The 72,089-nt window shown below is 39.2% G+C and overlaps 1 protein-coding gene and 2 pseudogenes across 2 annotated transcripts; all 3 read left to right on the top strand.

The window, feature by feature from the left end:
* Positions 1-35,509: 35,509 nt before the first annotated feature.
* On the top strand, positions 35,510-48,617 carry LOC121773511 (annotated as a pseudogene).
* On the top strand, positions 47,712-49,831 carry LOC121773512. Of its 2 annotated transcripts, none has more exons than XM_042170388.1 (3): positions 47,712-47,852; positions 47,927-48,034; positions 48,432-49,831. In XM_042170388.1, exons 1-3 carry the CDS (start codon positions 47,808-47,810, stop codon positions 48,600-48,602), a joined length of 324 nt encoding a protein of 107 aa, XP_042026322.1. In that variant the 5' UTR covers positions 47,712-47,807; the 3' UTR covers positions 48,603-49,831. The 2 variants fall into 2 exon arrangements, with proteins under 2 accessions (XP_042026322.1, XP_042026321.1); XM_042170387.1 differs by having other exon boundaries at positions 48,423-49,831.
* LOC121774315 lies at positions 49,003-58,792 on the top strand (annotated as a pseudogene).
* The last annotated feature ends 13,297 nt before the right edge of the window (positions 58,793-72,089 follow it).

Raw genomic sequence — 72,089 nt, 5'->3', positions numbered from 1 at the left:
CCAATTCCCAACATCGCCATGGTGGCACTGATGATGTCGAGCTCGCTCCTGCCGCTCCCCGCCGACCGCTCTTCTTGGAGGTAATACCCCTGGAACTTTTGGATTTCTTCGTTGGCTCTGAAAATTGCATTGCGCACCATACTCTTATTGCGCTCGATGGTTCCATCCGGTCGGTTTTCATTGTACCGACGAGAGACGTGCCACCAAAACCTATCCCCGCTTTGGTTCGTGCCAACCTCCGGATCTTCGGAGATTGCCAAATAGGCTTTGAATAACTGATCCATCTTCGTCGGAGTGTACGGGGTGTGGACGTGAGTGTCACCGCTCCCTCCCGATTCGGGTTCGGGTGCCCACCCGTATCGCCCATCGGGGGCATCTTGGTTGTCCACCGGGTAAGGCCGGTAGCCACCCGGAATTTGAGAACCTTGGGCTTGAGGAGGGGCCGAGAATTGCATTTCCGGGCTAGGGAATGGTTGTGAGTCGAACCATTTGTGGTTCCAACCGCGGGAGTCGGATGGGTGATCGCCGGAGCCGGACATTTTTTTTGTAAGAGTGAAAGATTGAGAATTGATGAGAGAATTCAGATGAGAATTGTGTAGTGTGGTGGGAAAGCACCGATGCGGATGTTCTAAAATTAGTACTTAGAAAATAAGGTTTGTACTTTTATTAGTCCCCAATATTTACAAAATCATATTTTCAGTTAAAAAGTTTCATAAATTTAAAATAGTCCTTATTTTTACTATTTACCATGCAGTACTTGAGGTGTGTATTTATCCATTTAGCTTAATTTTTTAAGGATAAAATTTGTGATTTTTGAATGTTTATGTACTTCTATTGTGATTTTTTAAGGATAAAATTTTTTTGTGGTATTATTAAATCTTTGTATATTATCTCAAACAAATTATTTAAATCTTTGTAGTGTTATCTAAAAATAAATTATTTAAATTTTTTTAGTATTATTTAAATTATTAAATTGTACAATCGAGAAATTAATACGTATATGTAGTAATATTTAGAAAATATTGAATGGTTTATTTTAAAAAAATATTCATATTTAGTTTAATGTTTGATTGCAATAATAGTTTGTAATTAGTTGGATACTGATTTTTCTCATGAATCATGTTTATTGTTTGATTGCAATAATAATTTATAATTTGTTAGATACTGATTCTTCTCATGAATCAAGTTGTAATTTATTTCGACTTAATTTGAATTAAGTTGTAGTTTATTTTATTTAAATTATTGTTGCAGTAAAGCATTAAACTAAAAATGAATGCTTTAAAAATAAACCATTCAATATTTTCTAAATAATACTACAAGTACATATTAATTTCCCGATTGTAATGCAATAATTTAAATAATACTATAAAGATTTAAATAATTCATTTTTGATAACATTAAAATGATTTAAATAATTTATTTTGGGATAATATACAAAGATTTAATAATACCACCAATAATTTTGTTCCTTAAAAAATCAGTACAGAAACATTAAAAAATCACAAATTTTGTGCTCTAACTCACTCCTCAAATCAAGCTAAATGGAAAAATAAACCCATCAAAGGCTGAAGGATAGAATAGTAAAAATCGGGACTAGATTTATGATTTATGGAACTTTTTAACTAAAAATGTGATTTTGTAAATGTTGGGTATTAAAAAAGTGCAAACCTCATTTTCTGGATACTAGTTTAGTAGTTCACTCTATATCAAATTATGTATTAATTGACATTCATTATACTACTTCCTCAAATCTCCACTATGGATAAGATGTCACATTTGATGGGTGGCTGTACTTACTCATTATTAAAGTGACACGTTTCTGTTAGCACGAGATTTAAAAGTAAATATTTAGAGAGTTAAGTGGAGAGAGAATCTAGTAGATGAATAAAAGTAGAATAGAAATAAAGTAAGATAGAATAATTATGTTAGTGTATGTTTTATAAAAAAAAAGAAGAAATGGTTCACGATGGATGACTGTACTTACTCATTATTACTATAAGTGACACGTTTCTTTTAGCACGAGATTTAAAAGTAAATATTTAGAAAGTTAAGTAGAATCAAGTAGATGAATAAAAGTAGAATAGAATATAGTAAGATAGAGTAATTACGTTAGTGTATGTTTTATAAAAAAAAGAAATAATTCACAATGGACCTTAAAAAAAGGGTAAATTGCTTCAAAAGTCGTCAACTTTGCAAATAGTTTGGTATTTCCCGTAAACTTTAAAAGTTGCGTGAAAAGTCATGAACTTTACATTTGGGTGCCGATTTCCTGTGTCGGGTATTCCGGCCATCGGGAATTGTGAGGTGGAGGAATCGCCACCCTACCTATGGAGGAAACACGATAGGATTGTAGATTGACGAATCGTGACCAGTTACATGTCGCAATGGAGAAGAAAGAGTCGAAATCTCGACGGAAATTGAGATTTCTGTCACAGAGAGAAGAGACATAAACCCTAAATTGATATACATTTTAATTTAATTGAAACTAAAAAACGACGTCGTTTTATTGCTATGCCGGAGATTTTGCCATGTCACGCCTCCGACGAGCCCCGCAGGATTAGTTTTTGCTGGAAATGTACCGGGTTGGGTCGTACGGGAAATTTGCAACACCTGGTAAAGTTCATGACTTTTCATGCAACTTTTAAAGTTTACGGGAAATACTAAACTATTTGCAAAGTTGGCGACTTTTGAAGCAATATACCCTTAAAAAAATGAGTCGTCTATTGCCTTTGTGTGAATCAGCCTAAAATCAGCATACTTAGCTACAAATTTACAGAAAGAAAAAAAATACGCACAACACACGGCTTTATTTTGTAGGGGCAATTGATACTGGTTTATTGCTTAAAAATAAAAAAATAAAAACTAAAAAAAAGAAGAAAGAAAAATCTATACAATATATAAAAGAGGAGTTTTGGGAATATTTACAAGATTGCCATTATGAAATTTTTATAATATTAATGAAAAAAAATGGCTTTGATTAATTTAATTTGACATACGTGTGAAGTGTTCCTTTATAAACTTTCTTGAATTTCTTGAATATTGTTGGGTAAATTACATCTAACAAAACCGTGCAAAGAAATTAAGGCAAAAAAATTAAACGTGGGACGTGAGTGGGTCATGGGGAGTCTTTGCCTCTTCACGTCTTTTGTAACTCCCATTCCATTACCATAATTTTGTGGTTTACGGTGTATTAATTTTATTGACCTCCCATGTCTTTGTTTTATAGTTATTAAAGATTATAAATGAATTACACACCAATAAAAGAATACTCGATTTTTGAAGCTTTATCAAGTTTGTCGGTGCCTAGCGAGTTTGAGATGCTTCAACACACTAGGAAGAAGTCGTTTTATATTTGTGAACAATACATCAATCAGAGAGCACTAGATGTGACGTAATTTTTCTTGCTGATAGATGGTTTTTCTGAACTTGACTTATAGTTCGATTTGTCTTAATTGCGTTCATGGTAATTTTCATTTCATTTATTGTTCATTTTTCTATTATTATAGTAATAGTTAAAGTACCATTTGTACATGGTTCAAAAATTTTATCTCAATATTTTATCAGTAGGAGGGCTGAAAATAGTGACATCCTAACTCGAATCATGCATTTAATTATTTATTATTGTTGGCAATTGAAACATAAAAATGAATATAATAATATCCTACATCGGTGTACACAAAGAGCTTAATCCACTATATAAGTCCCATGGGCCTCTCCTCCAATCACCAATTGGTTTTAGGATGGAACCCATGGATTTCTATCATGGTATCAGAGCAGGTCGCCGATTGTGGGTGAAATTTAACTGACCCAGCAGTATATCTGGACTGAAACCGAAAAAAATGACTAACACAGCAGTATATCTGGGCTTAAAATTTAGGCCAGTGGTCCAACCGATCGAAAAAAAATTTGGCCGATTGTCCAATCGATCATAAAAAAAGTCCAACCCCTCCAAGATTCACCTTGAAGGGTTTGAGGGAGGGTGTTGGCAATTGAAACATAAAAATGAATATAATAATATCCCACATCGGTGTAAACAAAGAGCTTAATCCACTATATAAGTCTCATGGGCCTCTCCTTCTATCACCAATTGGTTTTAGGATGGAACTCATGGATTTCTATCAATTATACTCTCAATTTATTTATTTTCTCTTTTAAGATTAATAAATAATTGTCGAAAACTGTTTTCAGCTCTTATTTAATTGATTCTTCGAAGAAAACAGAAAAAGGAAACGATTATTGCATGAATAGTTTAGTAAGGATGTGTTCAGTTACCAAAATACAATCTAGGATTGAATTGTGAGATTATTTTAGTCATAGGGGGTTAGCTATGACTAATTATCCCATGATTATTCATCTAGGATTGAGTTGTGAGATTGAATCTCATGAATCAAACGCACTACAAATTTAATCCCGGATACAATCTTACAAACCGAACACAACCTAAGAAAAATATACTTGAAGAAAAGAAGATCATAAAGCTTGATGAGTAAGTTCAGCTTGAGTCTAGAATTATTTAGCAAATTCTAAATAACAGAACATTACAATATATATTGTGATGAAATGAAACAAAAAATCATTTGCTTCTAATCCTTCCTTAGAGCATCCACAACGGTGGACGCCGGACCCGCGTCCGTCCGTGCCAGCGGCAAGGACGAGGCTCATCGCCGCTGCGCTGTGCCAGCGAGCAGGCGACGTGGCGGCACGCGATTGGGCAACTGCATAGCCGTTGCCTTTGAATATATATATTTTTTAAAAAAAGTCGTTTTTTAATTTTAAATAATGATAAAAAAATATATTTTCTAAATCCCAAAAATATGGCCGTTTTTTTGCCTGTTTTTCTGAATTTTTTTTAATTTTTTTTAATTTTTTTCCCCCAAAATCATCTATAAATACACACATCCATCATCCATTTATAACATCAAATCATCTCTCATTCATCTCTCATTCATAATTCTCATACAAACTATCAACACATTCATCCCTCACTCAAAACCTCAAATGGATTTCACCAATCTTATGGCGGAAGCGGAGCGCGAAGAACAAGAATACTACAAACAACATCGTGCCGCTTACGAAGCATATGTCGCAGCGAATACCTCCGCTCCTCCTCCTCAACGAACTAGATCAACTCGCCGCTACATCCATCGTGACCGGGAGAGAGCCCACGAAAGGCTTGTTGCCGACTACTTTGCCGACCAGTCGCGGTTTCCGGCAGATTACTTCAGGCGCCGTTTTCGCATGTCAAAGCGCTTGTTTATGCGAATTGTCAACACATTGTCTGCACGTGTTGAATTCTTTCAAACAGGTCCAGATGCAGCCGGCCGGCAAAGTATCACGCCGTTGCAGAAGTGTACGTGTGCCATCCGACAGTTTGCTACTGGGTAAACGACCGACATCTTCGACGAGTATTTGCATATCGGTGAGTCCACTGGAATCCTTTGTCTAAAGATTTTTGCGAGGGCGTTCGTTCAGCCTTCGGGGATGAATTCCTTCGGGTACCCACCACCGATGATTGCCAACGGTTGCTTCGTCTTCACGAATCAGTCCATGGCTTCCCCGGAATGCTTGGCAGCATTGACTGCATGCATTGGAGGTGGAAAAATTGCCCGACTGCTTGCAGGGGGCAACACTTAAGCGGTCACAAAGGCGGCGGCCCAACACTTATCCTTGAGGCGGTCACCGACTACCGTCTATGGATTTGGCATGCATATTTTGGCGTTGCCGGATCCAACAACGACTTGAACGTGCTCTATTCGTCACCCCTCTTCAATGATGTGATGAATGGTGTAGCGCCGACGATCGACTTCACCGTCAACGGAAATACATACCACATGGGTTACTATCTCGCCGATGGTATCTACCCAAGGTGGTCGACTTTCGTGAAGATGTTCAGCAACGCACACGACCCGAGACGGGTTCTTTTTTGCGCAGCGTCAAGAGTCCGCGCGGAAAGACGTCGAAAGAGCCTTCGGGGTCCTTCAAGCCCGATTCAACATTGTGAAGGCCCCCGCTCGGCTGTGGTACGTGAATAATATCGCCGACATCATGTTCACGTGTATTATCTTACACAACATGATTATAGCCGACGAAGGGCCGAGGGCGGCTAGCTTCTACGACGAGGATGAAGCCGGAAGCTCAACAGCGAGGTCTCCCCCACACAGAGGTGAGCATACGACGGTTGGCCAGAGGATCGAGACAAGACACACAATGCGCAATACCCGAACCCACATTCAGCTACAAGAAGACCTAATCAAACATATGTGGGCGAAATTCGGCAACGAGTAGTGGTTTTTTTAATTTTTAGTATTTTAATTATGTAATTTTTAATTTTTAGGATTTAACTATGTCGTTTTTATTTTATTTGTCATTTGTAATATTATTGTGGTTTTTTTAATGAATTTTAGTATTATGGAAATGTTTTTGTTTAATTGAATTTTAAATTAATTGTGCTCGTCCTTGAGGAAGAGCACAGCTGTGGGTGTTGTGCTCTTGCCAGAGAGCAGGCAGAAAAAGTAGGGTCGGGCCCACAACCGTGCCGCTGGCAAGAGCACGGTTGTGGATGCTCTTATACTCCATAATCAAGAACTATTTAAGTTAAACATTGATGCGTGAAAACTATTCTTGGATGAATAATTAATGTTAATGATGGGTTTATACAGCTTATAATGTTTTAATATTGTTATATAGCTATTTTATAATGTTTTATGATTGTTATATAGCCATTTTATCTCTACGTACCATTTTGTTCGAGTTTCTCACAAAAATTGGTCCTACTCTTTCATTTTGCCCTACAAATGTATTAGTAGGGAATTACTTTGTTCCATATTTTATGGTTTCTTACAAATATTGGTCTTCCAGTTTCTCACAAAAATTGGTCCTACTCTTTCATTTTGCCCTACAAATGTATAGTTGGGAATTATTTTGTTCCATATTTTATGGTTTCTTACAAAAATTGGTCCTACCCGTTTTTTTTATCCTGCTTGAAGTACTTCTTTTATCTTGCTTGAAGTACTTCTTTATCCTCCTCTTAACGCCTGAAGTATTTTGAGCATGACTTGCAACTTGCACTGGATTTCTTGTACGAACCGCAGAAAAACTTGCCAAAAATAGATAAATAAACAAGATTATATTTTAACAAAGGTACTAATAAATAATAATGTTATGTTTTCCGTTAACATGTGCTCGTCTTCGGTCTAGGGTCTAGCTATCCTCGTTTTCTTTTTATAGATTTGGAGATTCCGGGTTGGCAGGGGCTCGATCTCCCCGACTTCCATCGCTGCCAAGTCCTTCAACAGCAAGGCATAGTGGCGCTCGACATTAGCCATGGATTTCGTCCCCAGACATGCGGCAATTTCCTCCTACCGCCGACGGAATCTACCAGGCAGTCCTCGAATAGCTTGTCCTCTTCACACGTCCACTATCAAACCTTATCATACACACGTATAAATCAAGATGAATCATAAGAAAATTAACTGTAAATAAGGAAAAACAGAATCAGGAACGCTTTATTCTATTAATGATGTTTTATTTTTATAATAGTTTTAAACTCTTAATAATTGATATGCATACTTTATTTAATTTCAGGATTATTACCAAATAATGATAGTGTCTGAGTTGTATTATTTGTGAGTTTATTCAATTTGTTATTATTTTGTATAAAACTAAATTATTGTTGTATAAACATCTATTTATGTTATTTTTATGCCATATAGATATTACTTAATTTTTTTAAATTTAAATTAATATAAAATTAAATTAATGTTTATGCAAATAATATAAATAAAAGATCATTTTTAAGTTGTGAATTAATTGAATGAAATGAGAATTACGAATCACAAACCACACATTTTTATTAGACAATTAAAATTATAAAAGTAAATAAATTTTGAATTATATCACATTTCATTGAAACATTTTTACATTTCTATAACAGATAGAGTAGCATATTATTAAAAACATATACAATTAAAATACTAAAACACCATTAATATGAATTACGGTCTTACTTCTAATCACAACGTAACCATGAAAAAGTTTTTAGAAGGACCATTTATCTATCTATACATATATAAAAGGGATATTTTAAAAAAATTAACCAAAATGTCATTATGATTAAGTATATGTATAAAATTATAAGTTAAAATAATTTAATACAAATCATAAATATGGAGAAGTGAAAAAGTTTTTTTTTTGTTATTGTCATAATTGCGAAGTGAATGGTTGGAAGAGGGGAAGTGGAATGATTTTTGGAAAACAATTTATATTGAAAGTTTCATTGTTCAATTCCAACATATTGTGAATCCATTTTCAATGGTTAATATTCCACTTTCAATGATAATTTAATACAAATCATAAATATGGAGAAGTGAAAAAGTTTTTTTTTTTGTTATTGTCATAATTGCGAAGTGAATGGTTGGAAGAGGGGAAGTGGAATGATTTTTGGAAAACAATTTATATTGAAAGTTTCATTGTTCAATTCCAACATATTGTGAATCCATTTTCAATGGTTAATATTCCACTTTCAATGGTTAGTATTCTCTTAATCGAGGAAATGTTAAAGTACATTTAATCTTAAAGTGGAAAACATTTTTTTGAATTGCATTACGGTGCTATCAATGTCATACACTTTTTATATCATGATCGTGGTTTGATCTCAATGTAGGTTTTTGTCCAAAAAGTGTATGTAATATAAAATCAATAAACTGAATAATCAAATTTACATATATTTAAAGAAAAGTATATTGTGCAGTGCATAGCACGGGTGAGATACTAGTACAAATTAGAAACTCAACCATCATTTCACACATACAACGTACGGTAAGTGTGTGTGTGAGCGGACATAAAAATTTCCAACGTTAGTATGTAAATTAACTACACATGAAATTAGAAACTCAACCATCATTTCACACATACAACGTACGGTAAGTGTGTGTGTGAGCGGACATAAAAATTTCCAACGTTAGTATGTAAATTAACTACACATGAATCATTATATTTGAAGTCAACCCGTTTTTAAAAGGATTAACAACCTTAAATCATTGGTAATTAGCAGCACCACTTCTTATTGATAGTGGAGTGGGCAGAACTAAAGTTTGGTACAAATAAATACTACTCTCCTAGTCTTTTAAAAATAACAACTATTTATATTTTGGGTCGTTCCTTAAAAATAGAAACTTTAGAATTTTTCTATTTTATGATATGAACCCGACAATCTACTAACTCTACTTTTACTACTTTTTCTCTTCCACTCTCTTACTTTACTCATTTTTCTTTTTCTCTCTCTTACTTTACCAATTTTCTCACACATACAACGTACGGTAAGTGTGTGTGTGAGCGGACATAAAAATTTCCAACGTTAGTATGTAAATTAACTACACATGAATCATTATATTTGAAGTCAACCCGTTTTTAAAAGGATTAACAACCTTAAATCATTGGTAATTAGCAGCACCACTTCTTATTGATAGTGGAGTGGGCAGAACTAAAGTTTGGTACAAATAAATACTACTCTCCTAGTCTTTTAAAAATAACAACTATTTATATTTTGGGTCGTTCCTTAAAAATAGAAACTTTAGAATTTTTCTATTTTATGATATGAACCCGACAATCTACTAACTCTACTTTTACTACTTTTTCTCTTCCACTCTCTTACTTTACTCATTTTTCTTTTTCTCTCTCTTACTTTACCAATTTTCTCACACATACAACGTACGGTAAGTGTGTGTGTGAGCGGACATAAAAATTTCCAACGTTAGTATGTAAATTAACTACACATGAATCATTATATTTGAAGTCAACCCGTTTTTAAAAGGATTAACAACCTTAAATCATTGGTAATTAGCAGCACCACTTCTTATTGATAGTGGAGTGGGCAGAACTAAAGTTTGGTACAAATAAATACTACTCTCCTAGTCTTTTAAAAATAACAACTATTTATATTTTGGGTCGTTCCTTAAAAATAGAAACTTTAGAATTTTTCTATTTTATGATATGAACCCGACAATCTACTAACTCTACTTTTACTACTTTTTCTCTTCCACTCTCTTACTTTACTCATTTTTCTTTTTCTCTCTCTTACTTTACCAATTTTCTCACTTACTTTACCAATTGTGCATTAAAACCCGTGCCGTTTTAAATATTTTTATTTTTTGAATACGAAGAGAGTACTACTTATACTAGTAGTAGTATATATTTTATTTCTTATTTGTATTTTATTAATATTAAAAAGGTAATCAGTTAAAAAAGTTAAAGGTAAAGTTAAAGTTAAAGTTAAATTTAGGGTTGTAAACATAGTGTTTTATTGGATCCAAGCCCCCTAGCTCAAGTGGTTGAGGAGGGAGGCAAGGATACCGCGCCATCCTAGAGGTCACGTGTTCGACCCCTGGGAGGCGCATCTCGGGATTAATTTCCCTTGGGGTGACAGTCGATAAGTCGTGTACCAGTTCTGGGGTCGGCAGGTTGACTCGTTGGTACCACACCTTGGGGGTGACAGTTGACTATGCCGTGTACCAGTTCTGGGGTCGGAAAGTTGACTCGTTTTTTCCCAAGGGGACAACGAAGCGCGTCCGCATCTCGGTGGTAAGACACTTCACCTCCGACCGTTAGGCCCGGGGTCCGAGTCACTTCGGGGGTAGGTGGGGAACCAACGTCGATCCTCCTTAAAAAAAAAACATAGTGTTTTATTGGGATCTTCATCATTTGTGAAATAAAAGCATTTTTCTTGCAATAATAAAGTAACTAAAGTTGAGGGCTTACCTTCCTCAGATGCAATTAATTTTCTTAGGAGTACTAGTTAATCACACGACAATTTCTTATTTTCTGAAAAATTTTAAATTTGTCGATGAAGAAAATATCAAGGGGATAAAATTGAAGTGAAAAATTGATACGTTTCATGTTTAAATTCATTTGAACTTTGAATTCATTAAGTTTTAATTAGACAAACTCGTACATTTACTTGAGATTAAAAAAATGTTTTGGTTCTTAAAAAAAGGCATACAAATTGAGAATTTTGTGCTTTAGATTGTGTGTGTGCAATTTGAGCTTTTACATATACTTCCGTTCACGAAAAATAGGGCACATCTGTCATTTTTTGTTGTCCATAAAAAATAGGGCACATTCAAAAAAAAGAAAGTTTTCAACCGCTTATCTCTTACTTTTTTTCCTTCTCTCTTACTTTTTTTCCTTTTCTCTTACTAATAATATTGACCGTCACATTCCACTAACACTACTTATCTCTTACTTTTTTCATTCTCTCTTACTTGACCAATTCTATATTAAAACTCGTGCTATTCACAAAGTGCCCTATTTTTTGTGGATGAAGAGAGTATAAAATAAGAGATTAGAACATGATATACAAATTATAATTAATTAATTGTTTTTATTGGATTATTTTTTCATATAATTTAGGAACAGAATCAATCTTAATACTGTTGTTTTTTCTAGGAAGCAACATCTGTCATGTATATCAAAGAAATTCCTTATTTGACTCAATAATTGTGACTTTGTGAGAAGTTTTTTATCCTCTTTTTCCCACGGCCACTGCGGTAAAAATGGTAAATTAATTGAATTTTGCTTCTTAAAATGGCAAATTAATTGATTAAACAACACTGCCATAAATCTATAAAAATATGCTGATTGTGTAATTTTATTTGGTTTTCAACTATATTGAAGAAAAAACAAGATCCTGGAGCTAGAAAGCAAATTTCAATATTAGAATAAACAAGATCCTAGAACTAGAAAGCAAATTTCAATTTCCAGATTATTAGGTTTGAAGAAAAAACAACTAATATAATCGAATACTATAATCAAATATAGATTTACTGGTTTGATAAAATACAAATATCCCACATTCATTGTTTAATGCGAAAGCGCCGATAAAAAAGGATTCATATTTAGATTAAGCCAAGAAAGCTACTCCTTTTCAGGTAAAAAGGAATAGCATGTTTTGTAAAATTAAAAAAATTGAGGAAGCGACATCAATTAGGTATTTATACTTTTCTTTGTACAATATTTTTTGGCATGAATCTTTTTACTCTTAAAAGAAGAATTAAAAAAAAAAAGAGTTTGCTTGGATTAATTAATTAGAGGTACAAGTTTCGCAGCATTTGTAAATGTTGTGAAGTTGATTATTATTGTGTGCTAATTTGAGCCCATTCATGCAATTAGACTCTAAACTAGTGTGATTACAATGAATGTTTAGAATATATTTTATTTCATGTTTTACTAATCCCTTCCTCCATCTCTTAAATTTTATCACATTTATATAGGTTTTAATAGATGTAGTAATGGAAAGTGAATTAAATAAGTTAGTGGATTGTGGTCATATTTGTAAATATTAATTTTATAGAGTAATAAAATTTGATATAAAACAAGTTAGTGAAATTGATGTCCATTAACAAAAAAATGGTAAAAAGTCTAATGTGACAAATTTTATGAGAAGTAAGAAGGTGGAAATATGTGACAAATTTTATGCGACAAATATTCAAAGATGTAAGAAGTACATCAGTTCAGTTTGCACAACAATACCACAGTTAAAATAGTCTCATTGCGAAGTGATATTTTAATGTATTAGGGTGATATATTGTGAGAAAAATTACTAAAAAGGGAAAATTACACATTTTGATGATAGGTGTAAAAATTGCTCCCTCCATCCTAATCTATTTAAGACATTTTGCTTTTCTATAACGGGATTTAAAAAGCGTAGTAATATTTAAAGGTTTTAAGTATTGAAAGAACAATACTCCTATGGTAAAAGAAAAAAAAAGAGAAGGAATACGAGCGAATAAAGTTTATATTAAAAAGGGAAATAGTGCAAAAGGAAATGGTGCAATGACTTTAGGACAAATTAATTTGTATCTCAAGTAAGATTTTAAATAAGATACGTATAAAACCTTCCTACTCCTCAGTTTTTATGGATATACCAAACAGAGCACGTGTGGCTGCATGTGCGCAAGAATGCAATCAAAAAGGGTAAATGTTTACTGTTTTAAAATAAAAAAGGAAGGAAGATACCAATAAATATTCTTCTTTCCAACCATTAAATGTTTCATTTTAAAATTTTCGTTCATTAATAAATGTTTTATTTCGCTTTTCGGGGATCATATATTTTTTTCATATTTTATTATTAAACCAATTTACTCGTCTATCATTAAATGTTTCATTTTCCGTCCGTCAATAAATGCTTCATTTCAATTTTCTTATATTTAGTAGTGGACCATATATTCTATTCATATTTTATTATTAAACCAATATACAAAATAATCATTCAAATTAACTTTTTCTATTACTCTCGACAAACAGCCAATACAGGGAAGATTATGAATTAGAAGATCTGAGTTTTGGATGGAACAAATGACATAAGAGTAGTATAATACAACCAAATCTAGGAAGGATGAACCTTTTTAGAGGCGGCGGAAGCGACGGCTCTGACGGCAGATCTCATGGAAGCCGCGGCGGAATTGACGGCGGCATCGACATACTTTTTGGAGGAGAAATTGGCAGCCTTCTCCAAAGTGTTGCCCATTCTGCGGGCGGCATCGGCGAGGCTGACGAGGCTGTCGTGCTCGGCCTTGCAGGTCTGATTCATCTCCTCCTCGAAGAGCCGAAACTCCGCCATGGCGCTCTCCATTACGGATTCGAGGTAATCCTCGGCTTCCTCAATGCAGTCTTCGGCGCTCTGAGCTTCGTTGCGGCACTCCAACTCAAGCTGGACCCACCCCTTGTAGGCCTCCGCCTCGAAGAGCTTCATTAGGCCTTCGATTGTCGACGGATCGAAGCTCCTGTCGCAGAGGGCTTGGTCGGAGAGGAGTGTGAATTCGGATAAGAGGGCTTCCATTATTTTTCTTTTTTGGAACTGTAGAGTGAGTGAGTGGTACAGCTGTTGTGGATTAATGGTGGGGAGAAAAGATGAGTATGGATGTGAAGTATCATGTCAAGACTTTATTGCTTGCCTTTTTGTATACTCCCTGTTTGTGTGAGGGTGTCCATGGTAAGGCGGACACCCCCAATAGCCCCGCCTCTGTTTTTGTCCATAGCCCTAGTTTTTTTGTTCATAACCCCAAAATTTTATTTCTGCCACTATGGTGGACACTTCCAATAGCACCTAAATTTTATAATTAATTTTTATTTTAAAATATTTTTAGTTTTAATCAGGTATAATTAAAATCATCGCAGTGTAAATAATTAGAAAACGAGTTAATTGAGGCCGAATATTCGTTGTATTGCAAACGGGTAAAATTATACAACGAATAATTAAAATAAAATACAACTAAAAACTCCGCCACCGTCTACGTGTCAGAGTCGGCTTCCTCGTCTTCTTCTTCTTCTTCTTCTCCTCCTCCTCCCTCGCTGTTGCCTGCCGCAATTTCCCCAGGAGCATCATCAACCGACCCCAGCCGATTCTCAATTCGAGTGATGAGCATCTTGTAGACGTTCCTGACGTACGGGTCAGATTCCGCTGCGTATTTGCTACATACGTCTTGCAGTTGTTGTATCAACTGTACATCTATGGTATCTCTCAAGACCTCGTGGGGTTGCACCTTGTGCTGTGGGATTGGGGCGGGCGATGGGATGTGAGATCCGGACGCGGCCGCCGATAGACGGGAGGCACTTCTAGCCCCTCTGGCGCTGCGGATAGAGGCCTGTTGTCCCGGGGACCGTCGTCGCCTAGTGTGAGTAGCGGCTGGCTCTTCGACTTGCTCGTCGGGCTGCTCGAACTCGTACGAGCCGCTTCCGCTGCTGTAGTCCTCGGCAAGGTTGTGCCTTGTACGCTTCGGCCCAGGAGCTGTGTTGACCTCTTGCGCCACGATGGACTTGAATTTCGGACAATCCGCGAGGACCAGATACTCCTCCCACAGTGTGAACTTCGGCCAACCCTCCGTGTTGTATTGGCCCATCGACAGGGCCTTCACGTCTGTTTCGCTTCGACCACTCTCAGCGTGGAGAATGTTGTTCTGGTATATGGATGCGAACCGCTTGGTAGCCCGCAGAATCCTACCCCACTTTTTTCGGAGCTGTTCTGGGTCGCGCTTCTCAACGTCGTCGGGTTTGAACTCCTTGTATGCCAACATGAAGCGCCTCCAAAAGCTCCCCTCGGGCTGATCGGTGCCCACCACGGGGTCCGATGTGATGGCATCCCACGCCCTCGCCATGGCAATGCTCTCATGTTTGGTGTAGGGCTTGCCCCTGTTGGAGCCAGAGCCGTCTCTACCGCCACCGCCACCGCCCGAGCCGTCACAGCCGGCTCCGTTCCCCGAGCCGCCACAGACGCTGCCCGCGCCACGACTGCCGCCTCCGCCCCTACCGCCACCCGCGCCCCGACTGCCGCCAGAGCCTCGGGTCGGAAAGGGCGTTTCCACCTGTGCTACCGGCGTATCTGGTGTGTCGGAAGTGAGCAGACCCATCATAGTATCCAGTGCGTATTGATCTGCGTCAGTGAACAAAGATTGGCTGGATTGGAAATGGGACTGCGGACGCGGCTGGTTAAGTGCGTCGAGGTTGGGTCTGTAATCTCCAAATGCGGAGCGACTCAGATTCCGGTGTATAGGTGGGGGCGTTGGAGAAGACCTCCACGACTGAGATGGAGGAAAGTTTGGACTCGATACCCACGGCGGGGGAGATTGATTCCAAATCCAAGGCTGGGACGGAGCCCCGCCAAAGCCCGACGGCTGAGAAGCATAGGTGCTAAATCCCGATGGCTGTGAAGGATAGCCCGTCGACGACTGTGAAGGATTGCTTCCATAGCCCGATTCCTGTGAGCCGGGTGATTCGTCTTCTCGACCGTGCATTTTTAGAGAGTGAAAGTGTAGATAGTGAATGGAGGGATTGTGTGAAAATGGTGAAAAATAAGGGGTGGTGAGTGGTATTTATAGAGGTAAATAAAAAAATAAAAATAAAAATTCGATCAATGTCAGTAGCCGCGCCGATCGCCGGTCACTATGGCAGGCGCGGCGCAAAGGATACCCGCCGCGTCCTCGCCCTCTTTCCGCCTATCCGTCGTCCGCCGCCTACCGCCCCCATCTCCTCGTCCGCCGCGGGGGCGGACAACTCCCCCACTATGGACCGCCCGGAGATCGCCCCGAGGCGCGGCTATAGCCGCGCCTAACCATTGTGGACCCTCTGAGGACTTCGATCACATGTGCTTCAGGAGTTAAGACACTAGACATTAGAAGGACAATTTGCTGCAAGTGTGTAATCAACATATTGTAATCAACATTAGAAGAACAGACTCAATTATTTAATTTGATAAATTTTGTTAGAAGCAATAAAATCCTAAAACCAATCATAGATTGTTTGGATAGTGACTTAAATGACTTCGCGCTATTCAAGTTTAGTACATTAATTCTTGTGGATACGATACTCCATACTTTCCATTAGACCATCTACAATGCCGCCCAGCCGACCGCCCAGCCAAGCGCCAGCGCTGGGCGGTTCGCTGGGCGGTCTATTGCAGTCACCCAGCTGGCGAATGGAGAGAGAAACCGCGCAGCGCTGGGCGGTCGCGTGGCGTTGGGCGATCCGCTCGGCACTATTGCAGAGCCCGGATCGCCCAGCGCACCGCCTAGCGCGAAATTTAAATTTTTTTTTCCGAAACACTATATATACGCGCTTTGCTCATCATTTTCATTCGCACCACTTGTTTTAACGAGTACTCTCTCTATCTTAATTTCTGTACAAGAGCAACAACGTGAAATGAGTAACGCTGGTGGTGGTAGTGGTGGTAGCGGAGGGGATGCTGTGGAGTACGAACATCGAATGGCCAAAGCGTTGGATGCCTATACGACCAACGCGATAAACCAATGGATGGAAAGGGCCTTGCACCCGGCGATACCTCGACCTCCCCCAGTGGTCCACCGCCGCAGTGTGATTGATCGGGATCACGTAGTTGCACATCAGCGCCTATACGAAGACTACTTCGCACAGGAGCCTCGGTTCAACGCCAACCTTTTCAGGCGTCGTTTTAGGATGAGCAGGGACCTGTTTATGCGTATTGTCAATGCATTGGAGTCTCGATATCTGTATTTCCGCTTCAGGCACGATGCGGCTGGCAGACCCGGCCACACACCCATTCAAAAGTGCACTGCGGCAATCCGGCAGTTGGCCTACGGAGGCGCGGCAGACATGTGGGACGAGTATCTCCACATCGGTGAGACGACTGCCCTGTAATGTGTGAAGAATTTCTGTCTGGGAGTGATAGAAGTATTCGGTGATCAGTATCTCCGAATGCCTACCCCCGAAGACTGCCAAGATCTGTTGCGGATGCACGGGAGTCAGCATGGGTTCCCGGGTATGTTAGGCAGCATAGATTATATGCATTGGGAGTGGAAGAACTGTCCCGCAGCCTGGAAGGGGTTCTACACGTCCGGCTACAAGGGAAAGAATCCCACGATGATCCTGGAGGCCGTAGCTGATTACCGGTTTTGGATTTGACACGCGTATTTTGGGATAGCTGGTTCGAACAACGACCTCAACGTCCTCAACTCGTCTCCACTTTTCAACGAGCAGTGCCAGGGCGTCGGTCCGGCCATCAGTTTTGTCGCCAACGGTAACCAACATGATATGAGCTACTACTTAGCGGATGGATATACCCTAGGTGGCCCGTCTTTGTGAAGACGATCCGATGCCCAGGAGATGAGAAGAAGGCCTACTTTGCGGCACGACAGGAGTCGGAGCGCAAGGACGTGGAGCTCGCATTTGGTGTGCTCCAGTCTCGATGGGCGGCAATTAAGGGTCCAACGCGTTTGTGGAATGTCCAATGCATTGCTGATATAATGTACGCCTGTATTATCATGCACAACATGATTGTCGAAGATGAAGGTGGCGAACTGACCAATTGGGTCAACAACGATAATGAAGCCGGTCCAAGCCACGGCGTGGCCGCCCCCAACGTACGGAGTGGGGTACCTCACGATGAAGCCGACCTCCTACAAGCACATGCCGACATGCGCCAAACGGCGGCTCATATTCGACTCCAAAAGGATTTAATTGAAGAGTTATGGGCGCGGAGGATTGACCGCCGTTAGTTTTTTTTAATTATGTAATTTTTTTTAATTAATGTACTTTTTAAATTTTATTAATATTAGTGAATTTTCTTGTTTTTGTGTCGTAAATTTAATTCCGTATATTGTGTGATTGTTAATTATTTCATTTTGTATATATTTGTTAATAGTGATGTGGATATTATGTGGCTAGGCTATGGCTGGGCTATTGTTGGGCTATTTGCTTGTTTTGATGATGTGGCAGGAGGATTTTTAGTGCTGATGATGTGGCAGTGGCTATGCTATGGCTGGGCTATTGTTGGACTATTCCTATTGTGGATGGTCTTAACTACTTTAGCCCCATATACACGTGGATAAAGTTTAGTTAAAATAAAGTCTTAGTCACGAATCCGCGTAGAAAGGTATTTCCTAAGAAAGAATTTTAATATCTTTAAGTGTGAATATGTGTTAATTATACATATTAATACATATTGAATCTCCAATAGCACTGGACGTCAAATAGCCATCAAATAGTCTTCACACTGCCACATCATCAGCACTATAATTCTCCTGCCACATCAGCTTGCCACATCAACTGGACATCAAATAGCCCTCACATAGCCTTCACACTACCTTTCCACATCACTAATAACAATTATATAATTTAATTTACACTTGTATCAACATACGGAATTTAATTTACGAGACAAATACGGAAAATTCGAATAATAATATTAAAATTTAAAAAGTACATTAATTTTAAAAAAAAGTACAATAATCTGCATAGGGGGCTGCATGCCGGGTGCCCACCCCGGAATCATATGCTGCCACGGGTACATGTTGTAGTACCCGCTCATCGGAGGCCAACCACCTCCCCCAGGAGCCGGGGAAGTATGGGACCCTGCCCCGGGAGTCGGGGGCGTCTGAGACCCTACACCGGGAGGCGGGGGAGTCTGAGACCATCCCCCGGGATTAACTGGAGTACCTTCGTAGTTGTTCTTCATTGCTCGTTATTGATCTTGTACAGAAAGTAAGGTAGAGAGAGAGTACTCGTTAAAACAAGTGGTGCGAATGAAAATGAGGTTCAACGCGCGTATATATAGTGTTTTCGAAAAAAAAAAAAAAAAAATTTAAATCCGACGCCGGTTTGGCGCCGATCCGGGACGCACAATGGCGCCCGTGAGGATCGGCGTCGGAACCGGCGTCAGCGCGGGAATCGGCATGGCGACGCCGATTTTGACGCCGATTTCGCCCACGCCGGTTCCAATGGTTCGGCGTCAAACCGGCGTTGGCGAAAATTCGGCATCCTAAAACGTTGATTCACACCGTACAAATTTTCAGTGGACTTATATATATTTTCTTCGATGATACTTGTACAAATTTTCTATGTCAATCATACACGTACAAATTCATTGTATACAAATTGACCATGTTATGCATACAAATTTTGTAAATGAATATACTAATTTTAGTTAGTACACTTACCGATTTTGTCTGTACATATAGATTTTTCTATTTTCGATTAAAATATTCGTATGAAATATATACAATTAAGATTTTTAGAATCCTTATAACATTACTTCAAATTAAATATATGGTACATTACAAAATAATTTAAACCATAAAAATTATGATAAATTTATATTTTGAGATATTTTAAATTTATGAAAAAACATTCATGCCATCGTCCTTTTATTTTTAGTAAAATAATCTCATATACTACATACATTATGTAAGCATCATCATTGTTAGATGCTCGTTTAATATTTTTTTGTTTTATTTTAGATAATTATTTTTGATTCTAATATATTGAAAAATATCTAACATTTTTAATTTTACAAAATTTATAAAATCAAAGCATGATTTATTCATTTTATCCATAACCTCAAATAAATTAATATAATAACAAAAATAAACAAATTATTATCATCGTTCTGAATTCTCTCTATACGTGAGACTGGTGTATTATGTATATGCCTATTTGGTATATACTGGTGTTCCTAGTCAGGGACGGAACCAGAAATACAAATTAGTTGGTGCTGAAATGTAATAAAATAATAATATTATTAAATTAGTTAAAATAATAATAGTAATATTTAAAATAATTAATATATATAATTCGATTTGTTGTTTTGTTCAATTATTTAAAGTCGAACCGAACCAAAAATTAAAATATATCAATCAAATTTAGAATAACTAATATTATATTTAAAATTTGAAAACAAGTGAGCATGGATATAGAGAAATAAATCAAGTTAAATGATGTATCAAAATCAAAATACATCTATAAAAATATGTATTAGAATCAAAACTAATATTGTAAATTAGTTATTTATTTTTTAATTGATTCTATGTTTTTTAAAATAATGAAAAATAATTTTAAATAATGACATCTATGAAATCGATGAATTAATGAAGATTGTGTGCAAACTAACTATAGTATTGTACTTGAAATATTTTACCCATGAAATATTAATTTTAAGAAGAGGAGATTGAAATTATTGTGCTTGCAAACTTTATATTCTTTTTGGAATTATAATTTGGACGATTCGGTGACAAGTGTCCCACTCTTCATGGAAAAAATGAAAAAAAAGGATGAAAAGAAAAGTAGTAAGTAAATTAAAAGAATAGAGCAAAATTGGTGAAAAAAAATTTCTCAGCTCGACAACGGTGTAATTGTTTACACTAGGGCTTGTTCAAAATTTAATACTAGTCCATCAAACACAATAAAAGTCAAGGGCCAACAGAACTAATAATACTAGAAGCTCAATTATAATCATCTTCTTTCCCAAATTTTGTTGCACCGCAGCGTCTAACCGTAAATATTTTGGATTCAGTGCAATGGCGACGGGGCGCCAGCTCAGAGGGAGACCATGGGTGGGAAGTGGGAAGTTTCCGGGACCAGCCAAGCCCCCGCTGGAGCGGTGGCTTGGCCGCTGGTGGTTCCGTCCCTGTTCCTAGTAATTCATATAATACAAATTTCGTATTATAGAGTCTTCACACAAATATATGCATTTTCTAACATGGCTAAAATTTAAAATGAGTATAAGTTGGTAACTTAAAATCAGAATATCGAAATACTAAGTACTGCTGATTTATATAGCCGTAGAAGGTAAAATTAGAGAACGATAATACAAAAGAAATAAGTGCTAGATAATTAAACCAACAAAACAATTCCCAATTAACTAAATACTTACTTTTTACATATATCCCTTTCGTCTTGGAATAAACACATATTTGATTATGACACACATTTTTAAAAAATGTAAAGAAAAAAAAGTTGAATAAATTTGTGAATATGGACCTATTTATATATATTAGTTTTATAATAATATATGAGTAGAATAAGTTGATGAAATGTGAGACCTACATTAAGACTCAGCTCTCACACCCCATCAGAGAGAGCCACTTGTAGGGTTCATTAGTGAAGTGGGCTAAGAGCATCTGCAATGGGGCGGACGATAGGCCGCCCGATGCCTCGGGCGCGCCATCGTCCGCCCACTGCGTCTGCGCCCTATAGATCATCCGCGGACGATACGCGGACGATAGGGCATCGTCCGCCCACTGTGTGCGACGTGGACGATGGCGCAGACGATGCAACGCGTTTTTGTTTTTAGTTTTTTTTTTAATTTTAAAAAATTTATTTATATAAATACCCCCTACCCCACCTTCATTTGTAACCTTTCCATTCACTTTTCCACACTCAAATTACACTATAAAATGGATTCCGGTGAATACCCAAATCCGAATAGTCCGATGTTTGGGGGTGGTGCACGTTGGCCGGGTACAGACCCTGACCAATATCGGTCGTTCGACTCCAACACGCTGTACGATCCCGAATTCAATACGGATTCGTATGGTCTGTCTGACATGGAGCCGTCTCCAACTCGCCCCTTCCCTCCGCGCCGCAAGTTGGGATTTTTGTAGAGTAGTCAACTTTTTTTTCATTTCTAACTCGTGTAAAACCCAGATCGGGTAGTAACAGGAGAGACTGTTTTCTTTATCTGCCAACTAGTTTGAGCGTCTCTCCAACCAAATGAGTTATTCCAGTGTTCAGACCTTGAGCCTCTGCTCATAAACTGAAAAGAAAACGAAAAACAACAAATTAAAACTATGTACGCCAAAAATCCCTAAATGCACACATAAACAACGACATCCATCCCCGGCAACGGCGCCATTTGAAGTCGTTTAAAAGGGTGTGACTGTTGTGTTTCTTTTGATGGTGAATTCTTAGGTCCAGAGGATTCGCTAGAGCACAGGGTCTAGGAGATCATGAACTTTCAGAATGCAGTCGTTGTCACAGCAACCCCCTACTTCAAAACCTCAAGCCTTTACACAATTGGCTAGTATAGGGAAGTCGGGATCGAATCCTCGAGGATGGAAGAGTTAGAATGCATTGAGAGGACTTTTGGATGGTTCGGCTGCTGCCACGCAACATGAGGGATGAGTTTTAACTACTAGGTCTGGGAAATTAAAGCTAATCTATTCTAACTAGCAGATCTGGAGAATTAAAAGTACGTAGAACATAAATGCATGCATGGTTCTGAACAGAATTCAACTTAGAATATTCACCAAACTTCCAGGGTCAAGTAAAAGAGTTTCATAAAGTAGCCAGACACAAAGCACGTAAAAGTAAGCGACAAAACAGATTTCCCTAACTAGCTACTGACAGAAAGCTACGATTAACAAACTAAAGCAAACTCGACTATAACTACTGATCTACTTCATCTTCTTCAACAATCAACACGAAATGAACAAAACAGAACATGAAACAGAGCATACTTCAAATCAAACAACGAACGCTAAGATTAAACTAATAACTATCAGATGTAATCTACTTGACCAAGTAATCGGCAATAACAAAGGTTCTCATGAAGATCCAAACTTACGTACACAGATTCAAACAATTAAAAGAAATCTAAGCTAGATCTATCAGATTCACCACCAACTAAATCAGATCCACAACTTCCAACACCATTTCAACTCCGATTCAATAGATCCACTCCGATCTCAACTCCAACCAACAATTCAATTGCGAAAAGCATCCAACTCAGTTAACAGAACAGTAAGTTTCAGATCCAAAACAAAACTGAAAACGAAACTAGATTAACCACAAACTGCAAATCAGGTCACAAAACAGTAGCCGAATTTCCGGCAAGGAAATCGGCGAGAGAGAGTACGTGCGAAAAGTAAATTGTTTCTTCGCTCCTTATCGGAGCGGTGTTACGCTTCCAAATTGAACAAAATACCACACTCTACTACCCCAGATCTCCCATGGAACCAAGTGTGTGAACTAAGTGAGTGAATTTTTTAGAGCGAGCCGGAATACCCAAGGAAATTTTCTAACTAAGTGCCTCTTTTTTTCTTTAGCTTCCTTGTATTTATAGGCGTGGCTCAAATCCCTAGGGCGACAGACTTCGTAATTTGACAATTGTGCCCTTAAGGATTTCGCTCTTTTTCTTCACATTTTCTCTTCTATTTTCTCTGCCCTGGTGATTGCTCTCCCTTCCTGGTCAGGCAGATTTTTCACGCACCTGGACTTATAAATGCGTGTTAGTATCATAGAAAACACAAAATTTATATCTAAAATAGATGCATGAAACGAGCCTTATCAACCTCCAAATGATCGGGCTATTTAAATATTTCCCCCAGAGAATTTCACATTGGGTTGGAACTTTTGTTCACTTCCCTATTTTGAAACCGTGTTGTAGCAATATCTTCCCTACAGAGGTGAAATTATTCTATCTTAGTTCCAGTACATGTATTATTCCTAGTCTCGGAATTGTTTTTCATTTCTGCAGCTTGAAGTTAAGGCAAGCATATTGCACTTTTCCCTAACGAGCTTGGTCTAGCTGATTTTTCTAAATAGTTCATTTCAGTGTACTGCCTTAATGAACCTATGAAATCATTGATATGATTTTTTATTCCATATCAAGATGTCCTAGAAAGATGATCAATGCTCCTTCATTGCAATCGCCTACGTTTCTAAATTTTCCGCGGTTGATCACCTTAGGCGGTGACATGTTTGAACCATTATCCTTGATGCCCAGGTCCTTTTAAACTCAATCGGGCAACTGTGCTATCCTATTTGGCAGCCTACCATGCAAATTTACGATTAATTCATTTCCATCCAGTTTTCATGACCTATCTCATGGTTCTTTCTAGCTCCTATCAGGAGCGAGCCTCAAGTTCTATGAGTTTATTTGAAACCAGTTGAGCTACGTAGTTCTTTGAATGGACAAGATAAACTCAATTGAGCTCAGAACTTGCCTTCAAGGTCGATTATCGACGAAAATTCACACGAGTTGAACAACAGATATTATCCTTGTCCAATTGGGTATTCTGGAGCCCTTCAAATTTTCTGTCACACTTCTTCTGTGTGATATCAATTCCTATCCAAGTTAAGACTATTAGATTAATCTTCGAGTTCTAGACACAAGGCTAGCGGGAAATACACAATCTTAATCCCTTTCAAATACGCGTGATAAATACGTCTCTTTTGAGACACGTGCAGAAAATGATGCACCAACTAGAAGCGTCGCATAACCGACAACACAAAACATTAAATATTTCACATCTACGTACCGCTTGTAACAAGCTGATAGAAAATCGAATATTATGTTATGTAGAGAAGTAACTAGCCTTGAGTAGAGAAATATCAAGGAATATATGTGGATTAAATGACATCCGATGACGTAAAAGACCTATATAACTGCTTGACCGATCGAAATACTTATTCCGAGTAGGATAAGTAAGCCACAAGAACAAAGACTCAATCATGGTTATGTAATGAAAGCCATGGAGAAAATGTGAGTACATTCGTAGTTTATGTTTGACGAAACAAATCCAATCAGCAAGAGGGATTTGTCTGAGAGGTAGCCAGGAAGAGCTAAAGCTAGAGAGACATTCGGGAAAGAGGAACGCGTGATAGCATCGCTACCCTCACCATCCCTACTATGAAGGGAAAAATCGAAATTCTTCTTTAAAGAGTTATCGCAAGAGAACGGATTTAGAGCCCTATAATATAGAGCAAGGACAAACGTTAGCAATAAAATGCGAAGAAGTATTCTACGATATGCCACACCCCGATTAAGCGATCCAGAAGGGAACTGTCAATAGAGTTTTGTGTTAATCTAGACATGAGATCTAGATCACTTTGAAAAGTCATGCTAGATTTTTGTACCACGAATCGCTTAGTTGAACAAAAGCGCATGGAGTTAGCAATGTATGGAGAAAGAAGCCAACCCCTCCACATGCACTAATCCAGTATTCAAGGATAAACACGAGTAGAACAAAGTTTGTGCTAAATCATGACAAAATGGATCGCGAAAAGCATAAAAGTATCCTGAAAGCTGTGGAAGTAGACTGCCCCAGCTACGCGAGAGGTTACGAGGTCAATCCGCAAGCCATGGAAATGATTACGATCGATGCAAGCATTTGAAAACTCAATATCTGACGATGAAATCTAAGATTAGAAATGGCTTCATCAGCCAGACGAAATAAATTACTAAATGAATGACTTGAATCAGTCATATTATCTCAGTCACCATATAGAATGGCGCTTAAGGAATAAGAAGAACTTAAGATCAAGATACAAGAACTACTAGACCTGCGTTTTATTAGACTCAGTGTGTGACCATGTGGTACACCAAAATTCTTCGTGAAGAAAGATAGAACGTTGAGAGTTGAATAAGTTAACACTCAAGGACAAGTACCCTCTATCGAGAATCGACGACCTCTTCGACCAGCTGCAAGGAGCTGGAGTATTCTCGAAGATGGGTTTGAGATCGGGTTATCATCAGCTGAGAGTCCGACAGGACGATATACCTAAGACCGCTTTTCGCACCAGATATGACCATTACGAGTTTACTGTAATGCCTTTTGGGCTTACAAACGCCCCAGCCGTGTTCATGGACCTAATGAACCGCGTGTTCCACCCATTGTTGGACAAGTTCGTCCTAGTCTTTATAGATGACGTGCCCATCTACTCGAAAAACGAGAAGGAACACGAGGATCATTTGAGGGCCACTTTAGAGATGTTAAGAGCCGAGAAACTCTATGCTAAGTTTAGCAAGTGTGAGTACTGGCTTAACGAATTAAACTTCCTTAGACACATAGTGACAGCAGAAGGGATCCGAGTGGACCCTGCTAAAGTGGAAGTCGTGCAACGTTGGCAGTCACCAACGACGCCCAATGAAATTCGGAGTTTCCTAGGACTGGCAGATACTACCGCAGATTCATTGAAGGATTCTCCAAAATAGCGAGGCCAATGACTCAACAGCTCAAGAAAGAAGTTAAGGTTGATTGGACCCCGGAATGTGAAGCAAGCTTCCAACTACTAAAGGAAAAGCTGACCACCGTACCAGTTCTAGCTGTGCCTGAACCAGGGATCGACTACGTGGTGTATACAGATGCATCGAAGGTCGGACTCGGATGCGTGCCTATGCAGAATGGCAAGGTGATTGCATATGCCTCACGCCAGCTAAGGCCGCACGAGTTGAATTACCCAACGCACGACCTAGAATTGGCGGCAGTGGTACACGTTTGAAAATCTGGAGACATCATCTCTATGGAGTTCGATGTGAGATCTTCACAGATCATAAGAGTCTCAAATACTTCTTGAGCAGAAAGATCTAAATATGAGATAACGCAGATGGATAGAATTAGTCAAGGACTACGAAGGCAAAGCGAACATGGTAGCTGATGCCTTGAGCAGAAAGACTGCACCTCAGGTGGCTACCTTCCTCACACAAGAGGACGAACTCATCCGCGAATTCGCCAAGATGCGACTGGAAGTAGTAAGAGCCCCGGAGACGGTGGACAGTAGAATTTCCACCTTGGTTATAGAGCCAAATTTAAGGGCCAGGATCATCGACGACCAAAGATGCGATGAGGTGTTAGAAAAGATTCGCCTAAAAGTGAGAACCGGAAAATGAGACAGTTACCGCGAAGAGGCGGATAACGCTCTCACTTTCGAAGGAAGACTGTGCGTACCCAATGATGAGGCACTCAAGAACGAGATCATGAGTGAAGCTCATGAGACGGCCTACACAGCCCATCCTGGAAGTACAAACATGTACCAGGATATGAAGAAACAATTTTGGTGGAACGGCATGAAAAGAAGCATAGCGTCGTTTGTAGAAAGATGTCTGGCATATCAGCAAGTGAAGGGCCTTACATCAACGACCCTATGGGAAACTGCAACCTCTCGAGATTCCAGAATGGAAATGGGAGCACATTGCAATGGATTTTGTGACAGGGTTACCAAAATCCCAATGAGGAAATACTGCCATTTGGGTGATTATAGATCACCTCACCAAAAGTGCTCATTTTATACTGATCCAAATCACATATGGATCCGACAAGTTGGCTCAGATCTATGTGCAAGAGATCGTACGCTTACATGGCGTACCAGTAACGATCACCTCGGATCGGGATTCAAGATTTACTTCGAGATTTTGGATGAGCCTGCAGCGAGAGCTAGGCACTCAGCTGAATTTTAGCAACGCATTCCCTCCACAGACGGATGGACAATCTGAAAGAACAATTAAGACGTTGGAAGATAGGTTGAGAGCCGTAGTGCTCGACCATAGGGGAAACTAGGATCTAGTACTGCTACTTATAGAGTTTGCTTACAACAACAGTTACCAGGCAACCAAAAATATGGCCCCATATGAAGCACTTTATGGAAAGAAGTGTAGACCACAGCTTTACTGGGATGAAGTCGGTGAGAGAAGGATTCTCGGACCAGACTCTGTAGAAGAGATGATAGAGATTGTCCGACAGATTCGAGAGAGAATCAAGGAAGCTCAGGATAGACAAGAATCTTACACAGATGCTCGCAGGACCGATCTCCAACTCAAGGCGGGAGACAAAGTTTTTCTGAAAGTATCCCCGTTGAAAGAGATAACGAGATTCGGCGTCAAGGGCAAGCTAAGACCATGTTTCATCGGACCCTATGAAATCCTAGCACCAGTCAGCCTTGTGGCGTACCGATTAGAACTTCCGCCGAGCTTCGGAAATATGCACAATGTCTTTCATGTGTCACAATTGAGAAAGTATGTGTTCGACCCCAAACACATTGTACACCAAGAAGAAATGGTGCTAGAACCGGATTTGAGCTATGAAGAAAAGCCGGAAGCAATTTTAGATCGAAAGACAAAAGAGTGGAGAAATAAAGCTATCGTGACAGTGAAAGTCCTATGGAAGCACCACGGGCCGAGGAAGCAACGTGAGAGCTTGAAGACGAAATGAAAGAGAGGTACCCGGAGCTCTTTGTTTGACTGAAGCAAAATTTCGAGACAAAATTTTCGATAAGGAGGGTAGAATGTAATGACCGTCCTTTTTCCATCCGTTATACGACGATGAAGCCGGATGAATGAATGCAAATTCCTAAACTAGGCTTATGAACGGGAGTGTTTGTTTGTTTTCGTGAACGAGAAGTGTTTGCTAATTCGTGAAGAGAATAAAAATTTAGAGTTTTACTAGCGAAATAAAAAGGAAATCGCGTTCTCTTTATTTTTCTTTCCAAAATGAACGTTTCAAATGCATACAAGAAAGGAAAATCTAGAACATAAGTCTCGTCGCTAACTAATTACATTACAATACACCGAAGGGATTAAGTTACAAGTAAAGAGATACAAGGTTTTGAAAAGAAACAAGCAAGTGCCCATCTTATTGAGCTAAGCCACGCCCAAGCCGTGTCTCGGTCGGCCGTCGGGCCAAAGGCCACGAGCCATGTCGCGAAGGGAAGATTTGCAGTTAACTAGCGTCGTGCATCGCTGCAAAATACCAAAGAGTATGTGAGATAAATGAGTCTTTGAACTACCAAAGATGACAAACAAGATGGTAAAGGTAAGAGGCAAGTCTACCTTTTAATTGAAGAAAAAGTTAGTGCCAAAATAGGAAAGATAAGTGGTTACAAACCCTGCATCCCAGCCTTAAGAGCATCTCCAATGGCGGCGTCGGCACCGGCACGCCGATTTTTCGCGGATGCCGGTGCTGACGCCGAACCATTGCAGCCGGCGTCGGCAAAATCGGTGTCAAAATCGGCATGCCCACGCCGATTCTTGGGCTGACGCCGATCCGTACAGCGCCATTGTAGGCCCCGGATCGGCGTCATACCGGCGTCAGATTTTTAATTTTTTTTTAATTTTTCGAAACACTATACATACGCGCTTTGGACGTCATTTTCATTCGCACCACTTGTTTTAACGAGTACTCTCTCTATCTTAATTTATGTACAAGATCAACAACGAGAAATGAGTAATGCCGGTGGTAGTGGTGGTGGCCGTGGTGGGGATGCTGATGAGTACGAGCGTATGATGAACGAAGAGCTAGATACCTATACGAGCCGTCCGGTTGATCGATGGCTGCAGAGTTATATGCAGCCGGCGGTACCTCGCCCACAACCAGTTGTCCACCGTCGAGAAGTGGTTGATCGTGATCATGTAGCTGCACATCAGCGCCTGTTCACAGATTACTTCGCAGAGGAGCCGCGTTTTAACGCCAACCATTTCAGGCGTCGTTTTAGAATGAGGCGGGACTTGTTTATGCGTATTGTTAACGCTTTGGAGCATCGATATCTGTATTTCCGCTTCAGGCACGAAGCGGATGGCAGACCCGGCCACACCCCTATTCAAAAGTGCACTGCGGCAATCAGACAGTTGGCCTACGGGACTTCGGCAGACATGTGGGACGAATACCTCCACATCGGTGAGACGACTGCCATTGAATGTATGAAATATTTCTGTCAGGGCATGATTGAAGTATTCGGTGATCAGTATCTCCGAAAGCCTACCCCCGAAGATTGTCGGGATCTGCTGCGGATGCACGGGGATTAGCATGGGTTCCCGGGAATGTTAGGCAGCATAGATTGTATGCATTGGGAGTGGAAGAACTGTCCCGCTGCCTGGAATGGGGTACCTCACGATGAAGAAGCCCTCCTCCAAGCACGTGCTATGCAGACTTCAAGCTGCTGGAGTCGTCGGCGGTGGTGGCGGCTGGTCGCTGGCCGGAATTTTGAGCAGGAGGAGCTGCGATGTCGACGAGAGAATGGAGAGGGATGGGGAAGCTAGGGATTTGAGTTTTAATTGGGGGAGTTTGGAGAGGGGAGGCCGACGGATAGGAGTATTAGTGATTTGGGCTTGTTTTAGTTAAAATCTTGATTTGGGATAATTGAAAATGAGGGGGGGTGATAGGCTGACAGTTCAGGGAAATAATTGGGCCAAATTCTTTATTCATTTGGGCATAGGAATTAAATAAAGTTGGGCCACCTTTTTTATTAAATGTGAAGGGACCGATGGAAAGGAGTATGAGTTGCTAGTTGGGCTCCTAATTTATTTATGGGATGGACTTGTGTGAGCAAGATAATTAGTTCGGGCCGGTTAGTTTTATATCGGGCCACAAGATCCTGAATTTTGGGCCATGGTATAACTTAATTGAGGCCATGGAATTTAATCTCTTGAGCCATGAAAATATTAGTCGTTATGATACCTTAATCCAATAAATAATTAAAGCGGACTTTTATTAGTCCAAGTAAGTATTTCAAGATACTTAAAGAAAATAATTCAGGAATTTATTGTACCCGAGCAGTTCGGCAAGATTCCGAATAAATTAAATCGCCGATTTAATTAAGGATTTAAAATTTCTAAATTTTATAAAGAAGGAAGTAAAATAATAAGCGCAGGCTTAGGCATGCATACATGCAAGATAAATAGTTACATAAAGCCTAATTTAAGTATATTATTTGTTATAAAGGAACGTCGTCGTACGACCAGTAATCCCAAGTTTTGAAAGAGTTTAAGCAAACGAGGTGGGCTTTTCCTTCAAAACGTGACTTTATGTGAAAACGTGAATATTTTGAGATGAGTTGTCATGCCTTGTTTTATTTATGATTGTCTATCTATTGGCTATGCCAAATCAGTTAAATCGAGTTCGGGTCCCAGTAGGGCCGCAAACCCTACTCGGACTAGTGTACACATATAGGGACCGTGTGCTAGTGCCAGCGTTGGCCAGTCCAGTGACCGTCGTGGAATGTGGCCACATTCCCGGTTCACACAGATCAGATAAGGTATTTCATGAGAAGTTTATATGACTGCGCAGTCTACTTTCAGAAAGAAATAAAGTTTTAGGTGACCGGGAAAGATTTTCAGAAAAATTCCGTGTTCACTCAAGTTTGGCTGACAACTAAAAGAGAAATGTTTTCAGCAACGAGCCCAATGAGTATACCAAGTACTCAGCCCTGCATATTGTTTTCTTTAATGTGCAGGTTGAACGTGGTTGATGCAGAGAAGGTGTTGGGAAAATAAATTAAATAAGAAGTGAGGTAGCTGATGTAATATGTCTTCATTCATATTACGTCGTCTTGGTATTCTTCCGCAACAAAGTTTGAGAATTTATTTTAGAAAAGACTATGCACCCAGAAATTACTCTGATTCGATATGGTTGTACCCTTTTTCACATTGAGACAATGCTTCCCCTGAATTAAGTATTATTCATGATGAGTTTGAGACCATTTAGAAAGTTTAGTCGCGAAATACGCTTTCTTTGACTAGGGAGTTGTGGTCGTGACAGACAGAGTGAGGAGTTACTGACTCATTTAGACCAGACAACCTGGGAGAAGTGGATTGAACTACTGCAACTTGGGAATGTTGTAACATTTTAATATGATCCAACATAATAGTCTAAAGATTGTATAATATTTATGACTATTTATTGATTGACCCGATTACGTGATCTACTAAGGTTATATAACTTATAGGGTCAAACGATTATCTATAAAAGTATGAGGACTATTGTGCAGATACTACTCTAGATAACTTTAATTTTGTTATGTGTGAAATTAAAGTTATAATAAAGTTAGGGACTTATTCTCTAAATACATGGTTATGGTCCCCAAGTGCAACCTATAAATAGGTCAATAGATTCTCATTCTATTGATCAGACGTATTACTACTTCACAGATTACAAAGAATCTATGAATGCGTTGTCACTTGGAAGGCTAATTTCCATACTTCAGAATCAACATCATGAATCCGAATTCATGTACGCTTCCGCTTTATGTTTATCAATCTTATTCAACATGTATGATTTATGTGATGAATTATGTGAATCATTAATTTGATTCCAACAAGAAAGACTTATTCTTAGAAGGAAAATTCATGATAGAGCGCTATGTCTAGAAGGGGAAGAGAGAATGGATATTGAGGCACTATTTCATTAGGGTTGGAGCAAATATTATTAATGTATACCTAAAACTTTAGTTTAGGCTTTCAGTGTAACTAGTTTTACACCCGTGCAATGCACGGCTTATTTTCATTTCAGTTTTTTTATAATACGGATCTTATGTTAAAACAACACAATATTAACTGTAGAATCACAACCAACATCATCCTCATCACAACTAACATCTTCATCATCACACACCAAGTGAAAGGCTCAAAATATGAAAATTGTAGAAGTGTAGAAACCTGAATATTTATTCTTCCACATCCATCTTGAGGCGTCTGAACAGAATAAACAAAAAATTAAAATTCTCGTGATTTAAAAAGAAATGTCTATTTTGTAGAATCTAACCTGCGATATCGTGCGGGATTGTTCATTACTATTTTACTCTCCACTTTATTGTTTTACAAATTTTGAAATACTTACAATCACAACCAGCCTCATCATCATTACAAAAAAAAAGTCTTTAAACTTGCACGACTTGTAACTAAAAAATAATGAAACTTGAGCAAGTGATTGTTGTTGACTTTGTTAATAGTCTTTGCATATGATACAATCAAAGGAAATTGTCGACGTTGAAACTTGAACAACAATCTTGCATCAGGAGGTACTAACAACGTCCTAGGCATCAATACTTTATGACCCACATTATGCCCACTCAAAACTTCTCCTTCCAAAATATGATCACCCAATCGTGAAATAATAAAACGGGTACCTATACCATTACACAGTCTATTAGAAAGATTTATATTTCTCAATAACATTGCGAAGATTTCCATCTCAATATGATATCCATTATGAAAATTATTTCAATTTCGAGTCTTCCACATCCGATACGATACCAAAAAGTCTTGTATTTTTCATTAACCTCAAAACTTTACAACTTTTCCAAATATACGACAATTAATAGAAGCATTAACAACATTTTGACGACTACCCTTAAGAACAACATTTTCAACTTTGTTATTGTAATTTCATTTCAGTTTTCATTATGTACTCCTTCATTTAGATGTTTTTTTATTGCACTAGACTTTTTTTTAAAATTTCACTATGTATTTTTTTTAAGAAATAATTATTGCACTTTCTCCGTGTTTTTTTAAATTTCATTTTGCTAGGGGTTGGTTAGCTTCATTTTGCTAGGGGTTGGTTAGCCTATTGCTAGTCTATTAATAGAATGTGGGAAGTCCTTGATGACGTGACAGAATGTGGGAAGTCTTTAATGATGGGCGGGAAGTCTTAATAATGTGATAGAAGGAGTTTTTGGCTAGCCTATGACTAGTCCGCATCCTATTGTAGATGCTATAAGAGCATCCGCAGCGGGGAGTGGACATCCGTCCGTCCGTGCCAGCGGCGCGACACCGCCTGCTCGCCGCTGCGCTCTTACGTCCGTGCCACCGAGCAGCTGACGTGGCACGTTCTGATTGGCCAAAACATTCATTTCCGTTGGAAATTATTATTTGTTTAAAATCGAAAATAATACCAAAAAAAACAGATTCCAAAAAATATGGCCATTTTTTTTACCGTTTTCTGGAATTTTTTTAATTTTTTTAATTTCCAAAATCATCTATAAATACACACATTTATTATCCATTTTTCACATCAAATCATCTCCCATTCATCCCTCATTCATATTTTTTCATACAACTTATCTACATCTTTCTCTCTCACTCGAACCCTCTCAAATGGATTTCACCAATCTCATTGCGGAAGCGGAGCGCGAAGAACAAGAATACTATGAACAATATCGTGCCTCCTATGAAGCATATGTCACCGCTAATACCCCCGCCCCTCCTCCTCGACGAAGTTGATCAACTCGCCGCTACATCCATCGTGACCGGGAGGGAGCCAACGAAAGGCTCGTTGCCGACTATTTTTTCGACCACCCGCGGTTTCAGGAAGATTACTTTTGGCCCCGTTTTCGCATGTCAAAACGCTTGTTTATGCGTATTGTCAACACATTATCCGCCCGTGTTGAATACTTTCAAACAAGTACAGACGCAACCTGTTGGCAAAGTCTCTCGGCGTTGCTGAAGTGTAAGTGTGCCATCCGACAACTTGCTACTGGGCAAACGGCTAACCTCTTCGATGAGTATTTGCATGTCGGTGAGTCAACTGGAATCCTTTGCCTTAAAAATTTTTGCGACAACGTTCGTTCAGCTTTCGGTAAGGAGTTCCTTCGAGCACCCGCCACCGATGATTGTCAACGGTTGCTTCGTCTTCACGAAACAGTCCATGGTTTTCCCGGTATGTTTGGCAGCATTGACTGCATGCATTGGAGGTGGAAGAATTGTCCGACTGCTTGGAGGGGGCAAAACTTAAGCGGCCACAAAGGCGGCGGCCCAACACTTATCCTTGAAGCGGTCGCCGACTACCGCTTATGGATTTGGCTTGCATATTTTGGTATTGCCGGATCCAACAACGACTTGAAAGTGCTCTATTCTTCACCACTCTTCAATGATGTTTTGAATGATGTAGCACCGGCGATCGACTTCACCGTCAACGGAAATGCATACCACATGGGTTACTATCTCGCCGATGGTATCTATCCAAGGTGGTCAACTTTCGTGAAGACGCTCAGCAACCCGCAAGACCCGAGATGGGTTCTTTTTGCGCGGCGTCAAGAGTCCGCTCGGAAAGACGTCGAAAGTGCTTTTGGGGTCCTTCAAGCCCGATTCAACATTGTGAAGGACCCGTCTCGGCTGTGGTACGTGAAAATATCACCGACATCATGTACACGTGTATTATCTTGCATAACATGATTATAGTTGACGAAGGACCGATGATGGCTAGCTTTTACGACTGGATGAAGCCGGAAGCTCAACTGCGAGGTCTCCCCCACGCCGAGGTGTGCATACGACAGTGGGCGAGAGAATCGAAATAAGGAACACAATGTTCGATACTCGAGCCCACATTGAGCTACAAAAAGACTTAATCAAACACATTTGGGCGAAATTCGGCCACGAGTAGTGGATTTTTTTAATTTTATGAATTTAATTATGTAATTTTTAATTTTTAGGATTTTAATTATGTACTTTTTAATTTTTATGATTTTAATGATGCAATTTTTAATTTTTTTGTAATTTATAATAGTATTCCGGATATTTTTAATGCATTTCAATTTTATGGAAATGTTTTTATTTAAATTGGGCGTTGTGCTCTTGCCTAAGAGCATAGATTAAAAGTGGGTACGGGCTCACGTCCGTGCTCGTTGGCAAGAGCACGAATGGGGATGCTCTCAAGCAAGTCTTGACAACAGTTTTCAGTTTTCTTGGATGTAATTTATGTATTGTGCTAATTGCTGCTGTGATTCCTGTACTTCGACATGGCTGCGCTTCAGACGACATTCCACCTACCTACCTACTTCAACGATCGGAATACTAACTCAATTCCGGTATCCAAAACCAGCCTACACTGTTCCAATTCATCCTCTGCTCAAAATCTACCTCCGTATTCAAATTCAGCCTACGCATTTAGGCGAATGTACGTTTCTCACGCAATCAACAGTCATCGAGAAAATTGTTTGGAGGAAGTAAATGGAAATGCATTACGCATGATTGTGAAATGGTTTGAGCTGATTCGAGATGTCTTCCCCGGTGGTCGTTGGTGGAATTTGAGAGATTTTGAGCAAAATGTTGATGGCTCGCCAATTGCAGCGGAGCCGATAACTGTTTTACAAGCTCTGAGAGAAATGTGGGCGCTGTTAGCGGATGAGAAATGGATTTTATACACAGCGTTGAGGCGCGTTGGCTGTCGCGGCGGTGAGAATTGGCTACTCATTAGTATAATGTTTCCTTTTCGGTTTCGATTCGTTAGGGTTTGAATTAGTTGCCATGGAGCATGGATTCAAATTTATCATTGCTTTAATTAGAATCTGTACTTTGTCATTTGGAGTAATATTTAGAATTTGTGCTTCGAAGAATGTTGAGTTGGAGTGTGCATCGACGAACGAGTTATAGTATGATTTTAGATGCGTATCTTCTGCAGGTCTCAGAGATATCAATGCCAGGAATACTGGCAGCATCAGTTTTTTCAGCTCAAAATGGTGAGATGTTGGTGTTCTATCAAAACTCATGGCTTCTGATTTTGTTGTGTTTCACATCAGGAATATGCAGGTTAATTTACATAAGATTATATTAATTCCCCTCCTCCCTTCCCAACCACTTATTCTCATTTATCTCATTCTGCATGTTCATCTTTTCTTCAAATGCAGTGGGTTGCGAAGTGGATGTTTTGCTGTTGCAAATGCGATTTTGGTACGTTTTTCAAGTTATGGTTTCTTTGACCTACCATTTATGTCTTTGGTTGATATAAAACAGTTATACGTTTGATTGAATTTTGCAGGTTAAGCGTCTTAGGAAAGCTGTATATAGATCTCTTCTTCTTCAGGTTTGAATTTTGTCGAGCTTATGCTTACTGGAGTTAGCTGGTGCTCCTCATAAATTGTGGAGTACATTGTTTTTGTGACATTGAGCTTTGATTTTGTAGGATGTATCATTTTTTGACACGGAAGCAGTTGGTGACTTGACTAGCAGGGTTAGTACAGATTGCCAGAGGTTATCTCACACTGTTGGAAATGATATACACATGATCCTTCGTAATATTTTCCAGGTTTCTGTTACTAGTTAGTAATATACTTTTATATAGATTCCTAATCTTGTTGTTGCTTTTTGGTCTTTGATTGACTGATAATTTTGCAGGGTATAGGCGCATTTATCTGCTTGATGACTTTGTCATGGCCTCTAGCACTGTCATCACTAGTAATATGTTGTATTTTATCACTGATTTTCCTAATCTATGGGCAGTAAGTGTTGATGCATCTGAAGTCCATAGCTATATCTTTGAGTCACATTTATACACCTGAATTTGTTCAATACTCCACAATATCATGGAGTTCCATTTATGAAATTAGAATGCTGTAATGTAGTCACAAGGTGAAGAAGTTGGGGAGAGGGAGAGAGAGAGAGAGAGAGAGAGAGAGAGAGAGAGAGAGAGAGAGAGGAGTTTAGTTCATTACAGATCAAATTGGAAATCGTTCCTACTAGGTTGTGTGATTAGCCCTTTGCATGCATGCTCACTGTGTTGTTTTTGTGGTAGTAGGTCATGAAAGTGCAATAGATGGTTAATGTTTGTCTAAAATTCTGTAATTTTACATGACATTTAAATATATTTTTGAACTTATAAAGCACATAGAAGACATTTGTTACACATTTATGACAAGACAAGCGACTCCTAATAAATAGATACCTATCATTTATTAATTTATGCAGATCTACAATTAGCAGATTACATGTATATAAAACACATTTGTTTCATTTTTCAGTGCTTCTACTGTACTATGTTGCAATCTTGAGAAACCATGATTGTTGTTTTGACAGGTACCAGAAGAAAGCAGCACTGCTTGGCCAAAATTTTGTTGCCTCTTCCAATGAAGTAATTCAAAAAACTGCAATATTTCAATATGCCTCTTCATCTGCTAATGTTGCTAAACTGGGGTTTTCTTTTTTGAAAATAAACTAAGGTCGCACAAGAGACATTTTCTTTGATTAGAACTATCAGAGCATATGGGACAGAAAGAGAAGAACTTCAGAGGTAGTTAAAGTTTATTTCAAGTTTTATTGCTCAATATAAGAAGAGCATAATATATTGGCACACTTTGTTCATTTGTCATCATCAGAGATCAGACTTGCTCATATTACATTTGAAGGTTCACACGATGGATCGAAAGATTAGCTTCTGTGGGCATGCGAGAAAGTGTAGCATATGGATTATGGACCCTTAGTTTCAGTATTCTTTATCGATCAACACAAGTACTGCTCCATGTTTTACACTCAATCCTATATTTTGAAGTTTGTAAGACTGCAAATACGAAAGTTAACATGCTCTATCTCTCTCTCTCTCACCAAGAGATCTTGTCTGGATTCCAAGTTATGTTTTGCAGGTGTTAGCAGTTATTTTTGGGGGAATGTCTATTTTGAGTGGTCATGTGTCTACTGAGCAACTGACCAAGTATATTTTGTACTGTGAGTGGTTGATTTATGCTGCCTGGAGATTGCAAGACAGCATGTCATCATTACTTCAGTCTGTTGGAGCCTGTGCTAAGGTTTTTCAGTTGATGCATCTTCCACCAAGTAGTGAATTCATGTCGAAAGGCAGGAGCCATTTCTTGACCATATTCTTTCTAACTTTGATGCTTCCATAAACGATGTTTGAGCTTTATATTTGGAGTGGTTGCAAATTTTATGTTAGTCTCTATTGCTATTAACTTGGATTATAATGAATGCAGGAGTAAAATTGCAGAGGCTGATAGGATGTGTTGACTTTGTGAATGTGTCATTTCACTATTCGTCGAGGAAGATGGTATCTTTAGTGACTGCGAAATGTGGTTGTTTTTGCCTCTAATAGTTAGTCTCACTTTCAACTTAGTTGCCTCTGTATTTAATATATGAGCAGGTTCCTGTTCTGAAAAATGTGAACTTCTCCATAAAAGCTAATGAAATGGTTGCAATAGTAAGCAATACCGACATTACATTCATCATCGTTCTCATCATATTTTTTGTAATGTTTAAAGAACCATTAACAAGCTTTACTCTGCAAAAGGTGGGCGCCAGTGGTAGCGGAAAAAGCAGTTTAATCAGTCTTTTGCTGCGCCTTTACGAGCCTACTGAAGGAGAGGTGAGCTTTAAAATTTATACCTCCAAATACTTGAACTTTCAACTATTCTAATTTTTCGCACTACAGTCGATTTCTGATTTTTTGCACTATTGTTGATTTCTAAAAAAATTCATGCCATCATATGCCAAGATGAAGTCGCAAATGTATTATCATAGCTAGAGCTAAAGCGATGTAGAAATCGAAATACGTCATTTTGTACACATTTCTTAAACAATGTAGACATTTTATGTGTCCACTTTGACATTAGTTTGAGAACAATTGACTGTCATGTGAAATATCAGAAGATTCAGAACAGTTGAAAACTTGTGTATTTAAAAGAAGATTTTTTAGTTGACGTCCAAAACTAAAATTAGATTAAAGTTCATATTTTAAGGTATCACATAATTTCTCCAAATTATACCAATACTTTGTCATTCCCAGATACTTATGAATGGCATTCCTCTGAGAAAGATGGATATGGGGTGGTTGAGAGAGAACATCGGCTACGTCGACCAGGTCGGACTCAAACACTTTGAAGCGTTTTGCAAGAAACCTGAGAAAGTTGTATTTATATAAACAAACAATGAGCAGGAACCCCATCTTTTCCACATGGATATCATGTCCAATCTTACATATGGCTGCTCAAGAAGCATCATTGGAGTGGAAGAGATCGAATCTGCTACAAAGAATGCCCATGCCCACGAATTCGTATCTGCCTTCCCTCAGGGCTATCACACCGTCATTGACGATAGTCTTCTAAGTGGGGGACAAAAGCAACGCATAGCTATTGCAAGAGCCCTCCTCAGATACCCCATCATCTTGATTTTTGACGAGGCTACCAGTGCTCTCGATGCAGACAGTGAAGGCTACATCAAAGTGAGAGAGACTCTCTGTCACCTCATCTTGTTTTGTACTAAAATGAACTATTGTGTAATGTCTGACTACAGGAGATTCTTCAAGTATTGAAGAACGATGCAGATAGACGAATGACAATGATCATAGTTGCACAAAGGTTGGCATTTATGCAGTTGTAACATTATTATTGCAAAAAAGTGACTTGACCTTTGGCAGAAAAACTGACTTGACCTTGGTAGGTTGTCTACGATAAAAGAAGCGGACAAAATCGTGGTACTGGAGGATGGGCAAGTAGTTGAGGTAAGCCATTTGTGTCCAATATTCATGAGAAAGTAGGTGCTTCGAATAAATTGTGATTAACTAATCCATATATGTGACTTCTGAAATAACTCATCAGGATACTAAAAACTAATACTCCCTCCACCAAATGGTGAGGCACTTCTTTTAAGCACGAGTTTTAGGAAAATGATACTAAAGTAGATAGAGAGTAAACTAAGAGAGAGAATAAAGTAGAGAAGGGTACTACGCTGTGAACTTGAAAAAATTAAAATATTGCTAATTTTTGGATAGAAATGCCCTTTGGCTTACTTTATAGTAATTGGTATTAGGTCAGTCAATTCGTACCACCTTACCAAGTATAACACACCAATTTATACCGAGCTTATCAATCTGCGTGCTGCAAGTTTGGTCTGCAAGATAGGAATTAGCTTCATACCATGCCTAACACACTTGCTTAGTTTGAATTCATATCATGCAAGTTTCATATTTTTGGTATGAATCAAACTACTCTTATCATACTTACTAGACCTGCGTGCGGCCATCTTGGCACTGTGCACACAAATTTGATAAGTCTGGCTCTGGCATGAATTTGTCAAATTTACATCAAAATTACCGTAACCTCACCCGGCTAGCCTAGTGAATGCGCACAGGTTTGGTAAGAATTTAACTATTTCACACAAGGTTTACCCAAACCTGCACGGACAAGTTTGGTAATCTTGTGACATTCAACATATTCATACCAATCAAAAATGATTTTTTCTCTCTAAGGTAATTACATTTGTTCTAAAAATAGTTCATGTCTGAAAAGCTGAAGTACCGCTATATACTAGTGTTTCTAAGTTAGTGGCTAACAGTCTTCATAGTTTAATTCTATATGTTAACACTATAATTTATCCTATGAATCCCCATATTATTTTAACATTTTAAATTAATTACTTGTAAATCTAGAAGATCATAACAAAAAATTTAGGTCCTGACTAACTCTATTTTTTTTTTGTCAAAAATGTTCGTCATTAAATATCTCATATTGCCATTTTAAATTAATTACTTGGGATGAACAATATTAAAAGCCACAATTCACTTTTATTATTTCGGATGTGGACCGTGTTTGGATTTGATGGTAGGAGCTGGTCGGGTTCATGTTTGGGTTCGAGTTAGAGAATTTTCTTAACTTGTTGCAGAGCTTACTGATGCAGACCTTATTGGGTTGAGTCGTTATCATTTTCTATATAACGACCAACTTGCTGTATTTACCACCCGTAATAAAATGACTATATTTAGGCATAAATTATATTTGTGGCACTTTCCTTTTGAATTGCAAAAATGCTGAAGCAGAGCTTATATTGATGCAGACGGGTACATACATAGAGCTCCATAACAAGAATGAAGTGTTTTCTCGTTTATTTAAATTGCAGACAGACGCCACCCATTTCGACTAGCCTGAGGCGAGACCACTTGGTACGCTTAAACTGAATTCAGTTTACTATATAATCTATGTTCTTCAATTAAAATTGAACTGATATTTTCTCTAGTCTAGACGGCTAAAAAAATACTACTATAGTATGAGATTTAATTGTATATTTTTCTGAAAGCTGCTCCGGTGCTCGAGTGATGAGCTATTTGACCCTCACTTCTTTGCTATGCCTATACAAATAGTGTATCAGGCCATCCACAATAAGAATAGCCCAGCAATAGCCTAGCCACAAAATCCTCCTGCCACATTATCAACACTAAAAATCCTCCTGCCACATCATCAAAGCCAGCAAATAGCCCAGCCATAGCCTAGCTACATCACTAAATAACAATTATAAAAATGAAATAATTAACAATCACACAATATACGGAATTTAATTTACGAGACATATACGGGAAACATTAATAATACTATTAAAATTTTAAAAAGTACAATAATTTAAAAAAATTACAATAATTAAAAAAAAGTACAATAATTCACTCCTCGTCTTCGTCGTCGTCTCCTCCGTCGCTGTCGCCACCCTCGCCTCCACCTCCGTCGCCACCGTCGCCGCCGCCTCTACTCCCGCCGGTCTCCCTCCGTGCCGCCTCCAACTCGTCCTGCATGCTCATGAGCAATGTTTGAAGCAAACTCTTCTCCACGGGGTCCACCGCCGCCCGCCATTCGGCCATCGTCTTGACCATCTGAGCGCGCGTTTGTTGACGCGCGAAGAATTTGAGATCTACTGTGGATTGGCAAGGGGGGATGCCGACTGGACCTCTTGGGAACCCCCGGCGACCCCCCTCGCCTTCCGTTGAGCCCGCTTATGCCCAACCGGGCGAGTTCGGCGAGCGAACGAACGAGGGGTCGGGACCTCCTGGGCCCTCTCGGGGAGGTCGTGGGAACCACCGCTGCTGCCGCTGAAATCACCGGTATAGTTCAGTCGTTGCTTCTTCGGCCAGCCAGCGTCGACACCTACTCGGAACTTCTCGGAGTCGATCAGCACAAGATAGCAGTTCCAGTAAGTGAACTCCTTATACAACCCTTTTTGGGGGAAGGCTTTCTCCGCTATCCTCCTGCAGTCTTCCTCCGTTTGGCCATTGCTCTGCATGCGGAGGGCGTTGGCGTACAACCCCGAAAATCGGGAGACGGCAGTCCTGATTCGGTCCCACCCCTTCCGGCAATCCGCCTCGTTGCGTGGCCTCCCCTCCGGGCAAAATGTCTGGTAGGCTGCTGCTATCTTGCCCCACAAGTTGACGATCCTCTGGTTGTTCGAAACGAGATGATCGTCGCAAACACTCACTCACGCCTTGGACAGCGCGACGTTCTCTGCATCCGTCCACCTCCTCCGTACCGAGCAGTCGTCCTCACCCGACTGCGACGACTCACCGACCTTCTTCCCCTTGCCCTTCTTCTTTGGGGCGCCACGACCCCGCACTGCTTCCCCCGTTTGAACGGGAGTATCCGGAACTCCGAGAATATCAAACTTCGACTCATCTAAGGAAAAAGTATCAAATTGCGTGAACTGCGCCTTCGTTGGGGTCGATGTGTGCGAAGAAGCAGTCGAAAAATCAAAACTGGGGCGATAGATGTTTTCCTCCGCCTCCGTCCCCTACGTCACCGGTACCCCCCTCCCCGCGGCATCACCTGCATCCCGGGCACCCCCCCGGTATCATCTGCATCCCGGGCGCCCACCCCGGCATCATCTGCATACCGGGTTGCATCCCCGGTACCCCCTGCCACGCCGGCATACTCCCCCAGCTGCCATCATGGGCATATTCCCCCCGGCTGCCATCCCGGGCATCATCCCCTGCCACGGGTACATGTTGTAGTACCCTGGCATCGGACCTCATCCACCTCCAATGGGTACCGGGGGAGTTTGAGACCCGCTCGTCACTGGAGTACCTTCGTTGGTGTTCTCTATTTCTCGGTGTTGATCTTGTACAAAAATTAAGATAGAGAGAGTACTCGTTAAAACAAGTGGTGCGAATGAAAATGACGTGCAAACCGCGTATATATAGTGTTTCGAAAATAAAAAAAAATTAAAAATTCCGCTAGGCGGTGCTCTAGGCGATCCGGACGCTGCAATAGCGCCGAGCGGATCGCCCAGCGCATCGCCTAGCGCCACGAAATCACCGAGCGCTCGGCGGTTTTTAATTCCGAAAATGGCTGGGCGGTTGCAATGGACCGCCTAGCGCACCGCCTAGAGCCGGCGCTCGACTAGGCGGTGCGCTAGGCGCCATTGCAGATGGCCTCAATGACCATTTTTTTATCACATTTATGCGTAAACACTGATTTAAAATTAAAATGAGTGGTCAATGTATAAACTAAAATGATTAAAAAAGCATACATCGCCTATTTTTACATTTAATAATTTGAATTTTACTCCGTCCTATAATAGATGACACAGTTGGGGAATGACACGAGATTTTAGGATATGTTGTTTGGTGTGTTAAGTAGAAAAAGAGAATAGTATATCTATATTAATAATGTGAGAGAAAACTTTTTTCAAATAAGGAAATATGATATTTTTTGTGAGACAAGTTAAAAAGAAAGTGGGGCATCTGTTATAGGATAGAGGGAGTAATATATTAGTTTCTACTACTTAGGATGGACGAAGTAGATGCCTTAAAATCTGCCCAAAATCACCCGTCTTGAAGAACAGTTTTTCCAAGTAAAATCCAACAACAATTGTATAAGGTTTTGAATGCAGTCTGATGTTAGGTTGGTCCAATTATATGCCATCCCATCCAGACCTGCAACTATAGTGTAGGCTCGACAAGGCTCGCAGTAGACTGGCTAGCTTTAATCCCAGATAATTCATCTCAACCCATACCCTCCGATTATTTTGTGTGCCGCCATTTACTACCGACGCCGCCCTCCGCTCTTTTTTCTCTTGCTCCCCCTTATCAATCTAACACCTTTACTCGTTTTTTTATTGATTTTTATCTCTTCAAAAATGGGTTTTGCTCATCAAATATGCTTTGAATTTGTAGAAATTAAGGTGCCCATTAAATAAAATCGAATTTATAGGATATGTTTTTGGAATCGAATTTGTTTTTTTATTTTGCCTCAATAGGAGCTTCATATTTTTCATTTTGTTCGTCGATATTTTGTGAAGCAGTTTTTGGAATTCTTTCAATAAAAATGCTTCGCTGAAACTGCAAGCAACAAAATTAAATTAACAGTAGTATATAGTTAGAGTGGAGTGTCCATAATAAGGCAGAACAGCCACACCACAGCCACAAAAGACTGGTTCACCTAGTCATTACAGCTACAAAAATTTGTCCGCTCAGTCATCACAGCCACAAAATAAAATCGCATTATTTATCACATTATTAATTAATAAAATTAAAAATAAAAAATGGGAACGGCGGGCGCCGCCACATCAACCGCCGCCTCCGCCCCAACTCTGCCGCGTATGCGGCTGTTCCTTCCCCGTCGCAGCTCATCCGCCACTTGCAATAGACGGCGCGGCTCACCCATTGTGGTCACTCTTACATCATAAAAAATAAATAACAATATTTTATTATATTCAAATAAATAAGTATAAATTATGATTAATCAAATTTAATTATTTTTTGTTTCTACTAAAATGAGATAAATATAATTAATCTTATTTTTAGTCTTATGTACCAAACACTACCAAACATAATCTAACAAACTAAACAATTACTACATAAAATGCAATATTATGATCTAACAAACTAAGCAATTACTACATAAAATGCAATATTAATTTAATTGTAGACAAAGTCCATCTTAATCTATTCTAGGATTTATTTTATCTAACTGAACAACCACAAGTGTACAAAATCATAACCACAGTATTCAAGTACATTTAACCATAAAGCTTTAAACATAAAGGCAAGCAATAACGCTAAATAAGAGAACTTGTCTTTTTGAATCAAATAAAAAGATAGGCTTTAGATCAAAATAGAATGACTAACAATGAGTTTAGACATAATACATTTGGTACAAAAAGTTTACTCCCATCTGTCATACTCGTTTATATGATATTCTAATACAATTGGTGAGTCAAGACATAAGAAAGAACAAGATAAGACAAATTATTGATTAGAATATACCACACTCCATGATAATTTATTTCAAAAAAATAATCATACAAAAAGTTTCACCAATATTTTAAATTAGTAAAAAATTTTAAGTTTACATATACCATACAAAAAATTTAATTAGTGTTCTAATTTGATACATTCTGTCTAAATTTTTTAACACCGTTACTTTTCATATGCAAAGAAGAAAAATAGGCGGTCACAAAGAAGTTCAGATGATGATAATCAACTTGCTTTATCAACTTGCTTTAACTTATGATCTCAAATCTTCTCGAACATGGATTTTATTTTCCTTAGAGCATCGTTTACGCTGCGGGACGGACGACACCTGGGTCCCGGCCCACAGCCTGGCGCGTTAGAGGAGGCATTGTTGCGGCCTGGGCCGAGCCTGGTGACACAGTGGCGTCCCGGGGCCCCGCCCAGTTCCGGCCCAGCTCAGGGTTGGATGGCGTTGCGTTCCGGCCCAACGTTGGAGGGGGTTCGGGTCAGACCCGGGCCCCAATTTTGAAATTCTTTTTTTTTTTAATTAAAATTATGAAATTTCTTCTATAAATTCCACACCATTTTCATTTCTATTCAACTATATTTCTCTTCCTCTCAAACTATATCACTCGCAAATATATAATGTCTCCTCGATTGGATGCTCAAATAGCAAGCGAAGCTCAAATTGCCAGAATGTTAGAGGAGGCGATGCCCGCAATCCAAGAGGAAATCATCAAAGAGGGATCTCATATCATATTTCCGAATGAACAACTTTTCCGTGTTTTAATTGTTCAACGTTTTTTTATTTCACGCGTAAAATAGGTTGTAAATTGTGAATAGTGCAATTTAATAGTTGTGGCCTGGACGAGGCCTGGATGGGGCCTGCAGGATTATAAGGGTTGTGGCCTGAGCCAGAAATTTAGGGGAATGATGACGTAGAGGAGACTTGAGGTCTGAATCTGGACCGGAGTTAAGGATGCTCTTAGTAATTGTCAATGGCAACTGTGGTGGTCCCCTTAAAACTGGCCTGGTAATGGCTTGCAGCTGACTTTCCTCATGCTCGATTTGTTTAGCCTCAAAAACAAGGTCATTTTGATTCAAGATTTCATCCACTTGTAGTCAAATTTTAATAAATTAAAACAACAAATTAAGAAGGAAACTAGGAAAACTTAAAGATGACCAATGAATACCAAATCAGAAGACTAATTAAACTTTTTGGAAGCACACGACATCGATCATTTTTCATTAAGCGAACTTTAGTTTTCGACAGCAACTAAGAAATGTAATGGATGTTTTGCATTAACGCAAGGCATATGAAAAGTAACGGTGTTAGACAATTTAGACTGAATGTATAAATTGTATAAATTTGGAAGATTAATTAAACTTTTTGTATTATATATGCAAACTTAAAATTGTTTGTACTAATTTGAAACATCAGTGAAACTGTTTGTACGCACGACGTAAATACCCACAAAGTGGAAAGAAGAATTCATCAGCCAATTTCTTTAAGTTGGGACATTTGCTAGATATTTCTCTGCTATTTCTTTAAGTAGGGACATTTGTTGTTAAAATGTTAAGAATATTTATTAAATGAATGATATTATTTGATTGTGCTAACATAAAAATGATAGGACAAAATTGAAAATGTTTGATATTTATTTAATTGTCTTAAATAATACTGTCTCATTAAAAAACGTTTTTCTTTTTGAGTTGTTCCATTAAAAATGAAACGTTTCTTAAAATAGAAATAATATTATCTCTACTTTTTTCATATCTTACTTTATTCTCTCCTCATTAATCCACAAAACAACACTATATAAAATCTCGTACCGAATAATAAATGTTTCAATTCTAATGGGAAGGATGGAATATTTCTTTAGTAATTTTATTGCGTAGTGTCACGATTATTACTTTATAAAAGATGCTCTGTGTATAATAGATAAAAGTTTTGTGAGTTCTAATTTTTCAAAATATAAACTACGATAGTATACTACTTTACATTTTATCGTTGAAATAGAATGGTCAATTTTCGTTTGCCAAAGGGTTAATGTCCGTGTAAAAAGTCAGGTTCAAAATAAAAAATAAGAGACCATTATTAATTCTATTTTAAATAAAAATTTTTTTTAAAAAAAGTGATTGTCCAATTTCATTTATACTATGCTTAGGATGTCTCTTCGACCACAGAAATTATGTTGCAAGTTTTGACACGTTTGAAATTTGTAACCACTTGCAAATTGAAACAACAAATATCGTTATCTGACTATCTCACACTTACGACCCAAATTGCACAAAAAAAGGCAGTGAAGAACAATGGTGACTGTGTCCAGCTCTCCTCCAATGCAAAAGCTACAATCGGTTAATATCCATCATAAATTCAAATCAATTTCGGGTGTTTGTGTTGATGAATTGTTTGTGGTTGTAAATGGCAGACACCACGAGTTTTGTGCAAGAAGAGAGAGAAAGAGAACAATTCTCCTTACAAAGTTATTGTTATCACTCCTCCGCCAAAAAGCCTCGGCGTTCGCTGTTTTCCCCCTGTCAGTTATTCATCGCCATTTTCACCCTTTTCTTAATCTTGCATTCATTTCAATTTCTACTTGGATTACCTAATTATGGTATTTCTCGCGAACTTTATTTTAAAAAATTACTACAAACTTCACATTTCGTGTGTTATTTCTATACCTGGCATAGCTAGACTAAAATATCATACACGTTTCACGATTGCCCATGTAGAATAAGTTTTCCTTGAAAAATCCCTTTGGGCAGGGTTGGGAAATAACACATAAAATGTGAAATTTGTAATATTTTAAACCAATTTTAAAGTGCTTGGGTTTTGTCTACTTTGAAATCGAATTTGTTATGCTTTTAATATTTGGAAATGGAACTCTGAGATCTTGCTCATACAAATTGACTTGAGTGTGGCAGAATCTGCAGTGTGGTGAGAGTGTGACGATAGAAGGGCAGACATATACCATATCAGCTGTAACTCATCGTTATCAGCTCAGGAAAGGGAAATACGAACCTAGTGAGAAACGGCTTGATGTGTTATCAACTGGAAGATACTTAGTGAATTTGTATTTCGAAACTTTGCTTCAACAATCTTGATTACTTTTCTCACCACTCATCTTGTTCATTATTTTTATTTTTCACTTGTGCTTTTATGCAATGGAATGTACAAACAGGACACGGCGCAATAAATATTCCTATGAACACAAGCTGTTAGAGAACTTGCTTGTTGTGTAGTTTGTTTCCCGTGTTTGATTGAATCCGGCAAGGTGAATTCACTCTTTTTTGTATCCACATGTACTGTTAATTCGATGCAGGAACAATTCCCGGAAGACAATACAACCAATGAAAGTTAGGTAATCTCCGATTGAACATACATAGTATTATATTTGTCTGATAGAAAATCTCCTATTGAGCAACACTGAGATCAAAATTCGTAGTAGGAGATAAGTTTTCTCAGCTAAAGAATATGATCTCACAGACTGTTATTTCTTAATATATGGCTCAAGTGGATGGAGCAGTGGGAAGTGTTGACACATTGAATTTGGAGGTTACAGCAGTTGCTGCTGAAGATTCGAGGATATGTGCAAATTTCATGTCTTCAAGTGTCTGTTGTTGTTTATGTCACTTCTGTCTTCTTCTGGTGATCGATCATATTGTTGATATAGAGCCGCCCATTCCCTCTGTGTCTCGTTGGTATGTAGTGGCTGGCAGTCTATAGATACTTCTTGTTAAGGTCTTCATATATAACAAACCAGTTTGGTGGTTATTTGGATTATCTGTATCTGGTGGACCAGATAGATTGGGCAAGGATGTCGAGAATGTTGCAGCATTCGGTGAGCAGGATGATCTTGTGAAAGATACGATTTTGTTCAATCAAATACGACGGTAACTGTGTTGAAAGGGAGGGGATGATCTCTGTTGATGCTGACAAATGCAAAGGCTCAAACCCTAAGAGTAGAAGAAAAGGTTTCAGCTTCTCCATTCTCTCTACATCTGAAATCTGAATTGTCTCCAAGATTCCAACTGACCAGTTCTCCCCACTGTATTCCAATGTTTAGGATTCTGGAATACTAACTATATTTGGTGCTTAATCGTTTGGTAAGATAAATGTTTATTTCATGCTCATTGTTGATTACTATGTACTTATTTCAAATTTACAAACTAGAAAAATACACGGCTTCAATTTACTTGGAAGTTGGAAATATTGTAGGCTTGGAGTGGATTTATTAGATATCATGAAACTTTATTTTGGATGACATTAGATGTTAGTGGATTGAATATTTGTGTTTATTCGCTTGATGGATGATAATCATGTTATGGTTTAATGGGTGTTTTTGTGTATTATTTTTCAGTTTTTAAGCTTTTTGGATTTTTGAAATTTCATACAATTTCTGTTTAGTTTGGTTTTTGTATTTGTGTTTTCAGATTTTGTAGTTATATTTTCAGTGAAATCGACCGGTACATTTTCAAATTTAAAAAAATGGTTTTCATGCTTTCGTTTGAAAATTCAAACCGAAAACCGAATGCTCACCCCTAAGGAAGACCATAGATGAAACTCCTTATTATTGGTTGGTAAGAAAAGGTGAGAGCATCCGCAATGGGCGGGCGATGGCACGCCCGATGGCGCGCATCGTCTGCACCCATTGCGGGTGCGTGCCATAGGGCGCGGACGATAGTCGCGCCCTATACTTCGGTCGCGGAGGATAGCGCGGATGATGGCCATCGTCCGCGACATCGTCCGCCCCATTGCGGCTGTCGCGGACGATGGCCGCGGACGATGGTCATCGTCCGCGCCATCGTCCGCCCCATTGTGAAGGTCGCGGACGATCGACTCGGACGATGGCACGCGGTTTTGATTTCTATTTAAATCTCGTTTCTCATTCAGTTGTGCATACGAACATATCGACTATCTCTTTACATATTCTCTCTCTACATCCAACCAAAATGAATCTCGGCGACGACACCAATAGTTCTAGTTCGTCTGAATCCGGTGGTTCGCTTGACGAAGCATTAGATGCAGCCGTTGAAGAGGCCATGGCGGCATGCTATGCGCAAATGCAGCGCGAGAAGGAGGCGGCGGCCGCAGCGGCGGCTGAGCAAGTCCATTGGCCTATTCGACATAGGTCGTATGTCCGACGCGACCACCAGGAAGCTCACAGACGTCTGGTTGAAGACTATTTTGACGATCAACCGCGATGGGGCCCGACTATTTTCCGCCGCCGGTTTAGAATGTCGAGGTACCTTTTTCTCAGCATTGTTCGTACATTGTCTTCACGTGATGAATACTTCAAGTTTCGGGAGGACGGCATCGGGAAACCCGGCCTTACACCATTGCAAAAGTGCACGACTGCTATTCGTCAGTTGGCATACGGCACCACGGCGGACCTTTTTGACGAGTACCTCCACTGTGGGGAGACTACATGCCGCGAGTGTCTGAAGAGCTTTTGTCGGGGGATAGTAGAGGCCTATGGCGACACATATTTGCGCAAGCCGACAACCACTGATTGCCAGGGTCTGATGCAGATGCACGAGAGGGCGCACGGGTTTCCCGGGATGCTCGGGAGCATCGACTGTATGTACTGGGAGTGGAAGAATTGTCCGACGGCGTGGAGAGGCCAATTCACAAGTGGATACAAGGGCAGCCACCCGACGATGATCCTCGAAGCCGTCGCTGACCATCGGCTCTGGATCTGGCATGCTTACTTCGGCGTAGCCGGGTCGAACAACGACATCAACGTCCTCAACTCGTCCACCCTCTTCACCGACCAATGTAACGGCAACAGCCCGGCCATCGAGTTCACTGCCAACAGACGCCAATACCATATGGGGTACTACTTGGCCGATGACATCTACCCACGGTGGCCAGTTTTCCTAAAGACGGTCAGCTGCCCAATTGGTGAGAAGAGGGTTTTATTTGCGCAAAAGCAGGAGGCGGCGCGGAAGGATGTCGAGCGGGCATTTGGGGTGCTCCAATCACGGTGGGCAATTGTGAAAGGGCCGGCTTGTTTCTGGTACAAGGAAGTCATCGCCGATGTCATATATGCGTGCATAATCATGCACAACATAATAGTCGAGAGTGAAGGCGGAAGCATCACCGACTGGAATGAAGACGACCGTGCATCTAGCTCTTCCGGCACATCGACCGACACACCCGATAGAGGGTTACCGTTAGGCTTCGAAGATGTTCTATCTAGACGGGCCTCAATGCGCAACCAACAGGAGCATGCACAGGTCATGAGTGACATGATTGAAGAAGTGTGGGCTCGTAACCGCCGTCGCTGAGTTTGCGTTTTTTTTTAATTCGCATTGTAATGTATTAATTTTTATTAAATGAAATGAAGTTTATGAAATTCGTATTTTAATGTATTATTTTTTTTAAATTCGTATGGATTTTGTAAATATTAAAAAAATGATGACGTGGCGCGCTATAGGGCGCGCCTTAGGGCGCCCCACTGCAGCTGGGGAGGTAGGAGGATAAAACTGCTGACGTGGCGCGCCTTAGGGTGCCCCATTGCTAATGCCCTAAGGGGTTTAAGCTTCAACCATGAAATTTTAGCCCTAAAAAATTGAAGACTAAAATGTTGGAATTTGAATATATGATAATGAAAACAAGTTAACTAGTAATCTATCGGCGAGTTTTGAAAAAGTTATTTTGGCATTTTATTTGAACAATATACAATTTGCCATTAATAAAAACAGACTGCAAACTAAAATTAATGTCGTAGTTTCAAATAAAAATATCATATCACTCCGTGTGTTTTCAAATCTATGTTATGAACTAAAACTTGTTTTTAGTGAACTAATCTGAATCCTCGTCTTCTCTGTCATCATGTTAGTATCATGTTTTACTAGCATTGACATTTGCATGTTAATATCATACATAATATTTATAAACTAAACCACATTTATATATTGTGAGTATGAAAATGAAATAAATAAATATTACACACGAAGATAAAGAGATAACTAATCTAGTTAATATAAGTTTCATGAGTTAGTAATAATGAGGAGGGATCTCATATCATAGTTCCTACAGACACAATTTTATGAAAATAAACATAATAACTATGCTAAGAATGATGGGCCTCACATCATAGTTCCTAACACACAATTTTATGAAGATAAACATAAAAGCATCCACTACGCGTCCCGCGCGGCTCGTGTTCCGTCCCGGAGGGATGGTTCTGCCGCGGGACGCGTTGCAGCGTATCGCCCGTCCTCAGCCCGTCCCGTATCCCATCGCTGCGCGACTCGGGACGCGAAGTCGCGCCACGCGCCCGGCCGACGTGTCGCTCGCCCGACGCATGCGTGACGCCCACTCGCTGGCCCGCGAGTGGGCGTCGTCACGGATGACGCAATAAATTCGAATTTTAATAAAAAAAAATTCAAACGGTAATGTTAGCGTTTTGTTTTTTTATTTTCACTTTTTTTAATTTTTTTTTATTTCTTTACTCTATAAATACTCCTATTTCATACTCATTTCACACACAAACACACATCTATTCCTCTCAAATCCTCTCTATACCCACTCCAATTTCCATCTCAAATCAACTCAAACTAATGGATCCTTTTGAGCAAATGCATCAAATAATGGAACAATCACTTGAAGAAGATCGACGCCGAGAGGCGGAGGAAGCCGCGCCGCCCCCACGACGCTCCCGGACGTACATCCATCGCAACCGGGAGGAAGCCGCCGCAAGGTTAGTACGCGACTACTTCTGCGATAACCCGATTTGGGGAGAAACCTACTTCCGTCGCCGTTTCCGCATGAGTAAACCGCTATTTCTCCACATCGCGAATACTTTGGCGGCCCGGGAAGAGTTCTTCCGAGAAGAGTTCGACGCGGTCAGGCGTCCCAGCCACACGACGCTGCAGAAATGTACTGCAGCCATCCGGCAGCTTGCGACTGGACAAACGGCCGACATGTTCGACGAATACCTCCACATCGGAGACACCACTGGGCGCATGTGCTTGCTCAAATTTGCAAAGGCATCCGGGCAGCCTTTACCGACGAATTTCTCCGGAGGGCAAGCACGACCGATTGTCAGTTCCTCCTCGACCTGCACGAACAAGTGCACGGATTCCCCGGGATGCTTGGCAGTGTCGATTGCATGCACTGGCAATGGAAGAATTGCCCGGTGGCTTGGTGGGGTTCCTACACGAGCGGCCACAAAGGCACCCACCCAATCGTTGTACTCGAGGCCGTTGCCGACTACCGGCTTTGGATCTGGCACGCGTACTTAGGGTCCCTGGGTCGAACAACGACATAAACGTGCTCCACCAGTCCGACCTCTTTACCGAAGTTTTGGATGGTAAAGCGTCTGCCATCAACTTCGTCACCAACAACCGACTGTATAAAATGGGGTACTACCTCGCCGACGGCATCTACCCGAAGTGGCCGACCTTCGTGAAGACGTGCAGCAGCCCTGCGAACCCAAAGCAAGCTCTTTTTGCGCAGAAGCAGAAGGCTGCTGGTAAGGATGTGGAGAGGGCGTTCGGGGTTCTCCAAGCGCTCTTCAACATCATCAAAACCCCGACTCGTTCGTGGTTCATGGAGAGCATGGTCGACATCATGTATACGTGCATAATCTTGCACAACATGATTGTCCAAGACGAAGGACCCGAGGCGGGAAATTGTTTCGACCCCGAATCCCCCGGAAGCTCAACCACAAGTAGTCCGCCGCGAAGTGGAGCGCATCCGTCAATACAAGAACGGTTGTCTATTCGGGCAAGGACACGCGACTCTAGCGCCCACGCCCAACTTCAAGAGGATCTAATTGAGCACATTTGGGAAAACTTTGGCGGAAAAAATTAAATTATGTCATTTTTATTTTTTTAGGATTTTAATTATGTCTTTTTTCTATTTTTTGAATTTTAATGTTGTTTTAATTTTAATGAAGTTTGTTTTTTTAATTGAATTTATTGGGAAAAAAAATAAAAAATTGAAATTGAATGAATAGTAATTTAAGGGGCGGTTAAGGGACGGAGCGTTGCAGGTTCCGTCCCTTGGTTAAGGGATGGAAGAATAAAGTACAGTGGGGCCCTCAAATAGTAGTTTAAGGGACGGTGGAGGGACATCGTAGTGGATGCTCTAATAACTATGCTAAGAATGATGGAATTAAACTACAAACGGTCCCTTTCATTTAGAGGCATAGGCACTGGCGGATCATCCAGTGTAGAACAAGGGGTACCACTGTACCCCAAATCTTGCTTCCTTTAATATATATTGCTTAGATAATGTTAATAGACTTGGTCTAGCTTAGCGGTAGGAACATGCTTTGTGATCTTAGAGACCCAAGTTTGATTCCCAGAGGGTGGCATTCTACTCTCACCTTTGCTCCTTTTGTTTTTATGCTTTGTTATTTGTAATAATAGTACTATATATCCTGCTCCATTTTGTTTTTTTTTTTTTCTATTTCATAGCGCTATTATGTTTCTATCTATTTTGGAGTTATTATATTTTTATGTATATATATATAATTCATTTTATGTATATATATAATTCATTCAGAATTAATAAAAATATTGATATAAGATATTCACTACTAATAAAACGAAAGAAAAATGATCGATCGAATTTTAATGCTCTAAATCAATGTAAAAGTCGTACCCCCGAATTTAAAATCCTGAATTCGCCACTGAGCATAGGGAAGAGGAAATCATTCATGAAGATCAAGAGCACATTGCATCTTCAAACCTCATTCAACCATGGCGGAAATTCCACCACTTTTTTTTATCAAAGGGAGAGCTCACAATCTCCTCTTGCTTCTTTTGCTCAAACCCACCCCCCCCCTCCCCCCAATCAAGAGATACAGTAAAGCGAGGGTTTAGGGTTTAGGATCGAAGGATTGGGAGTGTAACGCCCCACTTTTTGAACCCTAATTTTTGAACCCTAAAATTTTTTAATGCCGTGAAGTTCGTGAATTAAATGATGAATGAAATTGTTGTTGATATTCTTGTGGCCTAATTTTAATTTAGAGTTTTGACTGTGCGTTGAGTGAGCAACTTTGTTGATTACATGATATGGCTTTTTGAATAATTGATGATTTGGGAATTTAATTATTATTTCAAAGGAGTGGATTTATTACCAAGGCAAAATAACTTGTTTTACGAGTTGAAAGTGTGATGGAAAATTATTGTTTGAATTTAATACTTCCTCCATATCCCATAGAAATAGGCCGTTTGGGGTTGACATAAGGTTTGATGTGTAATTGTAAATGTAATTTCAGTTTCATATGTGTAAATGTAATCCACAGTGTAAAAAAAAATAATTATCCCAATCACGCATTTAGAAAATTTTATCAGTATTATCTATTATGTACTATGTAGAAGTATTAATTTTCCCAATCATGCATTTAGAACATTCAACAGTAAAAATATTAATTTTCATCAGTAGAATGCAGTAAATGCAAGTATGACTATCAGCCGTTTAGAAATATTTATAGTAATTAAAAATTCTCAATCACATGATTATTATGCAAATGTAAGCGTGCACTCATCCAGGCAGTTTGTGCACTTTTATCATTATGGTGCATTTGCACACATACAGGCACTACAAGACAAAATCTATTAATAAAATTATTTTGTAGTATTAGTGATTATGATTTGAAATGTCAATAAGTTAAAACTCATTTATTTTTAGTTTAATTTTATAGTAAATGACATTGGATTCAGATAGTCATTAAGAAGGTAAAAACTTCTAGTCCACCAATTTACTATAAATTTTGCTAATAGTAATACAGCTATGATTTACCGACATGGAAACACGGAATTAGATTCGACTATGTTCCACAAGAGAATTGAGTTCCAACCATTATGCAAAAGACATCTAATTTCTTCTTTTGTTTGTGATTTCGCACAAATTTATGATTTATAGTGTTGAACTTCCCAAATACGTATTTTTCAATTTCTGAAAATTTTGATTTACATTAACGTTTCTTTGTCTATTATCAAATTGAGGAAGGGAAAGATGTAGTGGCGGGCGACCAGAGCTGGGATAGAAATATAGTTGTCGTCTATAACGAAGATGGTACTGGTACGTATACATTTGGAGGAGAAGATGAGACCTAGCAGTTTTTTCTAGGTTAGCATGTACAGATGTACTAGTATTTAATTGTGTGTATATCGGCTAATAAATTTATTAATATCCAAAAAATGAGTTACTTTTATAAATGTATACTTTTCTTAAATTGCTAACTTGCTAACTCATCAACTTAGTGTATTAAATAACTTACAACCAGTGGGCTCCGACAATATAAGAAATACTTATTTACCAAGCTAATTTGTGTGCTTTTGATGCAAGCATAAATTTTTTTCATTGATGAAATTGTTGTATCGAATGTTATGGAGATTTTTTTTATCTTTCTTTGATTTGTTTTTTTCTGGGTTTGCATTTGAGGGATTTCGAAATGCAAGTTGTTAGTTAGAATCTCATATGCTGTGTGATTTTCTTCGTTGTTGTTTGTTGATGCGTGTGTGTGGATAAATGAAGTTAAGTTTAGTTTAGTTAGAGTAAAGAATTATTGTGGAGTGGAAGAAGTGTAAATGAATGATTGTCAAATTTTGCTTGTTGCTGCACAGGTGCTTTTGCACGGTGGGCAGATCGTATTGAAAGAAGAGAAGAGTTGCTATTTATGACCAATAAGGTGAAGTTTTCAGATTATTTACATGTTACCTTGTGTAATCTCATTTATCATAGATAAGGTGGTTGGTATGAACAGTGTAGTGGACTATCATGTTGTTTGTCAAAAAATGGGGGTCAGGAATCTTGATTATATACATGTTATTCTTGTAAAGTAGAATGGCAGTTGATGAGGTTTATTGTTTGACAGGCTCTTTGGAAGGCTGGTAAAGTCATCAGGGGTGGGATATCCATTTGCTTTCCACATAACTTAGCTACAAAATAACTAAGGTTCTCATTATTCTGGTTGAATTCTTACCTTTCCTTTTGCGTGCCAGTCGAGCAAGCTGGAATTGGGAGGAATAGACTGTGGTCACTAGATAGCTCTCCTTCGCCTTTGCCAATAACCGCTCAACAGTGGATCTTCTGCTTAAATCCACAGATGAAGATCTGAAGACTTGGCCTCACAGGTTAGTAGTAATTGGAATGACCTTCACACCAATAAGGTAATAACTGTAGTAATTTGATATATTCTTATGTGATTTTGGTTCTGATGCTGCGTTTAGATTTGAGTTACGTCTACGAATCTCTGTGACTGCTGACAAGCTCACCGTGATCCCTCGAGTGCGGAACGTTGATAGCAAGCCATTCTCCTTCACATTTGCTCTATGCAGTTACCTATCCCTCTCTGATATCAGGATCTTAGCATCACTTTCAGATATTCTTCACATTTGCATGGTTGAAATGTTTATTGGTCACATGCTTTAGTATTGTTAAATTCTATGTTCAACACATAATAGTTTGATTTGCGTGGATGAGGAACTGTGCTATGTATCATGTCCTATTTAACTGTGCAGTTTACAAATAGATTGCTTGATGCTGTAACTGCTGTTGAGGAGGGCTTGGAGACACTGGACTACTTTGATAACTTGTTACAAAGGGAAAGGTATAGTGAGCAGGCTGATGCAATTAGTTTTGATGGTGAGGTAATGTTATTCTTTCCATTACTGTTTCTGTTAATTATTATGCTCTGAGATATTTGCACTACTGCCACACACTTGTAAGCTGATAATCCATCAGTATCTGGATATATACTACTCTAGTTGGTTATGAAAATTGAAACTTTCACTGAACATTTTTAGCATCTCTTTTGTGGCTTGATAGGTTGAGCGGGTGTATTTAAGAGAACCTATGTACTTTGCAAAGACGGCATGCCTGATGCAGGTTCTTTCTTTTGTTGGTAATGTTATTCATCTTTGCGTTCATCTTGGGACAAGAAAGCAAAGGCTATGCCAGATTTTGGCGATGAGGATTACAAGATAATGTTATGTATCGATTCTGCGTCAGTTGAAACCCGGTGAAGAGTGGAAGGGCTTCAAGTTATTGCAGTTGGATCCTCGAAAAGTACTTCAGGGGTAGGGGTACAGCTATTGAATTTGGAGCACACATCGGGTTCTGGTATCACTTATCATTTACCAGTGTGTATATATGCTCTCTTCTCTCTCAATGTTCAAACAACCATCTTAGTTACATAAGCAATATGTATGTTGGTACATGAGCTGCTTCTTTTGTTTGTGGAAGCACTAATCCAGCTGCTGCATGTTGTTTGATGAATCTACTTCTGTTATATGAGGTTCAACGTTTTACCTTGATTTAGAACAATGCCATTTGCTCATATCATATGTATTTGATGCATTCCCATTTCTGTGGAATGGTTAGGTAAGAAGGTAACATACACATTACCAATGCTTGCTTCATGGATATTCATGAAGTGAGTGTTATTTGCTACGAGGCCTAGAATTCTATTTGAATTACTCGTGCAATTCTTATCTCACTATCTATCTACCTAGAATGCATACAGAACAAAGCAAGAACAAAGCAGGTATCGAATTAAACGAGTCATACCATGTTCGTACAGTATGAATTACTACTATTTTTCTTTTATGTTCAATCTTTGATCTAAATATTGTTGTAGATTGCACAATAACCCAATCAAAGAATCTTCTTGGCTTATTCTCTTCTATTGAGTGCAAAATATGGTATCTGAGTTTGGGAAAGATAAATCAGCTATAATAAACACAAGTTTCGGTATTTTGTGTTAGGAGTTGTATTCTCTTATATTTAATATTGTGTATTGTGCTAAGCTAGGAATTACAAATAGGATTAGGACGTTGCTTCCAAATGAGCTTAATTCTATATTATGTTTGCATCACTCGTCTTGATCTGTACCTTCTTTGGTTCTCTGATTCTGACTAAGAGTTTGCCAAAGGGAAAGCATGAAACGTTTGTTACTATGGATTTGAATCCCCTGCTGTGATGTGCTGTGCACATAGGGGATAATAAAAAAATATTTTTTTTTATTATTAAAAAATTGTTTTGTGAGTGCTGTGCACCGCAAGGGATCCACCCCTGTTAGTATTGTCGGTATGATGGATTCCTCCTTATAGTAGTCTCGTGGGTGAGATTTGTTGGGATTTCCTCCTACAAGAAGGAACAATATGGATGGTTCATATTTTATACAATGGATTAATTATGGAAGCTTTAAGAATGTCCAATCCATCGATAGGATTGGATGTCAAGAGCATATAACAAGAGTGAAGAGAGTATTACTCCCAAGAGTGCAAACTTCGTTTAAGAGAGAATTGAGGAAGAAAATATATTCTTGAGTAAAAAATAAAATTTGTCACCAACACTTTTTATTGTCTGCGAGTTTCCCGGCACATTTATCTGAGTTCCACACGGTTGGATTCCTACCATTGTTTTGGTTTAGGTTTGTCCAATTCCTTTTGTTCTTCTAGAACGTCTCATTCTTGATGTCTTGTTGACTATCAGTGGTGCATCCAGAAATTCTTATATGGGGGTACGAAAAATAATTACAACGTTATAAAGTTTCAAAATTCGGCTAATTCTTTTTATTCACTTTATTTTGCTTTCACAAATTTTCTGTACTTTTCAAATACAGTTTCTTTTTTTCATCAAAAAACTTCATATTAAATAAAATAAATAAATTATTCACTAGAAATATAAATATCGATGCTTTGTTCGGAATATATTACATAGAGGTTAATTTTATAAATTTTTAATAACGATACTTAATTTCATAAACATCTATTAAAAATAAAGTAATTATTGGAAACTAAATACTACAAATAAAAAAATTAAATTTGAAAAGAGCATGTTAGTTTGTATTGAATTAATACAAATTCTAGAAAAAGTTTGGAGAAATGCATGAAGAGAATATCTATTAAAAATAAAGTATTTAAGAAAATTAGGAGTGCCACAAATTGAGTTGAAAAAGAGCATTATGTATTGAATTAATACAATTGGAGGTTAAATAATTATTTAAAAGTAAATATGAATAAAAAAAATTAAATTTGAAAAGAGCATGAGAGAACATCTATTAAACATAAAGTATTTAAGAAAATTAAATAGAAGTTCAACAAATTGAGTTGAAAAGAAAAGAAGAATTATGCATTAATTACTAATACAAATAGAAGTTCAAAGGAGTAGCGCATGTGGCGAGGATTCGAACCTAGGCCTCCACGCAAAAATATTGCATCTTTACCACTTGGCTACTAATAGATTTTGTTAATGCAACACAACATTTTATATTAATCCAGAACATTTTGGGATACAGTTGTACCTCCGGTTTCCTATGTAGATACGCCACTGTTGAGTATAGTTGGAGCACCTAGTTTGGGCTGATAGTTAAGAAATTGTATGCCATTATATTTTTTTATAGTGGAAGCTTGTTTGGAGTTGGTCTCGTAGTTTTTCCTCGTATTAAGGTTTTCCACGGTATTACTATTATTTTGTTGCATTATCTGGTATTCTTTACTTGTTTGGTCCGGGTTGATTGTATTAGGAGAGATTCCCAACATTTTTTTCTTCCCTTTTATTAGAAAAAAAAAAAGAAAAACAATATAGTGCATTCAATTTGCTCATTGAGGTGTCGGCGTGCATATGTTAATCAAATTTTAAATTCCCATTATCATAATATTCATGAGGTTATTTTACCCACGCTGATTAAAATTTTTTGGTATTCTTTTACACTTCATTCAAAATCTAAATAGTTGATGAAATTTTAGGTTTTTAGACCAATTCCGAGCAGAAAGTTCACATCATTGATAATTTATCATCTTCTTGTATTAATAGTTATTATTTTATATTTCGTGCGTGACCAATTCGATATTAAATTAGTTGGAAATATAATTAGTTTAGGTTTGTTGAAGGAATGCAATTAATGGTCAAACCTATATAATTCACCGACTGCATCTCACAAGATTCATCACATAAAATTGAGTTTATTTATATCGATTGACATATGTCTTGTTCTTGCTTTTCATCAATTTGACCAGATATATATAAATAAATGCAATAATTCAAAAGTAAATGGACAAAAGAGGTCAGCCAAATCTACCACCGACGCATAAAAACTTTGTACACCTGCTTGTGCCTTTCCCTTTTCTTCTTAATAAAATTATTTGGTTGTTTGATTGAGTTAATAAATTTGAAAATAAATGTCAATTTTGGTCATAAACATATGACTAAAATACGATTGTACACACAATTGCATAGTATGGTTGTGAGTAGTATTAGTTTAAAATAATATTAATACAAATGTAAAAATCTATGAAACTTTGCATAGTATAGTCGTGAGTAGTGGAGTATTAATTTTATAAATAAAATAATATTAATACAATATTTAAAAATCTATGAAACTAAATGAAGGTTTGAGTTTCCCACTTTCAAGAACGAAAATAGAAGTTTGGGAACTTTATTCAACGTAATGCGAAGAGCAAGAATATCATAATCAGACAATTAAGAACTTAATTATATCCAATGATACATTAAAATATTAAATTATTGTATATAAAACGTTTTGCTAAGGGCACTATTCATGAGTATCCATATTTTTAATCTACTTTATTATTTTTTGTTCGATATATTGAAGTTAAAATAATATTTTAAAATTATTATGAAATATATGTCCTTAATTTTATAAACAATAGTATAAAATCAAAGCTCAAATAGTTCATTTTCGGTATAACTATAATAAATAAATAAAACAACAAATTGAGCTTTGCTTTTGTGTTATTTGTAGAATGAATATTGGTAAAAATAAATTTTAAAATACTAGAATTTAATATAATGCATAAAATAAAAAATAATACTGACATGAACTCAGTAAAATTAAAAACTGAGGTCCATAAATGATAAGTCAATCTTCATTATATTTGTTGATTCGATTTTGCATTTCTTTATGTTTTTGAGTTATACATTTACTTTTTTTTGGAGAACGTATTAATGACTCTTTAAAGATGATGGGTCAGTATAAATCATAAGAAAAACTAATCAAAATATAACCGTTTCCTCCAAAACAAATTTACAATAGCAGAAAAAGACAAATATTAAGCATTAAATGAAATAAAACTCTAGAAACTGAAAAGGGTGGGATCATCATAACATGTTTTCTATCCACTTCATGAGTATTCATTTTCATGTGAAATAGGTGTAATGAATGTGTTTTGTATTTGAATAATGAATTTTATATTAAATTTGTTTCTTTGTTGACACATAATTAAAATTTATGAGGTTTAACTATATGGATCTAAAGTGTAATCAAAAGTTTACACCTTTATTTATCTTTCCACCACAAATATTGTAATATCACCACTGAATTAACGATCCTTTTTCCTCATATATAATTTCATCGCCTATCTTATTTAATCATGGAATCATTTGATATAACGACGAAAATTTTCTATACTTTAAAGCTTTATTTTCGGTTGGTTTTATATTTAATAAACAACAGAAGTATGTAGTATATCACGCATAGATACACATAAACCAGTACACCACACACTAATAACCTAAATTTATTCATTTGGAAATTCACATTAAAACACATACACACTTACGAATTTTATGTTTCAAATATTAACTATGAATCTATGAATATAAACATGTCACGCTTATGAATTTTATAATTTCGAAAATCAACTATGAATCTATTTATCTATGAAAGGCTTTTTAAACTGGCCTTGTAGTATAAGATAAAATATTATTTTTAATTATTACTTGTCCAATCTATAAAAATAGACTAATTTTACTATTATGGTTCGTACTTTAAAATTAGACTAGTCTAAATAAAATTTTTTAAACAACTAAAACTAATAATAACGTGGAACCCTATTCCAATAACATTACTTCTATTACTTTTGCTCTTCCCCTCTCTTACATTACAAATTGCACATTAAAACTTGTGTTGTTTCAAGTGTTATTTTTATGGGATGGATGGAGTATAAGTTTAGAAGTTTATTTATATATTAGAAATCTAGAAATCTAGAAATTAAAGGTTATCTCTAAATAAGTCTCTTTAGGTTTGGAGCAATGTTGAATGTTGAGTTTAATTTAAAGACCGTAATTTAGCACATAGCCTTGTTAGGTGATATGTCTCCATACAACCACAAACTGTTTCCACTCCTCCAGCAATTGTAATTCTATCCAAGCCAATCGTCCCTACCATCGCCCCTGATTGCGATTACCACAATGTTTCATAGTTGCTGTATTCTAAATTCCTAATTTTCTCAATTTATGAGTACAAAATAGTTTGTCGTTGATAAGGCTCATTTCATGCATCGGTTTAAGGGTAAAATGTACGCTGCTTGATCGGTTTATCATGCAAAACAAGTGTTAAATGTGCAGGAATGCCACTTGACCAAGGCAGCAAGGCCAAACTGATCAAGCAAGTACAAAAGGCGATAAAAGGCCAAGAATCGGGGGAGTTGATCAAGGGGAGTGATCAAGCAGTTAGGCGGGGACCGCTGGCTTCTAGAAGAAGAACACTTGAGGAAATGAGCTGGATGTGGCGCACCATTCTGTTATCAAGGACAACGTTCTAGAAGGGGACACGTGCTAGCTTATGAAACGCAAGGACGGACCTGGGTCATGAATCTGTTACTCAAAAGCGTCGTCATTCTAGAAGAAAGACACGTAGCAATCAATGAGTCGCTCATTCTCAGCATGAGCGAATATTCCCTGTCAGGATCGTTATCCAGCTGGAGGCCGAATCGAGCTTATAAATAGAGGGTGTGCCATCACAAGAAGGAGGAGATCATTTACTTTCCGTCTAGTTTAGCTTAGTTTAGCTTAGTCCAGTTCTCTAGAATAGCTTAGCTTAGATAAAGTAATGCGTAGTTAGAAAGGGGAATTGAAGAAGCGCTGCAGAATACTTGTTTTCTGTCGGCGTATTCCTAAATTACCCGCCGAGATTCTTCTCGGTTTTACTTGCTTTCTTATTTTCCGAAGTATTAGCTTAGTTTTAATTTCACGCTGTATTGCTCTCACTTTAGTTTAATCAAAGTTATTTCATTTTCATCCTCGCATTTACTTTTCCGCTGTTACCTGCAATTTACTTGACCCAGTAGTTAAATCTCCGTTGATCAAGCTAACTAGTTTAATTCTACCTAGAGTAAAAACAGTAGTTAAAAACTCCCAAGTTAAAGCGTGGCACCCCCCTGTTCACTACTCACACACTCAACACACCAACTTCTCTGTGGGATCGACCCCGAACTTGCCGCTTTACTGTTAAAGTTGTGCAAAATTGGGAGTCTACAAATTACTTTGGTAAGGAAGAAAGAGCGAGAGCAAGACTGCATTGATCAAGTGGCAACGACATTTGCTAACTGATCCGACCGGTTCGGTTATCATTCCATATAACTTGATCCGCATTCTAATCGCGTTTTCGTCTCTTTCCAAGTCCTTCCAAAATGGCGCCGTTGTCGGGGAAGCATGGTGTTACTTTATGTTTGTGCGTATTGCGTATGTGTATATAGTCTTATTTCCTTGTTTTCTCATTCTGTTTTTCACTATTGTTGAGAAGGTACCAACGCGGTGGACACTGGAATCATCCCTTTCTATACAGAGAGACTAACGCTCATTGGAGAGTCCAGGAAGCCGGCGTTGTCACCACTCGTTACAGAGCAGCATTAGAAGCCGCAGCAGCCGCTGAACAGAACACACAACCACCACCATGAGAGATGACCCTTGTCGCTGACGACTCCGGTATCTGATCTCTGCACGCTCATGATGAAAAGGAGCCCACACATGCCATTGCCGCTACTCTTGGGATGCGGACCATCGCGATCAAATCAGGAGTACTGGCTGTTTTGTCCCACTTTTACGGTCTTTCAAAAGAGTGTCCGTACGCATTTCTGGAGGATTTCTGCCGATACTGTGATATTCAGCCTGTGCCGGCTGGATCCACATACGAAGATTACAGGCTCAAAGCTATTCCCTTCGTTTTAAAGGGCGATGCGTGTGTCTGGCTGTCAAGGCTGCCAGAAGGATCCATGAGGACTTGGGCCTAATTCCGCATGATTTTCCTCGACCGCTTCTTTCCAGCATCAAAGACGAGTGCCCTCAAACGGGAGATTACTGAAGCCAAACAGGAGTACGATTAGCCCCTCGGTCAATATTGGGACTGATTCCAAGGGCTGCTTCAAGCATGCCCCAACCACAAGCTGGGGGAGGGGGAGATCTACTCGATCTTCTATGGCGGATTTACGGTGGACAGCAAAAATGACCTCAACCTCGCAGCTCAAGGGGATTTCTCGAAAACCCCGTTTAGCCAAGCCAAAAATATACTGGAGAGGCTGATCGAGGCTAAGCGGTCTTACGAGACATCTCGAGGCCAGTATAGAAGAGGGGCAGTGCATGTAGCAGAGGCGCGCAATGACGAAAAGTTGGAGGCTCAATTTGAGCAAATGGAGAAGAAACTGCAGGAGGCAGTAGAGAAAGCAAGACCGCCACCACCACCTGCACCAAAGGAGACACAATATGTGCCGCAACCGTCCCCACCAGAAGAACATCATTATTATTACTGTGAGTTCCCCCCTGAGGTAGAGCCACAAGCCCAAGTGAATGTTGTAGGTCATTGGAATGCGAATGGGAACTGGATCCAAGGGAAGCAGAGAGATGCTCCGTGGAGGGACCACCCAAACTTTAGGTGGACTGATCAGAATCAAAGCCAACCATCCCCCACGCAGCCCTTACAACTCACCGAGGGCCAGCCCAACTGGTATGCTCGGATCCAGGAGAGGCCGAACACTGGAGGGAACAAATTGCAGGGCGGTCAGGCAGGATCGTCAAGAGGACCTCAAGGGAACTGGTCAAGTGGAGGACAACCTAACTGGTCAAGCCGACAACAGGAAGGAGAGTGGGGGTACCAGCACCAAGTCCCTCAGTTTGGCAACCAGGGAAGACAACCAAATGATCATATGGTGAACTATGTCCCACATTACCAAAGAGGAAACCCGCAGAATCACTTCCAGCCAGAGCAGTATGGACCTTCCGGCTACTATCAACAAGGCCATGGAGGAGGTCGATTTAATCAGCGATATAACAAACAGCAATTTGAAGGTCCAGGAGATGTGATGATCCCGCATCAGCCCCAAGACGCGATGCGAGAAATACAAGAGACTCAGAAAGAACAGAGGGCTGCACTCGAAATGCTTACAAAGTAGTTGTCCAAGGTAGCCATGTCATTGGGCGAGCTGAGAGGGAATGAGGGAAAGCTCCCAACCACAGTGCAACAACCTACAGGGCGCGAAATGTCAATACAGTCTCTCTGAAATCAGAAACAATTTGTCAAAGCTCATCTGCAAGTTTTCCAGCACCTAGACTCAATCATAACGGAAGCCTTGAGTCCAACACCCTTGATCAAGTCACAAAAGGAAAAGAGTCTAGCACCCATAAACAGGTTGCTGGGAAGAAGAAGATGGACGAAGCAGAAAATGTGACTGGAGTGATCCAATCTAGTGATCTTCCACCAAAGGAAGCTGACCCAGGGGTATTTACGCTCCCAATTTCCATCAGAAATGTCCAAATGGCGCAAGCAATGTGCGATCTAGGGGCTTCCATCAATATTATGCCGTATTCTATATACGAGAAGCTGGAAGATGCTAAGCTTGTCAAAACTGATATGGAAATACAGCTAGCAGACGGGTCTTGCATCTACCCCGAAGGAGTTCTGGAAGATGAACTTGTCAAAGTAAACAAGTTTATGTACCCCGCCGACTTCTTCGTCATAAAGACGACAGAGCCGGGAGTGGAAGAGTCTGTTGGCATCCTTTTGGGAAGGCCATTCTTATCCACAGCCAGCACAGTCATCGACGTCCGCCAAGGGACGATGAAGCTGAGTTTTAATGGAGAACAGCTTACATTCGAAGTTGATAAAGCTGTGAGGAAGCCATAGGATAGCGAGAGCATTCAAACAGTAGACACTATCAGCCCTCGGAAACAAAAGTATCCGGAAAAGAAATCCTTTAAAGAACCACCCTCTGGTTCCACTGAAGGTGAACAGCTCAAGAGAGAGGCAGCAGAATGGTTTGATACGACGATGACTGGAGAAATGGACGATCAAGCCATTAGAAGGGCAATTATGAAATTTTGCCAACCGTCACAACCAACCGAGTCAAAAGAGGTTACCCAACTAAGAAGGGTCGAGAAACCACCTGACCAAGGCGCCCCATTGAAAGGAATGCTGAAGGAAGACCCATCGCCTACAAGGCAACTAATCTCCGCACCAGCATTGCCGATGACTCTCAAGAACCATACCAACCAGGCCAATAACAAACCAGTCAACCTAAATCTGCAGGAACAGGAAGGGGAAATGGAAGAAAAAACTAAGGCCGGATCAAGGGGTAGTCAAGTGGAAAATGCATGCCTTGATAGAAACTCATCCGGAGCTGTATATGCATCCCATGATAAAAAAGGGAGGGACGCCCCGCCCTGAGATTGGAAGAGTTCATGGTGGGGGAGGAAGAGTTACTCTTCCAGTGTCAACCGAAACTGACACCCAAAGGGCGGAATTCGATCTGGGCAAAGCCTCGAACAATCGAAGCAATGCACACGCAGGTAGTGAAACTCCCATACTCTACAGACCAGGAGGAGGTCAGAACCTTTTTAGGAGCCAGGATCCATAGAAGATTCATCAAGGTTTTCGCAAAAAGTGCCCAGCCCCTGACGAAGCTTTTTCCGAATAACATGAAGTTTGAGTTCTCTGATGGCTGCAAGGCTGCGTTCCCAAAGGACCGATTGATAAACTTTCCAAAAATACGTGCCCCCGACTGGAATCACCCCTTTGAGGTGATGTGCGATGCTAGCAATCATGCTGTGAGGGCAGTATTAAGTCAGATAATCCAAGGGGAGAGTTACGTTTCCCTCTACGTGTCAGAAACATTGAATCGGGGACAAAGGAGCTATGATGCGACCGAAAAGGAAGTGCTATCAGTAGTCTTTGCATTTGGAAACTTCGGACAATACCTACTTGGTTCCAGGATAATAGTGTATACAAACCAGGCGGCCGTCAAGTACCTCTTGGCGAAAAGGGGATCAAACCCGCGTTTGCACAGGTGGTTATTCCTTATACATGATTTTGAATGGGAAGCACTGGATAAGAAAAGATGTAACGACAGAGAGGTGAATCACCTGCGCTGAATTCTGCGAGAAGGAAACAGGGAAACCATTCCAGCCGATTTCCCTTAAGGGCACCTGCATTTAATCAAGTCACAATCTGAAGAACAACGGATCTACCAGAAAGGGAAAATTGATCAAAGCAAACAAAGAAGCTGGGGACAACACGCACAGAAAAGGACAGTGTTTGCAGATATGGTCGACTACTTGGTAGCAAGCGAGTCGACAGGAAGGGAAAGAATGGAGGCGTTTGTAGTGGGCGATATTCCACTACTAATGCCTAGCTCGCACCAATGAACAGGTAGAAGGAGTGATCGGGTACTCATGGGAAGTCTGCTTGATCAAGCGACAAATTCCAAATCTATTAAACTGATCAAGTAACATCCCATGGGAACCCGGTCAAATCCTTATTAGTGTAAATAGTTTTTAATGTGTTATTTTTATTTCTTAGAAAATTAAAAGTCGGAAGTGGAGGAAAGAAACTGATCAAGTGGAATTATGTGAGTCGTCATCTAGATTTAATGGTCCACGTGATCAGTGCAAATCGAATTTGATCGGTAGTACAGTGACTGAGTTGACAAAGGCAGGTGATGATAAGACGTGTGCAGTAATTAGAGAGGTGTCAGGCGGCGCCAACTGTCACAATGAAGAGACGTCTTGGAGAAAAGGAGGAAGCGTATCGGAGAAGCTTTGCCACCTGGCACTCTAAAAAGGTGCGCCTGCACGTGAAGAGTCGCACAAGTCTGAACAGACGTAGAGATCTCAAACTGGCAAGAATCTCAACAGTCGGGGTTGCAGTATAAAAAGGGTTTTTCGGATCTCACTTTCCATCAACTAACTTCAGAACCTTTGTGCTATCCTCATCTAATTCTCTCCAAGTTCAAATCACCCGAAATCATAATCAGAAAGAAATGCAGGGCAATCAACTCGAGACTCCCAATACTTCCTCATTTTCTTTAGGAGCCGGTATCAACAGTGATAATCAGAGATCCTTGTCACCACCCAGCCCACCAACCACCAGAACCCCATCATTGCCTCATAGATTCATCGGCCCACTCCAATATGTGGACCCGGCTGACATAAGGCGTATGGACTCCGTACTTAGAAAATTTCCCATCGGTGCTGACCCCGTGGAGGTTTACACCGCCCTCAAAGCTCGCCTAAGAATTTCTCGGTCTAAGGACCCCGCTTCGCCACCACCCGCAGAGGAGGATGACTACATCAAAAGAACGCGCCGCCGAACGATGGACCAACTGCTTCTTGAAGCTGAGGGTTCAAGGCAGCAAGTGGATGAGAAGAGACAAGCGCACCAAGGCACCAAGGCAGCCGTAGAAGCAAGCAAGACTGTGGAGGGCAGCCAGGTGAGAGCAGAGGAAGAGAGCAAGAGGAAGGAGGAAGAAAGTATCCTTCCTCCTCCCAAGAAGGGCCACCATACCAACCAAGGTATGGGGCATACTAACGTGCCAGCATGCTTCTCCCAGCGAAGGAGAAAAAGAATAAAAATACCAAGGAGAAGGAGCTCCGATGAGCACAAATGCCATGAAGGCAATAAGGAGGGCCTGTGAAATGGAGGCTTTTAGGAAGGCGTGCAATATCCCCTGATTCAACCATCTAGAAGGCAATAGTATCACCCTTAACTCTGTTTCTTTGTGTAAACTGTGTTTTGACTCCATTCTCACACTTAGTCCTGTGTATGGACTAAGTGTGAGAAGTTTATGGAAATTGTTGTCTGTTTTGCCTATGTGTTAAATTTTTCTATATTTGTTAGCATGTGTTGATCGCCGACACTGTCTCACACTTAGCCCAGTGTCTGGTTTAAGTGTGAGAAGTTTCCCTTGTTTGTTGTTGTGCTGTTGCCTGTGCCTAACTGATGCGAAGCATTTTTCCATATTTTTTCCCCTTCGTTCTACATATTTTTATACAAGTTATGACTCATTAACCTCCAAATACCTTCCTGTGTAGAGAAACCATTCTCCGTGATCTTCATCATCTTCATAACCTCCAGAGAGTGCAACAGACTGAGCCCCATGATCAGACTGACCACCGTCTGCAATTTGAAACAATTAAACTACCCACCCGGCCTGGTAGACAGTCCAACACCCGCCCGGGTAGCTTCTCTTAGGCGAGGAAACTCCAGTGGAAATCACCCGGCCGGGTGAATTTTACACCAACAAAACAGCCGGCCGGGTGAAATCTATAAAGCATGCGGAGTCCAGAACAAACACCCGGTCGGGTGTTTTAACATCACCAGAACACCCAGTCGGGTGAAATCCATGAGGTGTCCAGAATGCTTCGCCCGGTCGGGCGATTTTCTCTCCCAATTCACCCGGTCGGGCGGTATGAATTCTAACTGCAATTCTGCAGTTTGTTGCGACAGTTTTTGAGAAATAAAAAAGGAGTATGACTTGAATTGAGGCAGAGACGAAATTGAGAGGAAAATCAGAGGAAAAGAAGGAAGAAGGAGGAGGGAGGAGGACCGAAATCCAATCTTCATCATCTCGGAGACGGACTACCATCGACTACCGGAGAACACCATTAATCTTTAGGTTTTTCTTCTTTAGCATGAGTGGCTAGTTTGTCTTCATTGCTCCTAACACTAGTAGGATGAATTGATTGTAGAGATTGTATATTTAATCATTCGCTTTGGTTTTCGTCTATGGTTCGGATTTTATTTATGCTATGTTTTGATGTATCAAGTGTAGTATATTAATTGCCTCTTTCCAATGTCTCTTTAACTTGGAAACTGGAAGAAAACTTAGATGAAAAACTTGTTAATTTTATCTTGTTCAGAGATAAATGTACAAGTGAATATTGATGTAAAAAAGTCTTCAAAGTTGAATTAATACTTACTACGCATCCGTAGGAGTTTAGCTTGATGAGAAGATGTTTATGTGTTAAGTGTTCAGCTAACCATAATATTTGTCGGCTTTGAGAAGTTAGTCTAGTATTTACTGCGCTTCCGCGGGAATGATAGTCTAATGAGTAGGTACTTTTGGCTATGTGTTCAGCTAGTACTAGTACTATAATTCTTTAAGTATGTTCAGTACTTTAGAGTGTAAAATTGATCATCGTTCTCAATTGCTTATGAATTAGAACATAGAATAAATACAATAGTGATTCATCCGAATGTTGTTGGGAGCAATGTTCTTTATCTCTTGAGTTTCTCCATTTTCGTACTTTAGTTCTTAAATTTAGTTTATTAATCTTGTCAATTCTTGTTAAATAATCAAACGCCTCCCTGTGGTTCGACACTCGAAGTACTACATTCGACGCTGTATTCTTGCAGTATCGTTGTAATATTAGAGTTATTTTTATTAAACTTGTGTGATCTTGCACTTGATATTTGAACTCAAAAATTACACATCAAGTTTTGGCGCTAGTTGCCGGGGAGGCAACTGGTTATTTAATTTAGGATTCTTTTTGTTTTTATTTTTGTATAGTTTTCTAACATTTTATTTTTTGTTTCAGAGTTGTAGCTAGAAGAC

Source organism: Salvia splendens, chromosome 17 (assembly GCF_004379255.2).
Source record: "Salvia splendens isolate huo1 chromosome 17, SspV2, whole genome shotgun sequence".
NCBI classification, from domain to species: Eukaryota; Viridiplantae; Streptophyta; class Magnoliopsida; order Lamiales; family Lamiaceae; genus Salvia; species Salvia splendens.
This window is presented reverse-complemented; position numbering and strand designations above follow the sequence as displayed.

What these genes read in the sequence shown, in the direction of transcription:
- LOC121773512 (XM_042170387.1), top strand. Translation starts at nt 47,808, where the DNA reads ATGGTGACTGTGTCCAGCTCTCCTCCAATGCAAAAGCTACAATCG. An exon ending in CAATGCAAAAGCTACAATCG is followed by an intron (nt 47,853 to 47,926) that starts GTTAATATCCAT and finishes TGTAAATGGCAG; the next exon opens with ACACCACGAGTTTTGTGCAA. An exon ending in GCGTTCGCTGTTTTCCCCCT is followed by an intron (nt 48,035 to 48,422) that starts GTCAGTTATTCA and finishes TGAGTGTGGCAG; the next exon opens with AATCTGCAGTGTGGTGAGAG.